The sequence below is a fragment of the Myxocyprinus asiaticus genome, chromosome 3, assembly GCF_019703515.2.
Source record: "Myxocyprinus asiaticus isolate MX2 ecotype Aquarium Trade chromosome 3, UBuf_Myxa_2, whole genome shotgun sequence".
Taxonomy (NCBI): Eukaryota; Metazoa; Chordata; class Actinopteri; order Cypriniformes; family Catostomidae; genus Myxocyprinus; species Myxocyprinus asiaticus.
The window spans coordinates 1,663,909-1,735,997 of NC_059346.1; the positions used below are offsets into that span (position 1 = coordinate 1,663,909).

General features: G+C 38.7%; 4 protein-coding genes across 5 annotated transcripts; 3 read left to right on the plus strand and 1 right to left on the minus strand.

Moving 5' to 3' along the window:
* The first annotated feature begins 9,433 nt into the window (after window positions 1-9,433).
* Window positions 9,434-41,056, plus strand: LOC127423313 (leucine zipper putative tumor suppressor 3-like). Its single transcript, XM_051667510.1, has 6 exons — window positions 9,434-9,524; window positions 17,447-18,052; window positions 18,497-19,069; window positions 24,069-24,389; window positions 31,933-32,163; window positions 34,689-41,056. Exons 2-6 carry the CDS (start codon window positions 17,531-17,533, stop codon window positions 35,379-35,381), a joined length of 2,340 nt encoding a protein of 779 aa, XP_051523470.1. The 5' UTR covers window positions 9,434-9,524; window positions 17,447-17,530; the 3' UTR covers window positions 35,382-41,056.
* A 5,720-nt stretch (window positions 41,057-46,776) lies between these two features.
* Window positions 46,777-57,340, plus strand: LOC127423307 (FAST kinase domain-containing protein 5, mitochondrial-like). Its single transcript, XM_051667498.1, has 2 exons — window positions 46,777-46,913; window positions 49,736-57,340. The coding sequence occupies exon 2, from the start codon at window positions 49,748-49,750 to the stop codon at window positions 52,181-52,183; it is 2,436 nt and encodes an 811-aa protein (XP_051523458.1). The 5' UTR covers window positions 46,777-46,913; window positions 49,736-49,747; the 3' UTR covers window positions 52,184-57,340.
* Window positions 57,341-57,448: 108 nt separating this feature from the next.
* Window positions 57,449-61,604, plus strand: LOC127423375 (endoplasmic reticulum chaperone BiP). Its single transcript, XM_051667630.1, has 9 exons — window positions 57,449-57,569; window positions 58,369-58,517; window positions 58,860-59,091; window positions 59,184-59,321; window positions 59,402-59,514; window positions 59,596-59,986; window positions 60,079-60,316; window positions 60,405-60,572; window positions 60,673-61,604. Exons 2-9 carry the CDS (start codon window positions 58,402-58,404, stop codon window positions 61,236-61,238), a joined length of 1,962 nt encoding a protein of 653 aa, XP_051523590.1. The 5' UTR covers window positions 57,449-57,569; window positions 58,369-58,401; the 3' UTR covers window positions 61,239-61,604.
* Window positions 61,605-61,857: 253 nt separating this feature from the next.
* rabepk (Rab9 effector protein with kelch motifs) lies at window positions 61,858-70,454 on the minus strand. 2 transcript variants are annotated; one of them, XM_051667889.1, is made up of 8 exons: window positions 70,368-70,454; window positions 69,966-70,022; window positions 69,726-69,880; window positions 67,919-68,074; window positions 67,644-67,817; window positions 65,533-65,682; window positions 65,303-65,452; window positions 61,858-62,802 (listed from the first exon to the last, which is right to left on the minus strand). In XM_051667889.1, the coding sequence occupies exons 2-8, from the start codon at window positions 70,016-70,018 to the stop codon at window positions 62,585-62,587; spliced, it is 1,056 nt and encodes a 351-aa protein (XP_051523849.1). In that variant the 5' UTR covers window positions 70,019-70,022; window positions 70,368-70,454; the 3' UTR covers window positions 61,858-62,584. The 2 variants fall into 2 exon arrangements, with proteins under 2 accessions (XP_051523849.1, XP_051523858.1); XM_051667898.1 differs by having other exon boundaries at window positions 70,113-70,442.
* Between the last annotated feature and the right edge of the window lie 1,635 nt (window positions 70,455-72,089).

Genomic DNA, 72,089 nt, shown 5'->3' on the forward strand with positions numbered 1-72,089 from the left:
GAAATGGTTGCACAGTCCATACAGTTCATTAGAGTTCACAGAGGTTTTATCGTCTGGACAGAGATTGAGGCACATCTGGGCATAGAACTTCTAGCTAATTCTAAAACTACATTCATCACACATAAACATTTCAAGTTATTGGAAGGCACAGCATTAACCATAACACAATCCTTTGTTGTTCTTTGGTCATAACACAAAATCAAAGTAGAACCTGACATTGGTTACTAGGAACAAAATGTTAGAGGAAAGGAGGGTTAAAGGTTAAAAGGCTTATCCTTGGAAATGATGGAGTTAACCTGTGTGATGGGCTCAGACTGGTGTGTAAAACGCGGCTGTATGAGAAGTGAGTCCAGTCTGGCCTGTAGGTGTTGAATGTACCTGTACATGGCGTGTGCAATAATTGAGATGATGATCCAACCACTAAGGAGGAGCCAGAGGGCAACCAAACTTATAGGGTGTTCTCGGTAAGATGACGATCTGCTTATGTGACTATGAAATATAGTGGTCAAGCCAGTCAGTTTGAGACTGAACTTCACTAATTCCATCCCTTCAGCCTGAAGCTGCTGTCGAAGGGTGTCATCAACGGTGAGCCCGTGACCTCTAAATGAGTCCAAGATCTCAATTTCTGCGTCATGTTTGTTGACATTGAGATGATGGAGGACAATATCGTCAGTGTGCACGCTGGCTCCTTGGGGAACCATTAAGAACACCGTTTGGTTTGGTAGCCTTGGTTTAGTGGCCTTAGTTTAGTGGCTGTATCATGGCAGTCGTATGACTTCGGTGGCTGGTGTGTTAACGAGCCAGCAACTGCCTGCTCGCTCTACCTTTGTCTCTGTTCCTTCATCTTTGATGGACATGCTATCATGACACTTGTTCATGGAATGCAGCTCTTTGGCCGCAGAGGTAGTTAGTCACCTCTCTAACAAAGGGGTTGCGTTTTGACAAACCCAATGAATGTACTTTGTCTTAGTACACGTTTAGGTTAGAGATAAGGTAGAGCGAGGGGTCCTCATCATGGTAGGCGAGTGTTGGTGGTGTTTTGAGGTGAATGTGTGCATTACCTCTCTGAAAACCAACATTAAATACAGATTTTAGTCAATATATATTCTGCCTATGACGGTAGATTGAGGATAAATCCTATTTTGAGGTTCTGAGGATTTACATTGTTTGGAATTTCAATGCCAAAACTATATGCCATGTGTATCTGTGAAGGTTGCACAACGGAGATAGTAGCAGATCTAAGGATTTGTTCGACAAGGTCTAGGGAGACCAGGTAATCTGGAATCCTTCCACCACTCAGACTGTTGACTGAGGAGCTAATTTCCCTGAGGTCCTGCATTAGATCTCTAACGATACACGCATAAGTTGTTTTCTCTGACAAAATCCCTAAAGAGTGCAAAGTGTTATCAATAAGAACGGATTGCAAATTTACAGTGACTATAGTACCCTGAAGGGTTTTACCCAGGCCCTGTAATTGTTCTTATTGGAGTCGTCGTCTCTGCTGGATTTTTGGACGATGGCGACGTGTGTATCTGAAGCTGTCGAACTGTTTTCTGGACCAAGTGGTCTCGGTATGTCAACCTGAGCCCACATGTCCACGACGGCAGTCAATGAGCGGAGCCAATCGGTTCAGTAGGTCCTGGCCAACTAACAGTGGTTCCGTATTAATGGGACATATATAAACAGGGTGTACTAGCGTAATCCCTTGAAAGGTGTCAATCCAGGCCCGTTTTGTGATAGACGACCTATCTTGCGTGTAGCTTGTGATGCTTGCGTTGTAGGTCTCTGTCTATAACGGTTTGCCAAGGGAGAGCTTTGCTCTAGCCACCTCTGCGAAGGTGTTGGAACCCATTAGACTATTTCGGAACCGGTGTTGAGTAGTCCGTGGGAGTTGAATGACCCACGTGTCAAGCGTTGCCCTTACGGTACAGATCGCCCAAGAAGGTCAGAAAAGGAGGGTGTGGCATGTTAGGAGTGACTGTTTTGGGGAGCAACTTGGACACTGTTCCCCTTTTCCTGACCTACAAAGTAAACTTTGGTGTTAACGGGAGGGGGTACATCGTCTAGTCATACTAACGGGGTTTCAGTGCTGTGTTCCTTTGAGGAGGTTGACGGACCTGGTGAACAACGGAGCACGTCAAGCTTAGTTACTAACTCAGTCAAGCGTCTCCTAATATCCTCCATTTCCTCTCTCAAATCTTGTTCTCTGAGGGGATTTGAAACCTTTCCTACCCACTCACCTTCTTGTTTGGGTTTTCGTTTGAAACACGCATTTCCTTTCGGCCAGCGAACGTTTTGTTGTTTAGGCCTGCCGTGACCCTGGGGGTGTGTCTGGTTACCACCCCCCTGGTTATGTTGCTTACCCTGCTGGCGGGATGATCGGCGCCTCTGGGGTCCTGTTCTAGCATTCACCTTAACGTGAGGCGTTTTGTTGCCTTCAAACGCTAGGTCTGCATATGAGGCTTGGATCCCCAGGGCTCTGGCGTCGCCTTCATGCCCTCGGGCAGGGCGCACGCGTGTCTCCCATGCCAGTTGCGCGTACTTTCTGATTTCCTGCATGGTGGGGTTGCCCATTCTGCAGTGCATTGTGACGTCATATCGCACGCACTCGTGGAGGTTGTGAAGGAAAAGAGACTTGAAAGCTCGTTCCTCCTCCAGACCTGGTGCATTACTTCCTTGGAAGTACGTGGTTCTCAGGCGTCTATAATACTCACGCGGAGGCTCGTGCCTCTTCTGGGTGATGGCGAAAGCAGCTATGGTAGCGGAGGCTTCGTCGATATACAGCGAATACTCCTCGCGTAGGGCTTTACACAGAGCTGAGTAGCGGTTTCGTGTACCAGTCGGTAGCGTTTCCATGAACGCATGGACACTCCTTACCGTGGTCTTCCATATGAGCTTGAGTTTTTCGCGCGAGGAAGCGTAAGGCAAATCAATCAGGCAGTGCTCAATTTCCCTAAGATAATTGTCGATGTTTGAATCTCGATTATTTGGGTCAAAACGTTCTATGTCCCCTGCGAGGGACTCGAGTTGTCGGATGCGCAAGCGTTGGTGTCGGTATGACCACGGGTCGTCCGAGTCATCCGAAACATCATAGTCACTCGGATCGCTATAGCGATGAGGACGACTTCCTCCCCTTCTTGGTGGGGAAGGAGTCCAGTCGACGTATGGGGGTGGACCCCGGGTTGCGTACAGCTCCCTGGCTAATGGGATATTTGAGCCACTTACACCACTCTGGGCTTGAAAATAATTGTCCCCCCTTCGTGGTGTGGAATCAGTCGGTTTGAAACGCAAGGTGGCGTGACTGAAAACTGACTGAGGAGGGCAACTATAAGGAGGGGCACTTGCATCCAACCAGCGGGCCGCTGGAGGATTTTGAAAGGTGTCTTGGAGGACGAAGTCAGAGACTGTACCACTAGGGGCAGCTCGGCTCCTAGCGTGTGTTCCTGGGTTTCTCAGGGGCACATTTCTACGCGTAGCGCTAAAAAGGGAGCCCTCTTCTATGTCAGATGTCGTGCGGTGCGTTTCAGCTGCACTTACCTGATCAGACTCTACTTTTAGCTGGGCAGCTTGAAGCTGCCTGCGCAGGGCTTCGTTTTCCTCCTGCATCCGGGCATTATCTTTCTGGATTCCAGATTACCTGGTCTCCCTAGACCTTGTCGAACAAATCCTTAGATCTGCTACTATCTCCGTTGTGCAACCTTCACAGATACACATGGCATATAGTTTTGGCATTGAAATTCCAAACAATGTAAATCCTCAGAACCTCAAAATAGGATTTATCCTCAATCTACCGTCATAGGCAGAATATATATTGACTAAAATCTGTATTTAATGTTGGTTTTCAGAGAGGTAATGCACACATTCACCTCAAAACACCACCAACACTCGCCTACCATGATGAGGACCCCTCGCTCTACCTTATCTCTAACCTAAACGTGTACTAAGACAAAGTACATTCATTGGGTTTGTCAAAACGCAACCCCTTTGTTAGAGAGGTGACTAACTACCTCTGCGGCCAAAGAGCTGCATTCCATGAACAAGTGTCATGATAGCATGTCCATCAAAGATGAAGGAACAGAGACAAAGGTAGAGCGAGCAGGCAGTTGCTGGCTCGTTAACACACCAGCCACCGAAGTCATACGACTGCCATGATACAGCCACTAAACTAAGGCCACTAAACCAAGGCTACCAAACCAAACGGTGTTCTTAATGGTTCCCCAAGGAGCCAGCGTGCACACTGACGATATTGTCCTCCATCATCTCAATGTCAACAAACATGACGCAGAAATTGAGATCTTGGACTCATTTAGAGGTCACGGGCTCACCGTTGATGACACCCTTCGACAGCAGCTTCAGGCTGAAGGGATGGAATTAGTGAAGTTCAGTCTCAAACTGACTGGCTTGACCACTATATTTCATAGTCACATAAGCAGATCGTCATCTTACCGAGAACACCCTATAAGTTTGGTTGCCCTCTGGCTCCTCCTTAGTGGTTGGATCATCATCTCAATTATTGCACACGCCATGTACAGGTACATTCAACACCTACAGGCCAGACTGGACTCACTTCTCATACAGCCGCGTTTTACACACCAGTCTGAGCCCATCACACAGGTTAACTCCATCATTTCCAAGGATAAGCCTTTTAACCTTTAACCCTCCTTTCCTCTAACATTTTGTTCCTAGTAACCAATGTCAGGTTCTACTTTGATTTTGTGTTATGACCAAAGAACAACAAAGGATTGTGTTATGGTTAATGCTGTGCCTTCCAATAACTTGAAATGTTTATGTGTGATGAATGTAGTTTTAGAATTAGCTAGAAGTTCTATGCCCAGATGTGCCTCAATCTCTGTCCAGACGATAAAACCTCTGTGAACTCTAATGAACTGTATGGACTGTGCAACCATTTCTCTTTCCTATCAGGAATACATGGATGGCGTAACCCACAGGTTACTGTGAACCGACAAGAACTGTTCGGCCCTTCAGTTGCTCTAAAGATGCTGGACAACAACCAACTCTTCAGAACAAAGGGGGAATGTTGGGCCTCATGTATTCAGATAGAAGACAAAGGCAGGCCTAACAGTCATAAAAAACATTCCTCAAGCCCCCTCCTTCTAAGTCATAAATCTTACTGATAAAATCGCGCCAAAATCAAACAAAGGGAGTCCTAAACAGACTACAGATCCATGAAGCCTTGCCCACTAAAGGATCGAGCACTCAACTCCTATTGGATGAGGCACACAACAGAACGTCCCTCAAACATGACATCATCCGGACTTCAAATAATTCTGAAAATGCTTCCAAAGTTGCTTCCGGCGACTTCGTTCACCGAATACGGACGTAGCTTTTTGCTGCTCTCCGGTGCAACCTCGTGGCATAAGGAAGTAATGTCCGACTTGAAACTGTAGCCATACAATCTCCATCTCGCTGGACGAGTTGAGATTACTCTGTGTTCGACCGAACACACTAACGGATCCGAAGGAGACCGCTGAGCAATTCGCATCTTCATCCGTTGGCCTACAGAAGTGAAGAGATTAAAGATTTCTTCCATCTTCAATCAAGTCGACATTTCTGAGTTCTCCGCCAGCCCGCCGACAGCGCGAGGAAACGGCCCGTCATCACCCGAGCCTCAAGGAACAAGGTCAAAGTTAAAGGACGGAGGAAAACACATTCTACCTGTGTCCTCATGCGATTCAAGTAAGAGGTTACGTCTGGGCAGAGATAGAATATTATAGTGTGTTATTCTTGTGTTTCAAGGTTTTTGCTTGTACAGTTTACGGATCGCCATGTCCGCTCATTATTAATACTCAGGGTATTAATTATCACGAATTTGTTTTGCTGTATTGTGGTCCTGTTTTGATTGGACTGTTGTGCATTTTCGCCATCGCGGGTGAGACAGCAACTGAGTTCATCCATTAAAGAGTCAAATAACAAGGGACTTTTACGAGCCTCGCTCGTAAAACCGCGTCTCTGAGTGATGAACACGGCTGCTTTATCTCCAGCTATCGCGAAATCAGCTTTCGGGCTGTCACTGAATAATCTCTCTCTCTCTCTCTCACTAACCACACTGACACACACACACCTTATGTGTTATAGGATTATTTTATTTCCATATCTAATCATATCACTGTTTAGTTTGTAGTTGTAAGTCGGAAGTTCATTGACTGCATTGTATTAATTATTAATTGATATTACTGCATAAATAAACTTCGTTTATATTACAAAGAGAAGTGTTTTGGTTTGTTTTGCATACACCTGTGTCATGCTGACGGGATGTCAGTGCTCGGATTCAAACCTTCATTCATTGTTTTTTTTCCCCGAAATTCGATATTCTTCGGATGTCGATTTTCCTAAGAAAACAATCTAATATTGAGACTGTTTTAATATTCGGTTATTAGTCCCTGATTTCAGGGTGGTGCCCCGTCAATGTTAATCCTTATTAATATTCTATAGATTTTTGATAATTGATAATTATCTTTGATTGAATTAGAATGATCAATAAGCTAGTGTTAATTTTAATGTTTCATCGATGTTAACAATTGATAAGTGTTGATTTTAAAGGATTAAAAAAAAAGCTAACATTGATTCTCATCAATGTTCTATTGATTTTAATAATTAATAATTATCTTTGATAATTATTAATTATTGCTAATAACCAAACTTGCTCCTAAACGTAGCACACTACATTTACTGGAGTCCTATATGAGGTTTTAATGAGTTAGATCCAATTAATTTAAATATTGATTAATAACTACAGAAATAATTATGAATTATTTCTGATAGTAACCCTGATCTAAACAACCAGTAAAGCCCTACATAATAATTGGTGCCCCGTGTGAGGCATCCTACGTGCCAGTTCTGTCACAGTGTGTATGCATAAGAATCCAAAGTAATAACTTGAAATCCTTACTTCAAAGTTTGGTTCTGTTTGACAATTTACTTCTCACAACTTGCCAAACATAAGCCAGTGTGGTGTGAAAGTGCTCTTAAGAGTGAATTAGGGGTTGGTAAATTTACTATAGTCTGCTTAAAACCTGCTGTTGTTGTTATTTAACTCCTAACGCTTTCATCTAAATGTTACAGAGAGGTGCCAAGTCACTTCATTGACATCCACCAAAGAGAGAACACAGTGAAATTTGCACATTACATAACAGTAGACCGTAAGCCACAGGTTGAAGCCTCTCAACTGTGCTTTCGTGTTAGCCTTATATCAACTGTAAAACAACAAGCTGTCAGAGCCACTATCACAAGAATTTTTACGGCCCCAGTAAAATGAGTCACCAATCGCCCTGCGTGACTGGAGCTGAAGCTCCACAGAGGTTAGTCGACCCAGCACTGCAAGATGTAGTTGCTGCTGTCCTCCGTCTCTCCATAGAGGAGAGAAATATAACACCGCCAAGTACCCCTCTGTCAAGCTCCTGAAGTTTGCAAATGACACTACTGTCATCTGCCTCATCCAGGATGATGATGAGTCTGCATACAGAAGGGAGGTTGAACAGCTGGCTGTATGGTGCAATCAAAACAAACTGGAGCTGAACATGCTCAAAACGGTGGAGGTGATAGTGGACTTTAGGAGGAACACCCCAACATTGACCCCACTCACCATTCTAAACAGCACTGTGGCAGCAGTGGAGTCATTCAGGTTCCTGGGCACTACCATCTCACAGGACCTGAAGTGGGAGAGCCACATTGACTCCATTGTAAGAAAGGCCCAGCAGAGGTTGTACTTCCTTCGCCAGTTGAGGAAGTTCAACCTGCTACAGGCGCTGCTGATACAGTTCTACTCAGCGGTCATTGAGTCTGTCCTCTGCACTTCAATAACTGTCTGGTTTGGTTCAGCTATGAAATCGGACATCAGAAGACTACAAAGAACAGTTCGGACTGCTGAGAGGATTATTGGTTGCCCCCTGCCCTCCCTTCAAGAACTGTACACTTCCAGAGTGAGGAAAAAGGCTGGTAAAATCACTCTGGACACCACTCACCCTGCCCATTACCTTTTTGAGCTGTTGCCCTCTGGCCGGCGCAACAGAGCACTGAGCACCAGAACTGTCAGGCACAGGAACAGTTTTTTTCCCTCAGGCTATCCATCACATGAACAGTTAAAACTGCCCCATTGAGCAATAATTATGTGCAATACACGGCTTAGTCTATTTATAATTATCCAACATACCCTACCTCTTCTGCCATACATTCCCTTGCTTCCGTATATAACAGATTTGTATTTGTACATACGTATATATATATTCTTTTGTCTTATTGTGTATTTCTATATAAACATACAGTATATTTTCTATTTGCTTTTTATTTTTATTCGATTTTTTTATTTTTATTTTTATTTTTTTATTTTTGTCTTGTTGTTGTATTGTTGTACACTGGAAGCTTCTGTCACCAAGACAAATTCCTTGTATGTGTAAGCATACTTGGCAATAAAGCTCATTCTGATTCTGAAATATATAGATTGATAGACAGACAGAAAGGTAGACAGATAGATAGACAGGTAAAAAGACAGACAGACAGGTAGATAGATAGACTGATTGATAGGTGAGTAGACAGACAGGTAGATAGATTGATAGACAGGTATGTAGACAGATAGATAGATAGATAGATAGATAGATAGATAGATAGATAGACAGACAGATGAACAGACAGATAGAGAGAGACACAGACAGATAGATAGATAGATAGATAGATAGATAGATAGATAGATAGATAGATAGACAGACAGACAGACAGATTGATTGATTGATTGACTGATTGACAGTTAGGTAGAAATATAGATATACAGATAGGCTGACAGACAGGTAGATACATTTATAGACAGGTAGTTAGACAGACTGATTGATAGGTGGGTAGACAGACAGACAGATAGTTTGATAGATAGGTATGTAGACAGATAGACAGGTAAATAACTAGATTGATAGACAGAAGATTGGTAGAAAGATAGATAGACAGGAAAATAGACAGGTAAATATATAGATTGATACACAGACAGGTAGGTAGAAAGATAGACAGACAGACAGACAGACAAACAGACAGACAAACAGACAGACAGACAGGTAGAAAGATTAGTAGACAGATAGATAGACAGGTAAAAAGACAGACGGACTGGTAGGTAGACAGATTGATTGATAGTTGGGTAGACAAACAGGTAGATAGATTGATAGTCAGGTATATAGACAGATATACTGCTAAATCTATAGTTTAATAGTCAAGTATGTAGACAGATAGACATGCAAATAGATAGACAGACAGACAGACAGATAGATAGATAGATAGATAGATAGATTGATAGATAGATTGATAGATAGATGATAGTTGGTGTCGCTCAGAGCGAAAGGGGGCGGGGCTGTGAGCGTCCAAAATGGGCGGGGCTGAGGTGTGTTTCTCTCAGCTGATGCGAGCCTCTCTCTCTCCATCACTTCATCCGAGCGCTTCACGCAGTTTCACACGTTCATTTACGCCGCAACAGCAGCGCATCATCCGGACAGACAGAGAGACGCGCCGCGTGGATCCGTCGTGAGACAGTGAGTATCTCTGTGTGTGTGTGTGTGTGTGTGTGTGTGATGGAGTCTCTTCAGCACCTGCATCAGTTCACCGCACTGCCGCCATCGAGCGCGTCCTCTCCTGTGTAATATGTGAGGATGCGGCTGTGATGGCTGTTTAAGGCGATGGCTGATGCTGTTGTCATGGAGGATGCGGATGCTGCGATGTTCGCATCATGTTGCACGAGCTCTAACACGCATTATGTAATGAAATCTAATGGCTGGTGTTATTGGTGTTGTCAGGTGAACACTCTCTCCATTGTGCTTCTGCTGCTGCTGTACTGGTGCATTTGGTGTTAAACGGAGGCATAAAGCATTTATGTGCCTGGTGTTTATAATAAACGTGCTTATTAAATGCATCCATCCTTCGATATACAGTTTTTCCCTTTACAAACTTCATTTAGTGGTTTGAAATGCTTTGTTAATACATCATGTCCACTGAACTGAGGATGCTGTTTTAGTGCATTTATTGAGCATTTGTGATTTGGATGTCATTTATAAAGCATAGTGTGGTGTTTGGGTACAGGCCCCTATCTCTATTTAACTGACATGCTTAACTTTCATTGTTTATTTCATTTACCTCTGTCTTTTTCTACTCTTATCTGTCTTTACTGTAAAATGTACTGCATTATAATGAGTCTAATATCGGTAATACACAGTGTCAGGCAGCTAGACTGCATGTTTACATGTTTATGTCTTTATTCACAGAGGTGTATTTTCATTATTTATAGAATAGCACTCCTTTATTTGTGCCATTATAGATGTTTAGTAAAGAGTGAAATGGTTATAATATGAATCTGATATTGCATTATTGATACAACATGAATGTTGCAGCCTTTTTGAAGAATGTAACATATAGGAGATCAGGGTTGCAAATGTTGATATATTCCACATCATGACAATCTTTAGTGTAAAGTATCCTGTCTTTAGTAGATAGTGTTTGTGTATGAGGATATATGAAGCATGTGAGCGATGATGTAATGCCTGTGAGTGAGTGAGTGTGTTGAAGCGGGTATTGTGGGCACGTGCCAGTGCTGTTCTGATGCAGCCCTGCTGTACAAATGATGGTACTGCACCCTCACCACTGATACACACACACACACACACACACACACACACACTCAGTGTGCTCTATAAACATGTATTCAGAAAGCTGTCAAATTACCTACATAAAAATAATATCATATAGACTAATTTTATTATTGAGTATTTTTGTATTTTGTTTTCCAGTTAAACTGGTTAAACATTCTTAAAAAAGATACATTTACTTTAGAAGCACAATGACAAGATATTTTGAATAAATAAATCTAAGATAAATCTAACAACATTTTTGGAACTTTTAAGCTTATAAAAAGAAGAAAAAAACCAATTTGGCAATGGGGGTAAGGAAAAAAAAAAAAAGAAGCTGATTCAAAGGGAAAACCAATTTTTTACCCTAATGGCAAATATTTGTTTCTTGTTTTAAGCATAAAACCCACCAAATTTTGTTCCATTTCTCTGAAAATAAGACTCAATTTATATCTTATGCCATTCTGCTTCTCGAGTAATTTGTTCTTGTTTTAAGGATGTTTAGACGTTTTATTGAAAAATAAGACAAAAATACTCAGTAAGATAAAATAAACTTTAAATTGATTATTAAAGGGACAGTTCACCCAAAAATGAAAATTCAGTCATTGTTTACTCACCCCTGTGTTGTTATAACCCTATATGGCTTTCTTTCTTTTTCTTTACACAAATGGAGACCTCGTGAAAAAGTGTTGTGCTCAGTGATGTCATACAATGGCAGTTTATGGTGACCACCTCTTCAAGCTTCAAAAGAACACAAAAGTATAATTCAGAAGTCTAATAAATTATTCATGAGATTCATGATTGTTATGAAAGCATACGATAAGATTTGATGAGAAACAAACTGAAATCTAATGTATTATTTAGTGAAAATGTTCACTGACCGTTGATCTCCTGTGTGCGTTCATGATAGGACACGAGAGCAACAGTTCACGCAGCCCCCTCGTGACATAGGGGCGTTCAAGAGGAAACTCGTTTATCTAAAAACAGTGATAGTGACAACAGAACACAACACAGCTGCACACGAAACAACAGAACTTACTAAACATGTCTGAAGAGTTTATAGTCCAAGAATTGATGCATTTCTATGCCCAGCCTTATTTTTTTGAAAGTTTTTGGACCGGCGCCAGTTCACAGTGGACGGAGTTACCCGCGTGATGCCGAAAATAAAAAACAAGTGAACGATAGAATGTACCGTCACTCAACACTGCTGATTAGGACAAAAACTCTGATTACCATAGAAAATATATCTTTTATCGCGTGTCGTTTGCCGTCAGGTTTGGACACGGTGTGACTGTGGCTGCCTGTAGCTCGTCTATGTTTCTGTTTGATTTACGAGAACTAATAAGGCTGGGCATAGAAATGCATCAATTCTTCATCTACTGAATTATACTTTTGTGTTCTTTGGGTTATAACAACATAGGGATGAGTAAACAATGACTGAATTTTCATTTGTGGGTGAACCGATCCTTTAAATCAAAGAATCTAATTTAGCTTTATGCATTTTATGCTTTCAGGACATTTAAAACATATCCAAAGTATCCCGTTGCAAAAGTTCTTCCTAAATTAGCCTTTTTATTTATTTATTTATTTTGGAGATTGTTCATGTGACATTTTTTATGGAGCTCATACCACATTCTGTTCTTAACATAGACACTCCTAAACTGATCCATATTTAAATATTATTAAAATAATAATATATTTCAGTAATATCTTATAAGGTTGTATTTTTTATCACTAGTGAACTACATTAGTTCACATAAACTAACAATGAAGAACACTTTTACAGCATTTATTAATCTTGGTTAATGTTAATTTCAACATATACATTTTTTACATGAAAAGTTGTATATGTTTACATTAGCTAATGCATTATGAGCTAACATTAACTAACAATGCACAATGGCATTTTTATAAATTAAAAAACTAAAATCAACAAATGCTGTAAAAAAAAAGAAATTAAATAAAATTAAAAAAAAGATTTTTTAATTGTAAGTTCATGATACCTAATGCATTTACTAATGTTCACATATAGGACCTTATTGTACATTGTTACCATTATTTATTTAAAATTAGAAGAACTTTGGACTTTCTGACTTAAATCTATGCATTAGAATTGACATTTGAACTCCTATGGTGACTGTTCAAAGCTGTCACACAATATGTGAGATCTAATGTACACTAATATATGTTTTAAATGCATAGATTTATGCACTTTTCTGTGTATATACCAAAGAAAAGAAAAATGACAAATGAGATCGCTTCAGATATTCCAAGATAACGAAAGTCAGAGATCTCCCAACATTTCTCATCCAATTCTTCCAAGAGCAAATGATTTATAGACAATTGATTCATTTGTGTATATTTCTATTTCCCCAAAGAAATTATAAGAGAAACATCTGAAACTTGAGATAAAACATAACTGACAACTCAGTTAAATCTCCTGAGCAATGAAAGTAAATAAATAAAACTTTATGATTCACGCCAAGGCTAAATCACACAGTTATGATGAAAGTAAAATGAGATTGACTTAAAATTCACGTGAATTCCGACCTCACACTGAAGTCAAATTGCAAAAAAACAACAACAACAAAAAAACAAAAAACAGATGTATTTCAGATGTATTTCCACATGTTAAAGTGGCCCATATTTGAACTGAAAATATCAGATTTTTGCTGTTTACACTGACATCCAAAAACAGATCTGTGTCACACATATCAGATTAGGACCTTGTTGCAGTGTGATCACAGGATAGAGAACTACAATCACAGACTGAGGAATCACATCAAATGTGCTCTGTGTTTAGATAATGATTAACTTTAAAAAGATATCATCTTAATCAGGGTGCAGTTTAGCTGAAACAGATCCATGTTAATGTTTACTCACACACACACACACACACACACTTTCGATCTGCATATATGTGCTTCACAAGACTTCAGATGGACTTCTCTTTCTTTCCTTTGTGTTGGGAATGGTTTGAGTATCAGATCGATCAGACTTTCATGAGTTCTGATGAATGTTTAACATGAGGAGGAAACAGTTCTGTCTTTATAATTCTCATGGGATGCAAGTATGTTCTTTATTCACAATGAGATATAATTATAGAATACTTTTCCTTTCAGTTTAGCTGGTTTAGCGCACTATATTTTCATTCCGCTTGGAATGATCTGCTATATTACCATGTTTTGGTCTCTTTGGTCACGTGAACTTGATCTTTTTGTTTTCCTGCTTGTCCATGAAGTCGGTTGTGTTTTTATTAAAGTAACGTTACAAACCTCATTTTTTCTATAAAAGCAAATAAGAAAATATTTTTCTGCTTAAAGGAATAGTATGGAAGCCAATTTCTGCAACACAAAATAAAAAAAAGTGCAAAGGTCAAAATTCGGAGATAAAAAGTCAATTTTGAGATACTAAATCATAAGTATGAGATAAAAAGTCAAAATATGTGATACTAAATTATAATTATGAGATAAAAAGTCAAAATATGAGATTCTACACTGCAAAAAATGATTTTCAAGACAATTATTTTTGTCTTATTTTCCTATAAAATTATCTAAACATTCTTAAATCGTGATTTGGGAAAATGGGATAAGATATTAGGTCTTGTTTTAAGATAAATCTGACAAAATGTAGTGAACTTTTGACTAAATCTGCCAATGGGGTAAGCAAAATAAACTTGTTTTCCTTTAAATTAAGTTTATTTTTCTTACCCCAACTGGCAAACAGGTTTTTCTTGTTTTAAGCATAAATCACACTAAATTTAAAGATTACTCTCAAAACAAGACTTAAAATCTTGCTTGTCAAATAAATAAATCACATTTTAAGAATGTTTAGATATCTTTACTTTAAAACAAGGCAAAGATACTTGTCTTGAAAATCATTTTTTGCAGTATAAGTCATAAATATGAGATACTAAGTCAAAATTATGAGATACTAAATCATAATTGTGAGATGTTATATTATAATTAAGAGATACTAAATTACAATTATGAGATAAAAAGTTGAAATATTAGATACTAAATCATAATTATGAGATAAAATGTCAAAATATGAGATATTAAATCATAAATATGAGATATTAAATCATAATTATGCGATAAAATGTCAAAAAATGAGATATTAAATCATAATTATGAGATAAAATGCCAAAATATAAGATACTAAATCATAATTATGAGATAAAATGTCAAAATATGAGATATTAAATCATAAATATGAGATATTAAATCATAATTATGCGATAAAATGTCAAAATATGAGATATTAAATCATAATTATGAGATAAAATGTCAAAAAATGAGATATTAAATCATAATTATGAGATATTAAATCATAATAATGAAATAAAATGTCAAAATATGAGATATTAAATCATAAATATGAGATAAAATGTCAAAATATGAGATATTAAATCATAAATATGAGATATTAAATCATAATTATTAGATAAAATGTCAAAATATGAGATATTAAATCATAAATATGAGATATTAAATCATAATTATGCGATAAAATGTCAAAAAATGAGATATTAAATCATAAATATGAGATAAAATGTCAAAATATGAGATATTAAATGATAAATATGAGATATTAAATCATAAATATGAGATATTAAATCATAATTATGAGATAAAATGTCAAAATATGAGATATTAAATCATAATTATGAGATAAAATGTCAAGAAATGAGATATTAAATCATTATTATGAGATAAAATGTCAAAATATGAGATATTAAATCATAAATATGAGATAAAATGTCACAAAATGAGATATTAAATCATTATTATGAGATAAAATGTCAAAATATGAGATATTAAATCATAAATATGAGATAAAATGTCAAAATATGAGATATTAAATCATAATAATGAAATAAAATGTCAAAATATGAGATATTAAATCATAATTATGAGATAAAATGTCAAAATATGAGATATTAAATCATAAATATGAGATATTAAATCATAATTATGCGATAAAATGTCAAAATATGAGATATTAAATCATAATTATGAGATAAAATGTCAAAAAATGAGATATTAAATCATAATTATGAGATAAAATGTCAAAAAATGAGATATTAAATCATAAATATGAGATAAAATGTCAAAATATGAGATATTAAATGATAAATATGAGATATTAAATCATAAATATGAGATATTAAATCATAATTATGAGATAAAATGTCAAAATATGAGATATTAAATCATAATTATGAGATAAAATGTCAAGAAATGAGATATTAAATCATAAATATGAGATAAAATGTCACAAAATGAGATATTAAATCATTATTATGAGATAACATGTCAAAATATGAGATATTAAATCATAAATATGAGATATTAAATCATAATTATGAGATAAAATGTCAAAATATGAGATATTAAATCATAATTATGAGATAAAATGTCAAGAAATGAGATATTAAATCATAAATATGAGATAAAATGTCACAAAATGAGATATTAAATCATTATTATGAGATAACATGTCAAAATATGAGATATTAAATCATAATTATGAGATAAAATGTCAAAATATGAGATATTAAATCATAAATATGAGATAAAATGTCAAAATATGAGATATTAAATCATAATAATGAAATAAAATGTCAAAAAATTAGATATTAAATCATAAATATGAGATAAAATGTCAAAATATGAGATATTAAATCATAAATATGAGATATTAAATCATAATTATGAGATAAAATGTCCAAATATGAGATATTAAATCATAATTATGAGATAAAATGTCACAAAATGAGATATTAAATCATTATTATGAGATAACATGTCAAAATATGAGATATTAAATCATAATTATGAGATAAAATGTCAAAATATGAGATATTAAATCATAAATATGAGATAAAATGTCAAAATATGAGATATTAAATCATAAATATGAGATATTAAATCATTATTATGAGATAACATGTCAAAATATGAGATATTAAATCATAAATATGAGATAAAATGTCAAAAAATGAGATATTAAATCATAATAATGAAATAAAATGTCAAAATATGAGATATTAAATCATAATAATGAAATAAAATGTCAAAATATGAGATAATAAATGCTAAATATGAGATAAAATGTCAAAATATGAGATATTAAATCATAAATATGAGATATTAAATCATTATTATGAGATAACATGTCAAAATATGAGATATTAAATCATAATTATGAGATAAAATGTCAAAATATGAGATATTAAATCATAAATATGAGATAAAATGTCAAAATATGAGATATTAAATCATAAATATGAGATATTAAATCATTATTATGAGATAACATGTCAAAATATGAGATATTAAATCATTATTATGAGATAAAATGTCAAAATATGAGATATTAAATCATAAATATGAGATATTAAATCATTATTATGAGATAAAATGTCAAAATATGAGATATTAAATCATAATTATGAGATAAAATGTCAAAATATGAGATATTAAATCATAAATATGAGATAAAATGTCAAAAAATGAGATATTAAATCATAATTATGAGATAAAGTTTTATCTCATAATTATTACTTTTTATCTAAATGTTGACATCAAATCACGATTTTTTTTTTATGTGGCTGAAATGTGCTTCCATTGGAAATTAGTTCACCAAAAAGTGAAAATTCTGTCATAATTCCTCATTTTGTTTCAAACCCGTATGACTTTCTGTCTTCTGTGGAACACAAGCGGAGATTAAAATGAATAATGCAAAGACATTCAGAATTTTTTTAAAGTGTCAAATTACTGTGTGTTGTCCAATGTATTTATACTAACCTCCCGTCTTCTGTCCTGTTACAGTGTGTGTGTGTGCGACCTGGCTCACTTCACGCCCCTGTGTGTTGGCGTCGCGATTGGCGCAGTGAAGCACTCACGGCTCCTGGCATGGGCAGTGTAGGGAGCGGTGCGTCAAGTCAAAGGCCCATCACCATGCGCAGCGTGGGCACTCGCACGACTCCTAACGGCCCACTGGCGGCTGCACCACCTCCTAACTCCGCCCGCCGACGATTGGATGACCGCAGCTTTAGCGCCGACCGAATCCCCGGTCCAAGCACTAAGGCAAAGGGCGTCTCCGCCGACAGCTACAATGCCGAAAGAGATTATCACGGCAACACTCGCAGTCACGGGGACTCCGAACGTACCGCGCCTCACAATGCTAATCGCCAGCAAACGGTCAATGGCGAGAGGCTGGTGTCGAACACCATGTTCACCAATGGTGGGTCACGGAGGGAAGGTCACTGGCGCGGTGAGAGTCTGGACTTGTGTGGTAACAACATCGTGCTTAACAACGACAAAAACAGCAGTCATCAAGTACCAACACAGCACAAAGAAATGAACAAAACCAAACCCGATACTCAAAACCCACCCAACATCCTGCCGGTCTCTGGAAAACTGGAGCATGCACAGGTACAGAAGGTACGGGATTTTATAGTAGAGATTTAAATTTTAGGCTGATATTTTTAACCGATATTTACACTTTTCCACTCGAATTTTGTGATTTGGCCCAAAGCAGACTTTTTACATCAGCGCGTCCTGACTTCGTTCGTGCTCAAAAGGTAAATAGTACATTTTAATGCAGACATAGCATCAAATCTTAACATTTCAGTTAATGTCACAAGTTCTGATTCAGGTAAATTGCCAGAGCTGGTTTACCTGTGTTTTTAAAAATGGGTCATGTTCACTCATGTAACTTTTTGGAAAAGACTGTATGTGTGAAAGCGACTATAGTTTACACAGTCTCCGTGTTTATATCAATGTCTCCCACTGAATGCGTTTACATGAGCTACACCCTATTGTCCACGAACGTCCCCCTAGAAGTAAAGCATAAAATATCTGTTTTTGCCTTTACAGACCAACGACTCTCTGGTGCGTCCATCAGCTTTCAAACCCGTGGTGCCCAAGAGCTTTCACTCCATGCAGAATCTGGTGTGCCCCCTTCAGACCAGCTCAGGGACAGGCGGGGGTCCGGGCAGCAGTGGCAGTCAAGGCAGCGGAGGAGAGAAGGGGATCCAGAGCGTGTCTGGGGCCCAGTGGGAGCAGGACAGTCCCAGCAGCCGAGGGACGCACACCGGCGCAAACAGGCCCGGGCAGGGCTGTCTTTCCGATTCCGGGCGGAACTCCCTCACCAGTCTGCCCACCTACACGGGGTCAAGCTACGGCCCTCCACCCGCGCTCGGCCCGCTCAGTGCCTCCACCAGCCATATCAACCGGCTGGGCACTGTCGCCCTGGAGAAACTCGAAAAACCAGGTTACCAGAACGGGCTGAGTGCGTCTGACAGCGGCCGCTCCTCCTCAGGCAAGAGTTCTTCATCGTATCAACGCCTAAGTCACCTGAGCGACGCTTCTGCACCTCTGAGACCTTCTCCGTCCTCAGATGATGTCATTCAAGACCTGGAAGACCGTCTGTGGGAGAGAGAGCAAGAGGTAAGTGGGGCGATAAAACTTTGAAACCATGTTGACATTATGTTAAACTGAGTTCAAAGTTTGGGTCAGTCTTGTACTATCTTCACACTCAGCATTTGGGAGTAAATATTTCTAGGGGAACTCTTAATTGACAACACAATTTGTAAAATACATGCTATTTTCTAAGTGTAAAAATGTACAAAATGCATCAAATAGTTCCTGATATACGTAAATGTATATGACTGAAACGGCAATCGATAATGTGGTAGCTGCATTTAGAACATGAATAAAACCATCATTCACTATTGAAACTGTACACTCCTCCTCACTGTTGAATGTTTACGTCTCCTCCCAACTCGGAAACTTGGGTATCAAAATTATCTCAGAGTTACCCTGCCATAATTACGACTTGAGGGGGCGTTTACGTACAACTTCCAAGTAGAAACTTGTATTTACTATAATTCCGATAGCACGTGAAGGCAGCATTAAATACATTGGTCAAAAAAGAAACAACTGAAGCCAATGAAGACAGGAAACAGGAACACAGGAAACAGTGAACTAAGACATGATGTGGAAAAGGAACTTAAAAATAGAAGACAAATCAAAACTTTAACAAAAACCCACACCTACGCTACAGGTGTTTTCTAGTTTTTCAGTTGTACCTAGTGTACTTCTATCAGTTGAAGTTCAACACAGTCACCGTAACTGCTTTGATTGCAAAAAATCCTCTGATAGTTCTATATTTAAAAAGAAATGAACCCTTAAACAGCTTCAGTGTTACGAAGCTCCTTAGAGGACAGGGCGGGATATTTTTCGGATATAGTTTTGCGTGCCCTCGCAATAAATTTACCATGGTTTTACTAAAATAACCATATTTTAACCTTGATATTCTTAGTAAAACCATAGTAATAATACAGAAAAAAACTATGGTAAAACAAATCATAATTTTGTGGTTATTTGGATTTTACTACAAATACCATGGTTAATCTTTAGTAAAGCCATCATACTGTATGAAAAACATTTTTTGGTTTTCACCAAAAAAAAAAAAAAAGAACAAAAAAAAAAAGTCACTTAACTTACTTTTCATAGTTTCTACAATATTATTATAGTAAAACCATGGTTTTCCTATAGTAATATTGTAACACTTTAAAATAAGGTTACATATGTTAACATTAGTTAAAAACATTAGTTAACATGAACTAACAATGAATAATACTTTTACAGCATTTATTAATCTTGGTTAATGTTAATTTAAACATCAAAATCAAAAGTTGTATGTGTTAACATAGTTTTCGTTTTCCTGTATTATCACTATGGTTTCATTACGAATATCATGGTTAAAATATGGTTACTGCAGTAAAACCATGGTAAATTTATTGCGAGAGAGCGCAAAACTTAAACTGAGGGAACGCAAAACTTATTGCGCAAAACTATTGCGAGGACACATAAAACTTATTGCGCAAAACTATTGCGAGGGCACACAAAATTATTGCGAGGGAATGCAAAACTTATTGCGCAAAACTATTGCGAGGGAACGCAAAAATTAATGCGAGGGCACGCAAAACTTATTGCGAGAGAATGCAAAACTTATTGCGCAAACTGTTGCGAGGGCACACAAAGATTATTGCGAGGGAACAAAACTTACTGCTCAAAACTATTGCGAGGGCATGTAAACCTTATTGCGCAAAACTATTGCGAGGGAATGCAAAACTTATTGTGAGGGAACACAAAACTTGCACAACACTGTTGCGAGGGCATACAAAACTTATTGCGCAAAACTATTGCAAGGGCACGCAAAACGTATTGTGCAAAACTATTGCGAAGGCATGCAAAACTTATTGTGCAAAACTATTGCGAAGGCATGCAAAACTTATTGTGCAAAACTATTACGAAGGCATGCAAAACTTGTTGCGCAAAACTATTGCAAAGGCATGCAAAACTTATTGTGCAAAACTATTGCGAAGGCACGCAAAACTTATTGCGCAAAACTATTGCGAGGGGACGCAAAAATTATTGCGAGGGCACACAAAACTTATTGCGCAAACTATTGCGAGGGAGCGCAAAACTTATTGCACAAAACTATTGCAAGGGCACGTAAAAGAATTTGTGCAAAACTATTGCGAAGGCATGCAAAACATATTGCGCAAAACTATTGCGAGGGAACCCAAAAATTAGTGCGAGGGCATGCAAAACTTATTGCGAGAGAATGCAAAACTTATTGTGCAAACTGTTGTGAGGGCATGCAAAGATTATTGCGAGGGAACAAAACTTACTGCTCAAAACTATTGCGAGGGCATGCAAAACTTATTGCGCAAAACTATTGTGAGGGAACGCAAAACTTATTGTGAGGGAACACAAAACTTGCATAAAACTGTTGCGAGGGCATGCAAAACTTATTGTGCAAAACTATTGCGAGGGCATGTAAAGCTTATTGCTAGGGAACGCAAACTATTGCGAGGGCACGCAAAACTATTGCAAGGGCATGCAAAACGTATTGCTAGGGAACGCAAACTATTGCGAGGGCATGCAAAACTATTGCAAAAAACTATTCAAGGGCATGCAAAATGTATTGCTTGGGAACGCAAACTATTACGAGGGAACGCAAAACTTATTACGCAAAACTATTGCAAGGGCATGCAAAACTTGTGCAAAACTATTGCGAAGGCACGCAAAAGTTATTGTGCAAAACTATTGCGTGGGAACGCAAAAATTATTGCGAGGGCATGCAAAACTTATTGCGAGAGAATGCAAAACTTATTGCGCAAACTGTTGCGAGGGCACGCAAAGCTTATTGCGCAAAACTATTGCGAAGGCACGCAAAACTTATTGTGAGGGAACACAAAACTTACTGCACAAAACTGTTGCGAGGACATGCAAAACTTATTGCGCAAAACTATTGCGAGGGCATGCAAAACTTATTGCGAGAGAACGCAAAACTTATTGCGCAAACTGTTGTGAGGGCACGCAAAGCTTATTGCGCAAAACTATTGCGAAGGCACGCAAAACTTATTGCACGGGAACAAAACTTATTGCACAAAACTGTTGCGAGGACATGCAAAACTTATTGCGCAAAACTATTGTGAGGGAACGCAAAACTTATTGTGAGGGAACACAAAACTTGCACAAAACTGTTGCGAGGGCATGCAAAACTTATTGCGCAAAACTATTGCGAGGGCATGCGACTTATTGCGAGAGAACGCAAAACTTATTGCGCAAACTTTTGTGAGGGCACGCAAAGCTTATTGCGCAAAACTATTGCGAAGGCACGCAAAACTTATTGCACGGGAACAAAATTTATTGCACAAAACTGTTGCGAGGACATGCAAAACTTATTGCGCAAAACTATTGTGAGGGAACACAAAACTTATTGTGAGGGAACACAAAACTTGCACAAAACTGTTGCGAGAGAATGCAAAACTTATTGCGAGGGCATGCAAAACTACTGCGAAAAACTATTGCTAGGGAACGCAAACTATTACGAGGGAACGCAAAACTATTGTGAGGGAATGCAAAACTATTGCAAGGGAACACAAAATTGATTGTGAGGGAACCCAAAACTACTGCGAGGGAACGCAAAACTATTGTGAGGTAACACAAAACTTATTGCGAGGGAACGCAAACTATTGCGAGGGAACGCAAAACTATTGCGGATAATGCAAACTATATTCCTCCCTTTCTGCCCCTATTAGTCTTCATTGGCTTTCACACTGTTATGTTGTTTTAAATCACAGTACATTTTCCTACCGCTTTTGTAAAAATCAATCAAACAAGTCAAATTTACTTAATATTTTATGTACTCAGGGTTGGGGAGTAACGAAATACATGTAACAGGATTACGTATTTAAAATACAAAATATACTGTAATTAACTGTATTCCACTACAGTTACAATTTAATTCATTGGTATTTAGAATACAGTTACATTCAAAAAGTATTTAGATTACTGAAGAGATTACTTTGCATTTTATTGTCATTTGTTTCATTTAATATTTAGTCCTTTCAGATGGAAAACATTTATACATATAAATGATGTGATCCAAAGTGCATTTGAACAGCAGTGAAACACTTTCTTATGATGTGTTACATTCATACGAGCAGACAGAGAAGTACGTTTGAAGTAAGTTTGGAGCAGAAGAAATACAAATAAACCTTGTGTAAATTATCAGCTTTACGCTAAGCTAAAATGCTATTTCTAGCCATTTCACATTCACGTTAGATCATAATTTCTTTTTTCTAGCAAGACCTTTGATATTAGGGCAAAAATCATATTCTTGATAATAATTTCTGTGTTGTTTTTCTGTAAAAATATCTAAAAATCCTTAAAACAAGATCCATTTGATTTATCTTGTTTTAGAAACAACATTGCATAAGATATTTCAGTTTTTCAGAGAATGTATTTTTAACGTGTATTTTGTCTTACTGTACTGGCAGAGTTTTTATAGTCAAAACAAGTGAAAAAATCTACCAGTGCTGAAGAAGTAATCCAAAGTATTTAGAATACATTACTGACCTTGAGTAATCTAACGGAATACGTTACAAATTACATTTTACAGCATGTAATCTGTAATCTGTAGTGGAATACATTTCAAAAGTAACCCTCCCAACCCTGTATGTAGAGATCAGAACCATTTTCACCAGGGCAGCAGTACTTTTATAATCAAGTTACTCAACAGGTGGAATCAGTAATTTTATGGCCTCTGACATCCTTACTAGTGAAAATATACTTAATATAACTAATTCCCAAAAATCATTTTAAACTACATGTTGCACTTTCCATTTTGGGCCTAATGTATTGTCATTCTAACTGCAATGTTAAAGCTAACAAAAAACTGGCATTTTAGTCTGGGAAATCTTTTTAGGGAACTGCGTTCGACTGTGCGTACATTTTCTGAAAGATTTAATACATCAATTTAATTCACATGCAGATGATACTGAAAGATGCTGTATTTGAGCATCATTTTCTACAGTCCCAGGTTTTGTAGTCAAATTTTTTTCATCCACTCGTTGCTATGCTTCGACAGGTGATCCACATGCGGCGTAACCTGGACCAGAGCGAGGCGGCCATCGCGCAGGTGTTTGAGGAAAAGCAGCACGTTTGGGAGCGTGAGATGGAGGAGTTGAGACAGAACTATGCCGGGCGTCTGCAGCAGGTGACCCGACGGGCTCAGCGCACACAGCAGGCCCTGCAGGCGCAGATCAGCCATCTGCAGCAGGACAAACGCAGACTGCAGGACGAGATGACTCTGCTGCTCGCTCAGAGAGAAGAGCTGGAGAAGAAGTGTTTGGACTACAGGAAGGAGCAGGCCGACATCCTGCCCAGACTCGAGGAGACCAAGTGGGAGGTAAGTGGGTACAAATTAGATGCCAGTGCCAGCCGATTGAACATTAAATGTGTACTGGTAGATGCACACTAATAGAGCAAGAGTGACATAAAACCTACAGGAAATGAATGAATTGTAATAGAGAGGCTTATTGACGGCAAGAAGAATGTAATTTGAAAGACTATTAAAGTCACAATTGGAGTTTTGTTACAATCATGTGTATTAGTGTCAGTGTTGGAAGTTACTCAAAAAGGTAATCCACTACAAGTTAATTACTTCGAATTACTAAATTGTAATCATATTACTTTATTGATTACTTTGTCAAAAAAGTAATCACATTGCTAATTTATTTACTTAATTGTTACTTTCTAAAACATTTTTCACAAATCTTTTTTCTTTGTTTCCTCATTAATTGTCACACACCCTCAGCTGTCACAGAACAGACATACATAGAGTTCATATTTTAAATGTAATAAATATAAATTATTATTTTTGAAATGTGTGTAACCCAAGTAATGTACTTAAAAGTAAAGACTTTCATTGAAAGTCAGTAACTGTAATCTGATTATAAGAATTAAAAATGAAATGCAATACACTACTTTTTTTTACTTTAAAAGTAATTAAATTCAGTAACTAATTACTTTGTAATCGGATACACTGATCACCATACACTGATTAGCTTTGAAGCTAGTGTGCTTGTAAATGTTGACAAAATACATTTTAGCATATATAATCATTTAAAATGTACATTTTCACAGAGTCTCTAATTGGTGGATCTTTCTCTTCAGAATTATGGGTAGTGTAGTTCTTTACCAGAAAGTCTGCTATTAAACAAGATTTTTTGTACATTTTGTAAATGAAGTTGAATTAACGTGGACTGATGGCTTCAACAGAAGCATATACCATCGATTAACAACCTCAGAGCTCACGGTAGATCTGTCTTTAAAGGTTTAAAAGTTATTGTTCATAATCAGTTCACCTATTGAGAAAATGAATGGGAGTTTTACTTCCGGTACCAGATTGTTGTGCTTTATGTGGATTTTAAAAAAGAAAGAGCTTTTCAAAATTTCCTGCCCCAACGTCCTTTAAGCTCAGGCACGTGAGAAATAATAATCATTAAAATACTAATAACTACAGTCTTGACCAACACAAAATAGGTATCATTTTGTGGTGATGGGGGCGAGGTCGAGCGCCGGTTTGTGAATGGAGAGCGTGTTCGGGAGATGAAAGCGGTAAGGATTTTCACCTGGAGGGAATTATTTCTAACAGCTGTTTCCTATTTTGCAGTGAGAGCTCGAGGGGTATAAGAGGGAGCCAGACGCCAGAGGATAGAGAGCTACACTTCAAACGCCTGAGTGTATGTGTGCTGAAAAGCCACATTGTTTATTGTAAATAAATGGCTTCATTGAGTAAAGAATACGCAGAGTCCCGCTTCCTCTTTCCGACAGATCCAGTAACTTGCTACAGTGGTGCCGAAACCCGGGACACTGGAGGAAGTATACATCGTCATGGAGACCTCGCCGCTGGCCGAAGTAATCAAAACTCTTGCTGGCATCCACCAGGCTCAACATCAGGCCCTGCAGGACTTGCAGGTGTTACGGATATTAGTACCCCAGGAGGGGTCTTCCACCTCGACCCCAGATGCGACTGCAGCCACTCTCCAAGTCTCGCTTGCCAAGATGGGACCAAAAGATGACCCTGAGGCATACATCGAGCTGTTCGAGTGAATGGCCGATGCGTGGAAGTGACCGAACACTCAGTGGGCGGTCCGCCTGCTACCGTTGCTGACTGGGGAAGCCCAACTCGTGGCTCAACAGCTCCTGGTTGACAACCTCCTGGAGTATGAGGGCCTGAAGAAAGCCATCTTGCAGCGGGTCGGCTGTAGCCTGGAGCAACATTGGCAGCGCTTCCACTCGCTGATGCTTGGTGAGCATGGCCACCCATTCGCCTTCTCCCAACAGCTCCTGAATGCCTGCTGAAGGTGGCTGCTGGACAGAAAATGCAACATCGAACCCGTAGTTGACCAGGTGGTACTGGAGCAATTCATTACCTGGTTACCGAAAGGGACGGCAGAGTGGGTCCAGTGCCACTGCCTGGCATTGTTCGAGGAGGCAGTCCAGCTGGCAGAGGACCATATGACGGTGTATCTTGTGGTCGGCGAGCCCCTGGCTTCTTCTTCTCTCTCTATCTCCCTTCTCCCCTCCTTTCCGTCCTGTTCCTACTCCCCGGAAACTGGGAGTCCCAACTCCCAAACCGGCTCCCTGGGCTTGGGGATTGGTCAGCCCACCGGTTCCTCCTGTCCCTCTCCGGTCTTTCCCCCAGGTGGATAAATTCGCTGTGTGGGTGCGGACGTAAAGCCTGGGCCGGTCTGTTGGAGCTGCGGGGAACCTGGGAATTTTCAGGACCGATGCCCAGCAATGGACGTGGGGGCGTTGGTCCAGATCCCCGATGCGCCGCAGACCACCCCTGATCGAGCTGGAGCTTACCAGATACCTGTGAGTACTAAGGGGGGTACATACCAAGCCTTGGTGGATTCGGGTTGTAACTAAACCTCCATCCACCAATGCTTGGATCAAGATGAGGCTTTCGGTACAAGCCATTGAGTGAAGGTGAAGTTTGTGCATGAGGATATTCACGATTACCCCTTAGTGTCCGTCGTTATTCAATTAAAATTGCAAAAGTATAGAATAGAGGCAGCAGTTAGTCCCCGCCTCACCCATCCACTAATTTTGGGTATGGATTGGCCAGCATTTACAACTTTATTGAGGGGAATGTGTGTGGATGGGCCCTGCAACAAATCTTGTGTGGTGTGTGATTTGCTGGCTGGGGAGGCAGTGCCAGGGCTGTCTACGTCAGCGCCACGTCTGGGAGACTCCGAGGGGAGGAGGTCTCGGCTTCCCCGCCCTTAAAGGATTCCCTGCAGGGGATTTCCCTCTGGAGCAGACGTGAGACGAGACCCTTAGGTACGCCTTTGACCATGTGAAAGTGATTGATGGCCAATGCCTCCAGCCAGACATTGCACTCTCATACCCGTATTTTTTTCGATTATGAAGGATCGGTTGTATCGAGGGATGCAGGACGCTCAGACAAAGGAGGATACAACACAATTGTTAATACCGAAGAGCCGTTGGGAAATGCTATTCCAGACAGCTCATCATAAACCGATGGCAGTTCACTTAGGGTAAGGAAAAACACTAAACTGTGTAATGGCCCATTTCTATTGGCCGGGTATTCACAGAGATGTTCGCAGGTGGTGTGCGGCATGCCATGAATGTCAACTGGTGAGTCCACTGGCCGGCCCAAGAGCGCCAATGCACCCCCTTCAATTGATCGAGGCCCCCTTGAAAGAATTTCCATGGACCTCGTTGGGCCATTACAGCGGACGGCACGTGGGCATCACTTTGTGTTAGTTCTAGTGGACAAGGCAATGCAATATCCAGAAGCAGTGCCTCTGTGCAACATCTCAGCATGTAGTGTTGTGGAGGCACTCTTCAGAATAATCTCCAGAGTGAGGATTCCAAAAGGAATCCTCACTGATCAGGGCACAAATTTATGTCACATACACTACGCAAACTGTATGAATGATTGGGGATTAAATCGATTCAGACCAGCCTTTATTACCCCCAAACAGATGGCTTGGTCAAACGATTTAATCAGACACTAAAGAATATGATTCATAAGTTTGTGCACGAAGATGCTCGAAATTGGGACAAGTGGCTCGAGCCCCTATTATTTGTGGTATGAAAGGTCCCGCAAGCCTCCTCAGGGTTCTCCTCATTTGAATTATTGTACAGGCGTCAACCGCACGGCATGGAGACTCTAGGACGGCACACGTCCTACTGGAAAATTGGGAGGAGGGACCGTCAAACAGTAAAAATGAAATTCAATATGTTCTTGACCTGAGAGCAAAACTCCACACACTGGGGCACTTAACTCAGGAGAATTTGCTGCAGGCTCAAGAGTGTCAAAGCCAGCTGTATAATAGGGGTACTAAACTATGGGAATTTACAACGGGAGATAAAGACCTTGTATTACTCCCCACATCGAGCTCTAAATTACTCAGTAATTGGCAAGGGCCCTTTGAGGTCACATGGCAAATTGGGGAAATCGATTATGAGGTTAAACAAATGGATAGAGGTGGAGCATGTCAGATTTACCACCTCAATCTCCTAAAACCATGGAGAGAGCCGGTCCCCGTGACTTTGGCGACTATGGAGGAGCTCGGACCAGAGGTGAACTTTAAAGCCACCGATCGAGTCACCCTGGTCACTTGAGGAGACCACCTCTCACCGTCACAAGTCACTGAGGTTGCCAGGTTGCAAGGAGAATTCTCCGATGTTTTCTCACCTCTTCCCTCTCAGTAGGGAAATCTCATAGAGCACCATATCGAAACAACCCCAGGGGTAGTGGTATGTAGTCATCCCTACTGGATTACCCATGCACAAAAAAGAAGTGGTTCGGGAAGAGTTAAAGACCATGCTAGATATGGGGGTAATTGAAGAATCCCACAGTGACTGGGCCAGCCGGTTGTGTTGGTTCCGAAAAGCGATGGCTCGGTCCAGTTCTGTGTGGATTATAGAAATGTCAATGCGGTGTCTAAATTTGATGCGTACCCAGTGCCTCGGATTGATGAACTGCTCAATCGGTTAGCCATGACTTGCTTTTATTTGACACTGGATTTACCAAAGGGATATTGGCAGATCCCCTTAACTCCCATGTCTCATGAAAAGACAGCATTTTCCACACTGTTCAGATTACACCAATTCGGTGCTGGCCTGTTTGAAGGCGTTCAAACAGAAAACAGCAGTTCCACTTAAATTTTTCAGAGGCTCCTGGGGCATATGGCATCCTCAGTGGTGGCCACCCCACTCAGGTTGATGCATATGAGACTGCTTCAGCACTGGCTTTAGACTCGAGTCCTGAGATGGGCATGGCGCCGCCCTTGGACTGACCTCTCGTTTCTACGGGCAGGTGTTCCCCTAGAACAAGTCTACAGGTGTGTCCTGGTCATGACAGATGCCTCCAAAATGGGCTGGGGCGCTGTTTGCAACGGGCACGCAGCCGCCGGCTTGTGGACGGGCCCGCGACTGCATTGGCACATCAACTGCCTCGAGTTGTTGGCAATTCTGCTCGCCCTGCGGAGGTTTCGGCCGTTGATCCAGGGCAAGCACGTGTTAGTTCGGACAGACAACACGGCAACGGTAGCATATGTCAACCGCCAAGGCGGTCTGCGCTCTCGTTGTATGTCACAACTCGCCCGCCATCTCCTCCTCTGGAGCCAGCAGCACTTCAAGTCGCTGTGAGCCACTCACATCCCGGGCAACCTCAACACTACAGTGGAAATGCTGTCACGGCAGGTTACCCTCAGGGGAGAGTGGAGACTTCACCCTAAGGTGGTCCAGCTGATTTGGAGTCGATTCGGGCAGGCACAGGTGGACCTGTTCGCCTCCCAAGAATCCTCCCACTGGCACACAGCTGACCTCCTGACTGCGCTCATTTCCATCAAGAGGGTAGGAGACCTGCAAGCGTTCTCTGTCAGCGAAATGTGCCTGGAGTTTGGTTCGGGCTACTCTTATGTGATCCTGAGACCCCAACCGGGCTATGTTTCCAAGGTGGTGAACCTGCGAGCGCTGCCCCAGGAGGAGGCAGACCCAGCCTTGTCATTGCTGTGTCCGGTGCATGCTTTACGCATCTATTTGGATCGCATGCAGAGCTTTAGGATCTCTGAGCAGCTCTTTGTCTGCTTTGGTACACAGCGGAAAGGAAGTGCTGTCTCCAAGCAGAGGATCACCCACTGGCTCATTGACGCCATAGCTATGGCATACCACGCCCAGGAAGTGCTGCCCCCGGTAGGGCTATGAGCCCATTCTACCAGGGGTGTAGCGGCCTCCTGGGCCCTGGCCAGGGGTGCCTCTCTAACAGACATTTGCAGAGCAGCGGGCTGGGCAACACCCAACACCTTCGCAAGGTTCTACAACCTCCGGGTGGAACCAGTTTCGTCCCAGGTAGTGGCACGCAATACAAGCGGATAAGCCCGGGATAGCTGGCCAGGTGTATCACTTGCACAAAGCACCTTTCACCTCCTCTGAGCTGAAGACGTGCACCATTAATTCCCAGTAGTGTTCACAAACTATGTTCCCTGGTTGACTTCCTCCGAGCCCTGTGGCAGTCGAGTTTTTGGAGAGACTCACTGCCGGCCCAGTACACGTGCTAACTAAGAGCCCTGTTCTGGGTAGGTGCTCCGCATGTTGCGGTTCCCTGTAACCCCGTGCGATATATATCTTCCGCTAATTCATTTCCCTGTTGGCAAACTGCATCTTCCTTGGGCAGAGCCCCTCTGCCCCAGTCTCCATGTTTATAGTAACTCCCCCCCGTTGGGTAGGATCTACCTTGAGACTACCCACATGGTAGTCAAAGACCATGTGACGTATTGTTTTCCACTTAAATATCACCCCTCTCTTTGGGCGAGGTGTGGTCTCCGCGGTGTCCTCCCCTTGGGAGGGACACCCCCCGATTAGACCTGGCGGCCCAGTCGGATAATCCCCTTTCTTTTTTAGGGAGTGGAAAAAAGAAAGGGAAAAGAGGCAACGACTGGGTTAGCCTGTCTCTATCTTTTGGGTAGTCGACTTGTCCCCAAAGGGCTGTTCGACACTCATAACTATGTTGGGGGAGGTTACGTGTCGGCCTGGTGTGCTGGCTACGAGGCACACAGTGGTCTGCCCGTCACACACCGCCAGTTCACGTAACACAGTTCAGCCAGTTGTGGCATTTCGTATAGGGACCCCTAGTGTCACTACATCGACATAACGTCGAGTGAGTGACAGATAGGGAATGTCCTGGTTACTTGCGTAACCTCCGTTCCCTGATGGAGGGAACGAGACGTTGTGTCCCTCCTGCCACAATGCTGAACTACCCGCTGAAATGGCCGGACCTTGTCTCGGCTCCTCAGCATAAAACCTGAATGAGTGGTTGCATACCAGCTCCTTTTATACCCGTATGTCCGGGGGAGTGGCATGCAAATACCACTCGCCAATTTTCATTGGCCTTTTATCAAAGACCAGAGGTGTCTTGGGCTCCCAAGAGTGACCCCTAGTGTCACTACATCGACACAATGTCTCGTTCCCTCCATCAGGGAACGGAGGTTACGCAAGTAACCAGGACGATTGCTTTGTCGTATCAACACAAAAAAAAAAAATTTCAGATTCAATTGACATGATTGGGAGCCAACTTATTTACACCCAGTGATATGTAATGTCAAATAAGAAAAAGAAGAGAAAAAGTAAAATTTTGGCTCAATGTTTTGGCAGTTTCTGAGAGTCTCAGAATTTATATAATCTATAGCATTAAACAATTTGAAAAATTTTCTTTAAAAATTATATCAAACACTTAACAATCCTTGGTTTTTCTTTTTTTGTTGAGTTATAAGCCTTTAATTTTGGGTATGCTACTGAAACAGGACATCTTTAAAAAACACCTTGAGAGCTTAAAGGGTTAAACATTTTGACTAATTACCCAAAAACCACTTATTGTATATGAGTGCACATCTTCTGTGTTCATCCTGTAGGTGTGTCAGAAGGCCGGTGAGATCTCTCTTCTGAAGCAGCAGCTGCGTGACAGTCAGGGTGAGGTGACACAGCGAGCTGGAGAGATGGTGGCACTGAGAGGCCAACTGAAAGATCTCAACGCCCAGCTGAGAGAGAGAGAAGAGGCCGAGATCAGCCTGAAAGAGTCCTTCTGCACAAAGACCCTGGAGCTTGAGCGCTGCGAGGCCGAACTACAGACCATGCTGGCAGAGGTACAGACTGGACACTTATCCCTGTGTTTGAGTGTGTTTGTGTGTCTAGACTCCCAAATGACAGGTTCACATTTTCATATAATCCATGAATGAGATAAACAACATTTTGCTAATTGTTTTATAATTATTTTGCATTCAGCTTGAATGACATCATGTTAATTGAGAGACTGCATTTAATATTTGTACTTTTAAAGATTAATTTGTCACATGACAGGACCATTTATAGTGAATTAGTGAAGGCAGAAAGGTGATTATAAATTGTGAAAAAAATTAAAGAAATGGTGAACAGTTATACACTTTCCCTTGTACATTTATAGAAATTTAAACATAAAATCTAAGTTGATAATAAAAGTCCATTACTTGTACGATATTCATTACTTACTTTGTTTAATTAAAAATTATAAATCATCAGATTGACTTAAATGGTACTTTTTAACTAAATACAACATTGTTGAGTAAAATGTAAACATTTCAATAAAATTACAACTTTTTTCAAAGTTCAGTAAATCCAGAGGAGGGAACATGCAAGTTAAGCTCTGTCAACAGCATTATATCGATTACAACAGAAAATTATTTTGATTAATCCCTCAGTTTTTAAAAAAAAAAAAAAAAAAAAAAAAAAAAAAAAGAAGCGTTCTTTGAGGACGTTTAAAAGCAGAAATGTGAAGTTCATATTTGTGTTTAAGTGCTTAAAAGGAATAGTTCACCCAAAAATTAGAAATCTGTGATCATTTACTCACCATCATGTTGGTTTAAACCTGAATGAATTTCTAGGTGTTAGGCAGAATGTTGGCATCAGTCACCATTCACTTCCTATTGATTATTTTTTCCAAACAATTAAAAGTCAATGGTGACTGAGACTTACGTTCTGCCAACATCTCCTTTTGTGTTCGACAACGTAAGACTGAGGCCATGTTCACCCAGGGGTGCAACTACCCATTTACGTGGCGGGGGTGTATGCATTATCGACTTTGTCACCCTTTTGTGTGATGCCCCAATGCATTGCATTGCATACATGCATATAGGATTTTTGTACCTCTGCATCCACATTAATACATTTTCATATGAAAACACATTTATTTCGCTATGTTTACGCCTCTCGTCTGGACAAAATGCTTAATATTAATGCATAATTTGGAAAACTAGTGTGGATGTGGCCTGATTACATGATGACAGAATTTTCCTGTTTGGGTGAACTATGCCTTTTAGTTTGACCTCCTAAGGGGACAAACAACATTTTCAGGTTATGCATCTCCTTTTACTGAGACTTTGTTGAAAAACCAAAAAGAATTGCTATGGAGTTATATTTGTGCCACAATTCTGCACAAGCAAGATGATATTTAGAGTGCACAAGATGATATTTTGCACGCGTGTGAACTCAGTTTTGTAAAAAAATGTATTTTCTTGCAAAGACAAATTTTGAGCAAACAAAAATCTATTTTGTGCTCTAATAAAGTTTATATGAATGGGATTTTACACAGAAGTTAACTACAAAAAGAATACAAAACAAATGGAAAGAATTCCTTGGCATTTTATGATCCCAGGCTACTATATTTTTTAAAAACTTACTTTGCAGTAAGTTTAGCCAGAGACTATTTAGCAGAGATGGGCCACTTCTAGTAAAATGAATGGGAGAAACTGGAATGCCCAACAATCAAGGGATGTAGAAAGGAAGTCCCGCCTTACAGAAAAAAGAGCCAGTCACCTTTTAGATACAGACATCGCCCGTCAATCAACTCAACAAAGCGCATGCGTATTAGCTATACAAGCCGGGAAAAATTCCTTTTTTAGCGTTATATGAGGTAAAGAAGCACAATTTATGATACCAGTGTTGTTAGATTTTACTGCTTATTTGAAATATGTTCTTTAATCGTAAACTTGTCCAACCGTTTATGAGATTTCTTGTTTCCCGATTCAAGTATATAGGAGCTGCACTTCATGGCTGGAAATAGCTTCCCGAGAGCATTCCAGTGATGGCCAACAGTGGACTGACTTGCTAGAAAGACTTTGGTTTAGCCTTACAGTATTCCTGGAATGTCTGTAATTCATGGGGTGAATATCTTTTAACTACAGTATATATAAAGTGTGTACTGAACTTGGAGCATTGTGCCTGTTGGCTTTTCTGCTACATATACACTGAGATGTTCATGGTTGCTGTAGCTACCTCAACTGTCCAATCGCAGAGCGCTTGTAAGCAGCTCCTAATAGCCAATCCTGACGTAGGATGCGGGACTTGTCGGAATACGGGTGGAAAAGCAAGGGAGCAGTTTAAAGTTCTGAGCGCACGCAGAGCGAGTACAAGGAGAGAAAGCAAGTGAGATCTTTGAGTGAGACATTGCTTTACAAAACTGAGTTCACACACATGCAAAATAACTTTTTGAGCGCTCAAAATATCATCTTGTGAGCGCAGAATTGTGGCACAAATATAACTCCATAAATTGCCCTATTTTGTACCGTATTTGTGGAAATTGCTGCCCATGTCTGTCTGTCTCACGTGTCTGTCTCTCTCTCTGTCTTTCCTAAAGGTCACAGTACTGAGAGACAAACTGAGCGCGTTTGAGACAGAAGTCAGCCGGCTGAAGAAAGCCCTGAGTGAGCTGAGCTGCAGCAGTGCCAGTCACGCAAGCGAGCCAAGTTTGGCTGAAATGGGGCAGCTGGTGGTGTCCCACAGCCAAGAGCGCCTCCTATCCCCTCTGAGCCCTCCGGAGACGCCCACATCTCTCCCTGCCCTCCCTCCTCTCACCCCACTGCCCGCCCTGCCTGCTCCAGACCCACAGCTAAGTGACGATTCCAAGGTCCAGTGGCAGGAGTCAGGCGACCTGCGGCGACAACTGGAGCGTCTGCAGGGCGAGCTGCGTTTGGAGCGGCAGCAGCGCAAGCGACAGGCCATCACCTTTGCGCAAGAGCGCCAAACCTGGCAGGACGAGAAGGAACGGGTGCTGAAGTACCAAGCGCAGCTGCAGCTCAGCTACGTGGAGATGTTGCAGAAGAACCAGGCGCTGGAGGACCGCGTGGACAAGCTGGGAGTCCAGGACGCCACTCCATCCCTGGTGCCCCCCGTGGCCTCACAGGATGTCCCCACACCCGTTTCTGTCTCTATATCGCTCACCTCCCCCATGTCTCCAGCAGAGGAGAACAAGATGCCAGATATGCACCAACTTGCTCCGCCGTGGCCGGTTCCGACTCGACTGGAGAGGATCGAGTCGACGGAGATCTGACTGTGGCGAATGTGAACTCGATGATGCAGTAAAACCTGTAAAGTCCTGATCACACTCGCATTCAGTACAATCCAAAAAACAAATGGTGACAGCTTCCGAGGACTGTCCAAGGATGCCATGCTTGTTTGGGGCAGGCGTTTGGGTTGAGGGCTGGTTTGTTGGTTGGTTATGCGCATGTGTGTGGCCTTATGAGCTGGTCGAGGGCTAGTTTGTTGGGTTAGGGTAGAGGAGCTGGCCCCAAGTCAGTAGCATAGAGGAAATATGTGACACTCAGGGGTTAAGGGAACAGGAATCACCAAATCAGATTATAGATGAAACTGTTTTCACAGCAAAAAAAAATTTTCTTATCAAGTATTTTTGCCTTGTTTTCCAGTAAAAATATTGAAACATTCTTAAAACAAGATAAATTTACTTGAGAACCAAAATGACACATATATTTAGATATATTTTGCAATATTTTGTCTTGGTTTCAGAGAAATCTAATGAAATTTGGTAGGGTTTATGCTTATAACAAGAAAAAAGTATTTACCAATGGGGTAAGAAAAAAATTGGGTTTAACTCGTTAAGCTCGGATTGGCCCATCTGCGAGAAATAAATAATCGTCAAAATATGAATAACTACAGTCTTGACCAACACAAAATAGATATCGTTTGAAAGCTTAGAAGATCTACTTTCCAATGCATGTAGACATTATGACCAAAACTGAACAAGTGCTTTGAAATTTGCAGAGAAATCAGAAGTGTTCCATTTTGAAAATGTATTTAAAAAATTGCACTGTACATATTACTGCAATCAGTAAAAACATCAAACTGATCAAATAGCCATGTGTCATATGTTGTTGGAAAGCTTTTAAAGAGTAGAATACAACCAGCCTATTTGTTTTACTCACAGACAAAAATATAGCGAGTAAAAGTATATGTCTTTGACAATGAAGTTGGTGTTACTTATATGCTGCGTTTTTGTTTATAACTTCACAAAAAATAAACAGAACATAAATATCACATAATATTACTTAGAGGAGGTGATTATCTTTCAAACGAGCCCACACACAAGATAATCAGATGTACAGATCATTAGATAATCCACATGAAGCACAATGTTACATATGGCCACCAGGAGATGGCGCCAAATACATGACACAGACTCAATGATGACTCAAATGACACAGAATGAAACACATTCTGTGAAATCTCATTAATAAAATCATGTCTGCATGCTATGCAAACCTTTAGTCATTGTTGTGTTTGCATGTGTAATTAGTTCTTATGTACAATTATTATGTTTTATTTGTTTGGAGATGCTTTTGGACATATAGAGCCATTTTTGGACACTATGATAAATTATTTTTGTAATGCTTTGATTGCTTTGTCGTATCAACAAAATTTTGATCAGATACAGTTTTTTGGAGCCACCTTATTTACACCCAGAGATATATGTATAATGTCAAATAAGTGATTTTTCAGTAGTTTCTTAGACTGAGAGTCTCAGATTGTATCATAATCTATATCATAATTTTTTTTTAAAGTGTTCTTTACGATGATACCAAACACTTAACTCTCCTTATTTCTTTTGTTGAGCTATAAGCCTTTATTTTGGGTATGCCACTGGCACTGAAAGAGTAAATCTATAAAAACACCTTCAGAGTTTAAAGGGTTAAAAGAAAAGCAAGTTTATTTTTCTTACCCCATTGGCAAACAGTTTTTTCTTGTTTTAAGCATAAACCACACCAAATTTTGTTCTATCTTTCTGAAAACAAGACTTAGTATGTTTATCAGATGTTTGTGACAACAATTAGAATTTGATGCTTTCCTCTTGAAGATGCAAGTGTGCTATCTGAGCTAATCTGATAAACATCTTAAAAAGAGCAGATTTACATACGTTCTAAACCATACATGTCTCAAAGACATCTACTGAACGTCTATTTGAAATTTGAGAGGAAACGTGTTATAGACATTTGGCAGATGACCAAACAATCTTAAAAAAAAAAAAACGTCTTCCAGATGAAAACGCACACATCAGACAGATATCTGGGTAATGTACGTGTGCTCTCTGGGTACTCTGTGGACAACTGCTGCCTGCACACAAACAAAACAACAGTTATGAGGTTAAAAAATGCAGGAAGTTTCTTAAATAGAAACTGTAAGTAGACAGAAACTCTCCCATGGTGCTTAGACACAACAAATTGTCACGTTTTAGAAATATTAGGACCATATCTTAGTGCCAGTCTCTAGAGAGTTTGGGTTCTGTTGATATTTGTTGGATTGAAAGGCTAGAAACATACTCTACGCACGTACAGAGATGCAAATGTTTGGCCAACTAATTGCAACCGTGCAGTCATGATGTGCAAACATTTGCAATACTCTGGCGGTAACACAAGGGGGCGATAGAGTTTCCTTCAAATGTCTGTACCATTAAATTGCATATGCTATGATTCAGGTAGCTGCTATAAACATGTAGACAGTTTAACCAACTTTAAATATCTTGCTCAGCAAGATTTTCTTCAAACAGTGCTCCACCATGACTGTGGTTGATCTAAAAGAGAAAACTCTTAACACAATGACACATGAAATCGAACTCGCGTAACTGGAAGTGTTTGCGTTCATGTACTTGCGTTGAGTATATTTCAGGCCTAAGGCCTAGTATGGTACCGAGGAGCGCTCAACCCTTCTGCTCTATTGCCCAAAGCAGAGGCGGAGGACGTATATTCATTTCAACTCAGAACGAACGTACTGTATCACCTGAATTTTGTTTTTGCCCTTTTCTATGTTTCGAGCAATGTAGAGTGCAATAAAGCGAGAGATTGAGATTTAAAAAATAAGTGAATATATTAGTGCACCTGATACTTCGGTCACAGACCATGTTGCTTTTCATAAAGGACTCGGTTGTTGTGAACAACTGCTATATATAGAATGAGGTTTGGATTATGAAGCTGCTAGACAGAGGGAGAAATAGACAGCGGCTGAGCCAAAACGAGGATGATTGTAGACGTTTGAGGAGTGTGGTTTGGATCAAGACTGAGACAGAGGCTGTGTTCTGAATAGCATACTAGCAGTGTTGGGTAAGTTACTCAAAAAAGTAATCCACTACAAATGACTAATTACATCTCTTAAAATTATAATTAGCTTACCAAATACTTCAGAGAAAAATAATTGCATTACTAATTACTTAAATTTTAGTTACAGTCTAAAACACTCAACAAATTCAATGTCTATATATAATAATGTCTCTATATAATAATACCTAAAAAAGCAAACAGACATACAGTACTAGAGGTAGACCGATATATCGGTTTTACCCAATTAATCGGTGCCGATAGTTGCCTTTTGGAACTATATATATTAATGTCAAAAAAAGCAAACAGACATACTAAAGGTTGACCGATATATCGGTTTTACCCAATTTATCGTACCGATAGTTGCTTTTTGGACTATATATAATCGTGTCTAAAAAAGCAAACAGATGTACTAGAGGTAGACCGATATATCGTTTTACCCAATTAATCGGTGCCGATAGTTGCCTTTTGGAACTATATATATTAATATCTAAAAAAGCAAACAGGCATACTAAAGGTTTACCGATATATCGGTTTTACCCAATTTATCATGTTGATAGTTGCTTTTTAGAACTATATATAATAATGTCTAAAAAATCAATCAGGCATACTAAAGGTTGACCGATATATCGGTTTTAACCAATTAATCGGTGCCGATAATTGATTTTTGGAATTATATATAATAATGTCTAAAAAATCAAACAGATATACTAGAGGTAGACCTATATATCGGTTTTACTGATTAACCATGTCAGTAGTTGCTTTTTGGAATTATCGGTTATCGGCAAAAAATGTGCCAATTGTTGCCGATAGTTTTTTTATTTAATTTTTTTATTCCTCATCTATAAACCTCATCTGTTAAAATATATTTAAACAAATCTTTTTATCTGTTGAATATACAGGCTATAAAAAGCTTCATTTGTAAAATACATATAGAGCAAGTGTCTGTAATTTCAAAGCAAGAGTCCCCGGTGTATTTTTTGCACCACCTTAGTTTTTGTTATCGGCAAAATCCACTATTGGTTGACCTGTAAGATGTACATATGGACAATGCATTGTACACAATATTAGAAATGTTACATAAATAATATCTTTCAAAATGACTACCTTAATTGAAAGTCAGCAATTGTAATCTGATAACAAGAATTTAAAATACAATGCATTACACAACTTTTTGTAATTAGACTACAGTAACTAATACTCTGTAACACTGCATACTAGTATGTATAGTGCCTACAGTATGCAAATCTTTTGTATGCATAGAATACCAGAATGATCTACTACAGCACTTACTGCTTACTGAATACTGTGCAGAATGCACTGTATACTGCATACTATTATGTCCAATTTCTAAATTTGTGCTCTGTTGTATACTGCACTTTTTGGCAAATGTAGGTCATGCAGGATATCCATGCATACAGAAAATTCACATACTTTGCACAAAGTACCTACTGCATACTTCAGAACTTCAGTACGATTAGTATGTTATTCTGAACCTAGCCAGAGATTTTGACAAATCGACTACGGGCTCTGACGAGGGACAAAAGCGGTTTGCTATTTTAGTGCTAGCATTTTTTAAAACACCTTTTGTCACAAAGTCTTTAGCTTATCCTGTAAGCTATAGAAATTTAATTTAACCAAATCTATGAATTTCTGCCCCACTGGGGTTAGCAGGTCTTTATTTAATATGCATAATACCTCGGATGATCTATTTTTTGGCTACTGTAAAGCCACAATTTTTATGATACTGTTTTTTATTTAGTCATATCACAGCACCAACAAGTCAGATTCCTTTCTTTTGGAAATGAAGATTATCTGGTCTGTCCGTGCTGAAATAAAAGCAAATCAGAGCTGAAACAAGCACAAACAATTAGTCTAATTCAGCCATACACAAGCTGCATTCAAGTTATTTATATCCCACAACCTAACGCTATAGAAACGCAATAGAAATATTGATGTGGGAGACTTCAGTGTCGAGTATGGCTCGGCTCTTCTGTGTTTTCTGAATGCTTGTGCCTCTTATTTTCTCTCATTATTAGAGTAATGCCATATTTGAGATAATCATCCCAGTTCCATGGGGCTTTATGACACTAGGTGTTATAAAAGAGACATACCGGATAAAGCTTTAGGTGGACGCCACACCTCTGCTGTCTTTGGCTACATTGCTGCTAAGTGCTTTTGTTGTGTCCTGCTGTATTCTTGTTAGAGACAGAGGCAAAGTCGACTGCATGTAAATATCACCATTCCTGATGTGTACAGAACTATTCTATCCAAATATACCGAGCTAATGCGTGTGAATACTTTTGTGAAGTAATGACACTGACATGTCAGCTTTTATTTTTCAAAGTATTAATATAGGAATATAATATACATATATGAGTCTTAAAACCTTTAATCGGCTATATTACTGTAAAGTCATACGTTCAAGAGTCCTATATGTGTTTGCCCGTTCTCTATCAGTTCTGGAAATGTATGGGTGAGCAATATGCCACCGAGGTTTTTGTAAACATTCAACTTTTTCTTTTTTCTTTTTTCATCTTTCTTTTTTTTCAGGATTTGCTTGGGAAAAGCATATCTTAGCAAATATTAATGTAAATAATAAAGATGTGTATATGAAAAATTATCTAATAGTTTCTCTTCACTGGTGCATCTGGAAAAAATATGTGTGAGTGAGTTTTTATAGTCCACATCCACACTGCAGTTTAAACACGTTCTGTTCACACAAACATTCACACTATACCGCTCAATTCACTCCAGAAAAATCTGAGTAACATCTGCGTATTGTGTATAGAAGCAAACTGAACAACTAGTTGTGAATGCAGTGATGTCACTCTCACTAAATTTGTGGTTGTCACTCCCAAAATTAGTCATACCATTCAAGAAACAGTTAGTATCCACATATTAACACCCTAGCAACCTATACCAGAACATCAGTTATCTAACAATGTCCTAGCAACCAGTTAATAACGCCTTAGCAATTAGGGATGGGATTCTTAGATTCTGCCAATTACAATTGTTAAGATAAAGTGAGTAATACTCGGCTGGTCATATGATCTCAACATGACAGCGCTCTTTAGTGTGCACCCAGCACATGCGAGTGTATATCATCTTAAAACATACCATTCTACTATTGCTATTTATTTCTGTTAAAAGTTTAGCAATTAGTAAATAAAAAATTACCAAGAGCATCTTTTAACCCTTAAATGCATGGGTGTTTCGCCAAACATTATTACATACACGGCACGTACAGTATATCTATCACAAATGGATCTACAATCTACAGATAGTGTCAAATTTTCTAAACATTTTCAAGACAATTAGAAAATAATAGAACAGAAATATTCTGATGTTTTATTTTTCATATAACAAAGAGATGATGCATTAAATCTAGAACAGGATTCATTATTTTCACACTGAAATTTCATGAGACGCAACTGACTGTCAAACACAAATTGAGCTACACATAACACATAATCTACACACACACACGCGCACACACACGCGCGCACACACACACACACACACACACACACACATATATATATATATATATATATATATATATGGGGATAAAATCTTGTACAATCAGGCCAGGAACACACTGCATAAGGAAAGAAGCTACTTTTATAAACTGAAAAACAAGTTTTCAGCTAACGACCCTGCATCAGTAAAAATAATTTACTAACTTCAAGACACCATCCCCCAACACTGCAGGGAACCAACAACTGGCTGATGACCTGAATGTGTTTTACTGTAGATTTGAAAGGCCCAATCTCACACCCCACACCCACTCTGACCTTCACTTCACACAAACATCAATACCTCCTGCAACCTCCCTCCTCCCCCCTCCTGCTACTCAACCTGCACTTAAGATCTGTGAAGAGGAGGTGTGCCGTGTCTTCCAGAAACAAAAGACAAGGAAAACATAGGGCCCAGAAGGTGCTTCACCCACTTATCTAAAATTCTGTGCTGACCAGCTGGCCCCCATCTTCACACAGATCTTCAACAGATCACTGGAGCAGTGTGAAGTTCCCTGCTGCTTCAAACGCTCCACTATTATCCCTGTCTCAAAGAAACACAAAATCACAGGACTCAATGACTACAGACCTGTCACTCTGAAGTCTGTGATTATGAAGTTATTTGAGAGACTAGTGTTAGCCCACCTCAAGGACATCACTGGACCCTTTCTAGATCCCCTTCAATTTGCTTATTGAGCAAACAGGTCTGTGGATGATGCTGTCAACATGGGATTGCATCATATCCTGCAACATCTGGACAGACCAGGGACATGTGCAAGGATCATTTTTGTGGACTTCAGTTCGGCTTTCAACACCATCATCCCAGCTATACTCCAGAATAAATTACACCATCTCTCTGTTCCCACGTCTATCTGTCAGTGGATCACCAGCTTTCTGACAAACAGGCAGCAGTTAGTGAAACTGGGGAAATTAACTTCCAGCACATGTACAATCATCACTGGTGCCCCCCAGGGATGTGTGCTCTCCCCACTACTCTTCTCCCTGTACACAGATGACTGCACCGCCAAGGACCCCTCTGTCAAGCTCCTGAAGTTTGCAGACGACACCACTGTCATCGGTCTCATCCAAGATGACGAGTCTGCATACAGAAGGGAGGTTGAACGGCTGGCTCAATAGTGCAGTCAAAACAACCTTGAGCTGAACACGCTCAAAATGGTGGAGATGATTGTGGACTTTAGGAGGAACACCCCAACACTGACCCCCCTCACCATTCTAAACAGCACTTTGGCAGAAGTGGAGTCATTCAGGTTCCTGGGCACTACCATCTCACAGGACCTGAAGTGGGAGACCCACATTGACTCCATTGTAAGAAAGGCCCAGCAGAGGTTGTACTTCCTTCACCAGTTGGGGAAGATCAACCTGCCACAGGTGCTGCTGATACAGTTCTACTCAGCAGTCGTTGAGTCTGTCCTATCTTCAATAACTGTCTGGTTTGGTTCAGCTATGAAATCAGACATCAGAAGACTACAAAGGAGAGTTTGGACTGCTGAGAGGATTATTGTTTGCCCCCTGTCCTCCCTTCAAGAACTGTACACTTCCAGAAGCAAAAATCACTCTGGACACCACTCACCCAGCCCATTACCTTTTTGAGCTGTTGCCCTCTGGCCGACGCTATAGAGCACGGAACACCAGAACCGTCAGGCACAAAAACATTTTTTTCCCTCAGGCTATCCATCTCATGAACAGTTAAAACTGCCCCATTGAGCAATGATTATGTGCAATACACAGCTTAGTCTATTTATATTATCCAACATACCATACCTCTTCTGCCATACATTCCCTTGCACTGTATATAACAGATTGTATTTGTACATATATATATACACAGGGTTGGGAGTGTTACTTTTGAAATGTATTCCACTACAGATTACAGAATACATGCTGTAAAATGTAATTTGTAATGTATTGCGTTAGATTACTCAAGGTCAGTAACGTAAGAATACTTTGGATTACTTCTTCAGCACTGGTAGATTTTTTCACTTGTTTTGACTATAAAAACTCTGTCAGTACAGTAAGACAAAATACATATGTTAAAAATACATTCTCTGAAAAACTGAAATATCTTATGCAGTGTTGTTTCTAAAACAAGATAAATCAAGTGGATCTTGTTTTAAGGATTTTTAGATATTTTTACAGGAAAACAATACAAAAATTATTATCAAGAATATGATTTTTGCCCTAATATCAAAGGTCTTGCTAGAAAAAAAGATCCAACATGAATTTTCTTGATAAAAAAATATGATCGTGCTGTAACATGTGCATGTAAAATGTCTAGAAATAGCAATTTAGCTTAGCGTAAAGCTGACAATTTACACAAGGTTTATTTCTATTTCTTCTGCTCCAAACTTACTTCAAACGTACTTCTCTGTCTGCTCGTATGAATGTAACACATCATAAGAAAGTGTTTCACCGCTGTTCAAATGCACTTTGGATCACATCATTTATATGTATAAATGTTTTCCATCTGAAAGGACTAAATATTAAATGAAACAAATGACAATAAAATGCAAAGTAATCTCTTCAGTAATCAAAATACTTTTTGAATGTAACTGTATTCTAATTACCAATGATTTAAATTGTAACTGTAGTGGAATACCGTTACTAATATTTTGTATTTTAAATACGTATTCCTGTTACATTTATTTCGTTACTCCCCAACACTGTATATACATATATATTGCCTTATTGTGTATTTCTATATATACTTATATTTTCTATTCACTTTTTATTTATTTATTTATGTATTTTTTATTATTATCTCTGTCTTGTTGCTGTATTGTTTGTGCACTGGAAGCTTCTGTCACCAAGACAAATTCCTTGTATTTGTAAGCATACTTGGCAATAAAGCTCATTCTGATATATATATATATATATATATACTATATATATATATATATATATTAGGCACTTTTTGAGTCTAAATAGGCTTACATAACTTACATAATTTCAGTACTACACCCAAATGACAATAGTCATATCATACTGTTCATGTGTTACACTTGCTATAGTTTATTCCATGTTGCTTCTTCATCAAATATCAATGTCAAATGTAAATCAAGTCAATCACCGAAACATCAACACCATTCTTTTTGAGTAAGAAATAACATGTATAATATGTACGTGTACACGCATATGAAATACTGATCATTCACAATTGTCACACAACACAATTAAGCAGTGATAAAAATATATAAATTTTTTGCAATTTTGCAATTTTTTGTTACACTATTCAGAAGAGAAAGGTTGAGGAATACTAAAGAGGTGTGGGCATAACTGCAAAAAATGGATGAAGTAAAGGTCACTAAAGACCCGAGATATGCATTAAAGGGTTAAATAATACTAATAATGGTTTTATTCATTTAATTTGTTTATTTGTAAAAAACAAAATACCAGTTATTACAGCAAAGCCTTGAGTACACATAAACCAGTACATTTCTTGGTTCTTTTGGCATTCCATTTCATTAACTTTATTTTGAAAATAATGACTACAGTATGTTTTTAATTTTCTAAAAAGATCCGGCTCATAAAGAGTCATTCGTTCAGGAATCAGACTGTCCTGGGCATGCTGTATGATTTGGATTCTCTAAAAAGAACCAGCTTTTTATAAGAATCATTAGTTCTGGAATTGGCCTACACTGGGCTCGTAGTATGTTTCTGATTCGCAAGAACTGGCTCATAAGAGTCATTCAATCGGGATTCAGATTCAGTAGCGCTCTTTAGTATTTAGGCATTCCTAAATATGGAATAATGTAAACTATGGTTAAAAATGGTTAATTTGTTTCAATAAGATCAACGATCTTAGCAGTGCTTGTAGTGAGCAGGTAATGACCACAACATTTCTTTAGATAGAATGGACCGTTTCCAAACCCGGAAATGTTAAAAGGGTCCATTGTATGGGAAGCCGAATTCACTTTTATTCATTCGCAGGATATGAATTGTTGATATCAACAATTCAATTTTCACTAGTTAGAATTCAAATTCTTTATATCAATAATTACATTTTCACTAGTAAAAATATGAATTCTTGATATAAATAATGACATCATCACTCACAGAAATCACATTCTTGATATCAAAAATGGAATTTCAATTAGTAAAAACCCTCATTTTTTATATCTATAATTGAATTTTCACTAGTGATGTTTCACACAGATATGTTATTCACTCCCATTCAATACACAATTATTGATAGCAAAAATGTGTTTCTTACTAGTTGAAAGTACAATTTCACATATCAACAGTTATTTTCTTACTAGTAAATAATATAATTTTCGATATCAAGAATGTAATTTCTACCAGTGGAAATGTCCATTTTTTATATCAATAATTTAATTCCAACTAGTAAAAATGCTCATTTTTTATATCAGATATTCAGTTTACACTAGTGACCATTTTAATTTCTGATATCTGTAATGTAATAGTTACTAGTATGAAATACTTATTAGATATTTTTAATTACACTCCAAATTATTGATATCTGAAATACATTTCCAGATATCAGATATCCCAATAATAACATGTTGAAATACATTTACAGACATCAAGAATTAGAATTTTAACTAGTGAAAATTAATTTCATGATATCAGGAAATTATATTTTTACTAGTAACAATGTAATTGTTGATATCAAAAATTATATTTTTACTAGTAAGAAGTGCATTCTTGATATCAAGAATGAGCATTTTAACTAGTGAAAATTTAATTGTTGATAACAATTCATGTCCTGCAAATGAATAAAAGCTAAAACGGCTTGCCATATCCATTATACTGATATTTCCGCTGTACTTTCTGACCATTGTGAGCCACCGTACAGACATGTGTCATTTGTCCTTTCCGCATACCCACCATGCTTTTGATATTGATTTAGAACACGAATAAATATTTTCTCAATGAGTCTTCTTGCAGTTAATACTTCTGTTGCTTGAAGAATACTTACTGAAGGTAAGTTTATCATTAACTGTGGTCTGCGCTTGATATTTACTGGTTATCGTCCGTGTTTAGATGAGAGTTCAACGCTAAAGGACGTCATGACGTCATCTGGCACACACGCGTATGCATTAGCTCAGTTTTAATTTTCTACACAAAATAACTTTATTGCCTGTTTATTGTGTGAAATGTAATTTCGTTACAACTTGATTACATTCTTTTGATTGACGAAACGCATTTGACCAACAACAATTAATTAATTACTAAATTCATTTGTTGTTTTTGACATGCAGCATCTGATACAGTTTATTTATGATACTGAAGATTAGAAGGACTGTTTTGAGTTTTGTGATGGTTCTGTGTCTATCCGTGAACAATAATGTAAGGTGAATGTGTTTAGCAGATTTAACTAAAATGCTTGCTTGATATGCTGCCAGAAAATGATAGATTTTGAATTTTTTTCTGTTTTGTTCAAATGAAAATAAAAAGTGGGTTAAGTTCCAAGAGCATTAATGCTTAAAATCTAGTATAAAGGAATAGTTCACCCAAAAATGCAAGTCATCATGCCTGCACCCTCATGTCATTCTAAACCCATGCTGTCATTTTTTTCTGAACACAAAAGAGTCTTAATGCAGCTCTTTTCCACTGAATAACAGTTAGTGACAATCTCAGTTACAGTCAATTACAGCATTGCGTTTAGGTCTACTGTTGCATCAAAACTTTATATTTACATGTTTTCTTTCAGCTGAACATTGTAACCAATCACAGACATGTCAGTTTGCTTTCTGTGTATAATTTATTCATAATTTCTAAGAATGTTACATGCATATGCCCCACACAAAATTAGAATTTTAATGTAAATTCTATGAATTGAAATAAATCACAATTTCTATATCAACTGGAGAAAGTAGTATCATCCATTATAAGCGTTGGAGGGGTCGAGGAGGCCGATAGCACCACCTTTAGTGAACCGCTGGTGCCCCCCTTTACATTGCATACCTTGCATATATGGTTTTTGCGCCTCTGAGACCAAATGACGTTCAGCACCAACAACCTCAAACCTGAGTTGACGTGCCATTTTTAAAATCTGAACGCGAAGAATGAATTTCAGAGCTTTGGCGAAAGGAAAATTTGTGAATAATGGCTCAAATTTTGGTCTGTTCCTCAAACAAAGCTAGTATGACTTGTGATGTGGTCATATGGTCTTTTATGCTGTGTTTCAATGCTGTGGAACGACATGAGGGTTAGTTAAATAATGACAGAATTTAAATTTTTGGTGAATTAATTAAGACCATTGTTTAGGTGATTGATATGACTGTGGGCGCTTATAGACTAGAGTTTACGCTGCATAAGAGAACGCTGTGAATGCATTGATTTCGATGGGGATGGTGCGTCGGAAGGACGGAGAGGGAATACGCAAGGGTTTGCAAGTGATGCTGCGTCATGCGACCAAAAGTTGAGAGCATTTAAACTTTTGCTGCAACGCACTCTGACGTAGCAGGCTTCCCGCAGGTCCTTAAAAAGTCTTAAAATGTCTTAAATTCAGTTTTCAAAATGTAAGTCCATAAAAAGTCTTAAATATCTTAAATGGTTAAACAAAAGTCTTAATTATCATTTAAAGAGGTCTTAAATTTAGGGACAGAAAAACAGGAATTACGTTTTGGCCGAATGTAATTATTAAACGGCAGAAGGCAGTGATTTAAATAAATAAATCTATAGTCTGTATGCGCTGCATGCTTCAAAGTGAAGACGCGGCACTGTTGCACATTCACCAAGCGCGCAGGGAGCTCATGATACAGTGTTTCCAGCTGTTTCAGAGCGGTTCACAAGTTAATTAGTGCTTTTTTGTTTTGTTTTATGACAATGTTTATTTTACAGCATATATATAGTAATAAGTTGTAGATTATTTTAAGAGTGCATATTTTATTTCCCTTATCTGTTTGTGTGAGCAACTGGGAGTACAGACATTTCAAAATAAGAGTCTCCGGTGTATTTTCGGCTTGTTTATAGTTATAAGCCCTGCGTTATGCACCAAATCTTAATTTTTTTTTCTGGTTATTATAGGAAATTTGGTTTCTTGTTGCCTCTGTGCCCGTTCCCATCACAGTAAGAATTTGTAACGCATTCAGTATTTCAGTTTTAAAAACAATCGGACGATTTATCAGTTATCGCCTTTCTTCCAACGCATTATTGTATCAGCAAAATCCGATATCGGTCGACCTCTAATTAGTATGTGTTGATATTATGGTACATACAATTTTTTAATATGATTTGGTATGAACATACTGTACTAATTTTATTTGTTCAAGTCTTAAAGCTTTTAAAAAGTCTTAAATTTGATTTTAAAATCTGTGCAGCATCCCTGTGTAAGCATTGAGAATTCTGGATAGGCGGGACTAGTTGTGCTGTGAAATCGAAAAAACATGCCGGACAAACTCATACATGCGGTGTATTCATTCTCTGACCTTTATTATTTTTCTCTTCCATGTTTAAAAGTAATTGTAGAGAGAGAGCCTGGAGAATTGTTTCAATATTTACTGGTACATTGTCGTAAAGCTATATATTTTAAATAGCCATCTCGATCTGTGTTCGCCACTGGATTACAGCTTGTTTTCAGACTGAAACACCTCTTTTCTCTGGTTCACGCCCTTTCAAACGGACCTTTCGCATTCCCTTGCGTCTCCGAGCTTTCTCAAGTTTGTAAGCGCCCTTAGAATGTATTTAATTGACATGTTTTTTTGTTTTTTTTCAAGTTGTACAATTGAAGACACTATTGGTCAAATTGGTAAAAACCTCTCTCATCAATTGACAAAAATCTGTTTTATGATCTGTTCCAGTATCTGGTGTTGATGTCTGCAACGGTGCTGTTTTTTCATGTGGCAAAGCGGCGTCTTTATGCCAACACGCAGCGCTTTACCATCTTTAGAGCCCAACATCTGCCATCAAAGGGAGAAAATGGAGAGCAAAAGGGAGAAGAAAAAGAAACGCAAAGCCCAGAGCATCCAACGAGCATACTGGTGTACAACCCCTCCGCTTACTACCAGACAAAAAACGTCCGTGCCTTGGGGCGTTCATATACTGAAGAACCTTCCTCTAATCTCCCCATCAACCCTGCTTTCCGACAACAGAGTAACCCGTACAGCATCAGCTCTTCACGACGGCTCTCCAGTGCTAAAAACACGCTGCTAAACCTGGCTTTTAGTAAAGCTGGATCTATCAGAGGTGCCGCACCTACCCCATACGCCACCAAAGATCCAGGTGCCAAAGGTGACCCTCGAGCTTTTCAGAGATGTCGACCTGAATACCTCAATATGACCCATGACGTCTCCCAGCGTTCATTAACTATTGACCTCAATGAGGCCTCGTTACTTCTTCATAAAGTCACCGTTCTAAAAGGCAACATGGAACCCTCAGATGTCGCTAATTTCTTGTGCAAACTTGGCCAGTTGCCCCATGAACGCACAGCAGTCATTAGAGGTGATACGCGATTCAACATGTTGCTGCGGTATAGTGTTGAAAGCCTGCAAAACTTCACGCATGCGCAGTTATTAGATGTGCTGAGGGCCTTTGTGAATTTGGGACTGCCTCATTCCCATAGCATATTGGGATTGTTTGAAACAGAGTTTTGCCGCCGAGCAAGTGAGATGGAGCTTCATCAGTTGCTACTTGCCGCTGACTTGTGGCGGTGCCTTGGTCGATTTGTTCCTCGGTATTTGGAGAAGCTTTTTGACAGCATTACCCAATACTTTAACCAGATAGGTCCACCAGAACTAGTTCAACTGGTGTATGTTGTTGGAGAAGGCAGGAGATGTCCAGATACCCTCATTCAGCCCATAGAATCATTACTCATGCGTCACTTAAACCAACTGATGGCTGAAGAATTAGGTGCCGTTTGCTTAAGCCTCTTCAAATCCCAGATTTCCCTGTCCGAGAGAGCCGTCCGCAGACTTGTGGACAGGACGCATGTGGTAGTCAAGGACATGAGTGATTTTGGAATAGTGAATGTAATGAAACTTATGCGATTTAGCTATCTGGATCATCTTCCGTGGTTGGAGGCCATGGGATTGGAGGTACCTCGACGTGCCCCACAGATGGGGGTTCAAGGCCTCATGCACGTTGTCTTGGCCTGCTCCGCTCTGCACTACCGTAATGATCGGATTCTCCTGGCCGTAGCTGAACAGCTCCCTAATGTAGTCGAGCACTGCAGAAGTAAAGATGTTGCGAAGATGCTGTGGGCTTTCGGCACGTTAGGTTTCCTTCCGAGCCAATGTCCCAACCTCTATCCCAGTCTCACTAAAATCCTATGTGAACGTGAGGCTGAATTTCAGAGATTCCCTGAACATCTCCTCACTGGCCTGCTTGGTCTTGCTTTTGTGGGTCAATTCCCACACGACTTGCTTAACCTGGCTTTAAGCACAGAGTTCGTCAACAAGGCCTGCAACTCCCTGGAGCTTGAGTTGAGAAAAGACTTGTTCACCTTAGATGGAACTGTAGGTCTAGAGTTGCCCAGGTGGACGGGCCCAAGGCTAAGTCATGCAATGAAGGAAGAGGTGACAAAGCAGTTATGGGATTTTGCCCAGGCAGATATTTGCCAGAAGCCCGAGGTGCTTGAGGCCGAATCTATGCTGCAGAAACTTCTGGGTGGAGAATGGTTTGTGCGCAAACACATGATCTTTCCACATTTGCGCTCCATTGACCTAGAGGTTCACTTGGACCATAGTGAGGAGCCTCTTCCTGTGTCCTCTGGACCTTGCCACCAGAATCTCCCTCAGAAAGGTTCTGCCTGGTCTCAAGACTGGGAACAAAGACTCTCTGGAGTAACCCTAACTGATGACCTACTAGCTCAGCTCACAAATACCCGAAAGACCCCAGTGTGCTCGCCCGACAAGCCAGTCCAAAAGCCGTCGCTTCACAGAGTTGTGCCCATTCAAGAGAGGGAAAGTATTTTCAGTGTTGGTGTTGACTTGACGGATGATCTTGTGATGGCATTGACAAAATCTGGGAAGTGCTCAACGCACCCGGATGATTCAAAACCATCTATTGTACGACTCGCTGTTCAAGTGACAAATAGGAATCAGTATTGCTACAGGAGCCAGCAGTTGCTTGGATTACATGCACTGAAAAGGAGACAACTCATGCTTGCAGGATATCGAGTTGTAGAGTTGCCCCACTGGGAATGGTTTCCCCTACTGCGACGCTCTCAGGCAGAGAAACTCGCCTACCTGCACTGCAAGATATTTAGCTGTTCTGACTCCAAAAAAACAGACTACAACTTCAATGACTGATTAGATTTTTATACATAAATAAACGTTCAAGCTAGATGCTTACAGATTGTTCCTTGATCAACCTACATCTAATGTAATTATATTGTTGAAAGGTGTATTGTAGCCTGTAAGGTGTTCTTAGAGATTTTGTGTTTCAGTGGCATATACACAGAATTAAAGGCTTATAACTAAAAAAACAAGGAGGGTCAAGTGTTTGGTATCATTGTTAAGAAAACTTTTCAATTTTTTTTAACGATATAGATTATGATACATTTTGAGACTCTCAGCCTAAAGGCGGGTGCACACTGTATGATTTTGGCCATGATTCCACCATCTGAGACACATTTCGGGAATCCTAAAGTATTTCTGTCATCGCAGGGCAAAATCGTCAATCTTACAACATTCAATGTGACGTTCACAGACGGCTGATTAATAGCCTTTGCGATAATCTTAAGCCTCCGATGAAGTTCTGGCAGTGTCAAAAATTTAGCATCGTAGCCGTATAGTGTGACTGCTATTACGACGGCCAGGTTAGATATTCCGCTCCTCTCTCGCACCCCAATTCACTTGGAAAGTAACCTGCTAGCCGTCTGCACCATAGCAACATTTGTGCCCAGTTATCACTCTACTCAAGCTCTTTCAGTATCTTTTTTGTTTTCTCCAATGTGAATGCAGAAGTTTGTTATTTTTCGGGCCACAAGTCTTTTTATTTCCACAATGAATATTTGCTAGTGGTAGCCCTTCATTACTGTAGGCTACCTCCCGCACTCACATTCATTCTCAACATCTGTAATTTTCTGTATTTTTTGTCTTATTATAGGCCTATTTGACAAAGTCCATCTTTCTTCTAAATGTAAGCATATGCTCGTGATGGAGTGGTATTGGAGCAACGGAAATGCTGATGTCCTGACTTTCAGAGAGCGAAAAAATAATACTCCTCCGTGGTGGGCAAATTTCGCTGTTTCGCTTCTATTCCGCAACACCCCCGTAACGTGAGTCACATTCACTGATTGGGACGATTGGGACCACAGTCGGCTATGATGTATACTCAGTATGACATAATGTTGCACAGTGTGCCATGGCAATATCAGTGCGTTCATATCGTACAGTCTGACAAGCAACAATCATAAAGGACTATTATAAATCGTACAGCGTGTACCCGCCTTAAGAAACTGTTGAAAAATCACAAAACAAATTGAGCCAAAAATGTACTTTGTTTTTTCCTGATTTTTCTGATTTGACATTTATGTTAACTGTAACTTTTTGTGTTGATACGACAAAGAAATGAGAAGATAGCATTACAAAAATTATTTATCCTAGTGTACAAAAATGTATCCAAATAAATAAAACAATAATAGACATTAAGAACTAATTACACATGCAAACACAACAATGACTAAAGGTTTGCATAGCATGCAGACATGATTTTAGTAATGAGATTTCACAGAATGAGTTTCATTCTGTGTCATTTGAGTCATCATTGAGTCTGTGTCATGTATTTGGTGCCATCTCCTGGTGGCCATATGTAACATTGTGCTTCATGTGTATTATCTAATGATCTATGCATCTGATTATCTTGTGTGTGGACTCGTTTGAAAGATAATCACCTCCTCTAAGTAATGGTATGGGATATTTTATGTTCCGTTTATTTTTCGTGAAGTTATAAGTGAAAGTGCAGCATATAAGTAATATAATTGTCACAGAACATTCAGTACTGTGCAAAAGTTTTAGGCACTTGTGAAAAATGTTGCATAGTGAGGATGTCTTCAAAAATAATGCCATAAATAGTTTTCATTTATCACTTAATGTCATACAAAGTCCAGTAAACATAAAAAAAATGGTATGACCACCTTTGCCTTCAAAATAGCACCAGTTCTCCTAGATACACCTGGACACAGTTTTTCTTGGTTGTTGGCAGATAGGATGTTCCAAGCTTCTTGGAGAATTAGCCACAGTTCTTCTGTCTATTTAGACTGTCTCAATTGCTTCTGTCTCTTTATGAAATCTCTCAATGTTCTGTGGGGAGCTCTGTGGGGGCCATGACATCTGTTGCAGGGCTCCCTGTTCTTCTATTCTAATCTTTTCTATTTACAAAAGTAATGTTTGGGAGTCTAACATTTATATTTCCTATCAGTCTGTGCATCTTATCATGTGGCTTGTTGAGCGCTTTACCGTGGAGACGTAGCGCGTGTGGAGGCTTCGCTATTCTCCGCAGTATCCACGCACAACTCGCCACACACCCCACCGAGAGCGAGAACCACATTATAGCGACCACGAGGAGGTTACCCCATGTGACTCTACCCTCCCTAGCAACCGGGCCAATTTGGTTGCTTAGGAGACCTGGCTGGAGTCACTCAGCATACCCTGGATTCGAACCCGCGACTCCAGGGGTGGTAGTAAGCGTCAATACTCGCTGAGCTACCCAGGCCCCCCTCATCTTGATAGTTTTGGGTTGAATGGATCACATGACAAAAAATATGACATTGTTTTTGAATATTTCTAGATTTATCCACTTTGGATAGCGTTTTCGGAATTGCTCTGTTTTCGCAGGACAAAAATGCCATCCAAGTGTGGAAGGAAGGCCAAAACGCAGCGATTTCAAACAAAAACATATTAGTGTGGACGTGGCCTTACACCCTGTCTACACCGGATGCGAGCATTGCGTTAAAAGCATTAGAACCCATTATAATATTGATGCTGTCTACACTGGAACCATCCGTTGCGGACAGTAAACGGGTGTCCCGTTGCATTTTGCGCTGCATGCGCTGGCGCTACTGCCAATAATACAAATAAACGGTTTAGAACGTTCGTGTCAACGCTTCCAGTGTAGACCACCTCAAGCCGTTGCGTCATGTCTCTTTGCATCAACAGACGTGCCTGGTTTAGACAGGGTGTAAGTGCTTTTCCATCATTGGGTGGAACGGTTCTAAACACAGTGACTAATGGTTCTAGTAGCATTTCAGCCTGAGCACTGTTTCACTACAAACCGTTCCAAACCTGGAATTCTTAGCATGATTAGTTAACGGTGCTCAGGACAGAGAACCATTCTGGTGGAACAGCTTTACCGACATGGCGACTCATGATTGGTCCGTTCTCCAGTCAGTCTATTCTAATCCTGATTTCGCAGCACCACAGTGGAAAAAGAAACCGTAGCCTCTAGCCTGTATCAGTACAAAATGGCATGGCTTTTGCAATTCCGTTCGCTGGCGCTAGTGCCGCCAAAATTACACACTTCAGCTTCAACAGAGTTAAGACCCAGGTATACTTCGTTTTGCCGAATTCCGGATCGCCTCGTTCTGAGTATACTTTTCTGACCACGAACGAATAGGAACGCGTTCGACGCATGTGCTCTACAACTGCTTTGTCACACTCTTTTAGTACAGTCGGTGGCCAGCGCATGCGCAGATGACGTGCACAGACGAGGACCGCGTTGCCGAGTCAAGAAAATCTACCATTCGGCTGTGCTGATGACGCAGTTTGCATCACACATACTGTGCACAGAGGGATCCACAACGCAGGTTACTTTGGCCTTTAATAAGAACATCCAAGTGGCTCACACCCCCCATTTGGATGATTGTTGACTCTGTTTTGGCACATTGCATCACCTTGAATTAAATTATGTACCATCTGTGTGAATGTCTAAATTGTGTTACACAACCTTGCAGGAACTGTAACAATAGAGCATTTGACTCACTGGCCTAATTTTATAACAATTCTATATTCTGTAACGATAAATTGTACAGTTCTGTTATCTGGATCTACACTAAGCAAATTCTGAGATGGATTTATATTGAAGTTGCAGGAGTGTTTTTGGGTTAAAAAGATCTAGGAACTTGTCTTGTCATTATTATGACCCTGAACAAGGCAAAAACTATCAACTAAAACAGATTAAAGGAATATAACCTTCGCTACCAGACATCAGAAGTATTATCACACACTATATTCCTGCTGGTCAATTACCTGTCATTTATTAGCATTGTGACTCAGTATTAAATCATACTGAAAAAGTGTTTCCTCTCATTGCATCGTGTATACAGATGAGTCACATTATTTTGTTTTCACATTTAAGCTAATGACTGAGCAAACCGCAACAAAATTTCCCAATTGTAAACACACCCATTTGATTTTGCCATTGACTCTAAAGTTGTTTCACTTTATTTGCACCTTATAAGTTAAAAGATTATTAAATAACTCTTTTGTACAATGAGTGCTAAACTGTATAATAGCAGTATTTTTCATCTCACATATTTTATGTCCATTATATATTTATTTGGCAAGTAGCTATGTAATAGTCAGCTGTGTTGGGTAAGTAATTAATTACTAACTACTAATTACATCTTCTATAGTGTAATTAGATTACTGTACTCTGTCTGAAAAGTAATTGCATTACTTATTACTAATTACTTTCTAAAACCCTGATCAACCTCGACCAGATGAAAAATACAAGGATAGACATGAAACTGTTATTTTAATTGTTTCAAATAAATCAAATAAATTATTAATGAACTGGTCAAAGAATTTAAAGGGGCAGCGTTAAATTAGAAAACATACTTTTTAACATTAGACGTAAAATTTCTCAATTTTAAATTCACTATTGCTTTATATAGAATTGTTCTAGGGTCTATATACAGTATTTAACACAATTACATAAGAAGTAACTGTAATGAAATTACTGAAAAATTAAGAGTAATCCCTTAATTAATTTTTTTCAATGAAAAAGTCATTTAATTACCTGGTAATGCATTACACCCAACACTGATAGTCAGAATCATGTACCATCAACTGTTTCTGTCCCCTTTTTTTCCATTGATATGCACATTTTACTTATTTCAACATAAGATATATTCAATCTGTACATTTAATTGTCAATTGAAAATTAATTGTATGTACAATCCATATTCAAACTCTAATATCATCTGCTTTTTGACAACAGCAGTTTCCCTACATCTCACAGAAAACCCGATAAAATATATGTGTAAATAGGTAAAAGCTTGTGCGTAATAAGCATGTAATACGAAATTTGGGGTAAATGCCAATCAAAATATTCCTGTTTCTGGTCTTGTTCAAGTGCGTCTTACACCAAAGACCCGCCCCCATCCGGAAACGTCACACACTGACACACACGCAATCCAATGAAATCGTTACAATTCGCCTCATCTCGTGACGTTTCCACCCTCAGTACATGTGCAAATCAGCAGCAGCCAGCGTGCAACGCTCCGCCAATGAGCGCCTTCCAACCAGCTGCTCTCTGACCAATCACGAGGCTCCACGACGGGGAAGAGTTGACGGCTTATATACAGGCGAGAGCGGCTCCATGCGTGACAGTTCACACTGAGAGTCGAGTACAGCACATTGATTGCGTACAGCCTACGCCCTTGAGACTTATACTTCATATTTCAAATATCAGGTAACAATCTTATCTTATCTAGACTATTATAGCTCCAATATTTAATTTATTTCACAAAACAAGCGTAAAATAAGACATTTAGGTTCAATAGTATTGGGAAATGGGTGCTAAAAATGTGTTGACAATAAAATGTATATTTAAATATAATTGACAAAATGTGTTTTTGTTTGCTGTTTGTAATGCTCATTCATTAGTTGGGCTATTAAGCCACTACCTGGTTAAGCAAGAGGAATAGATCCATTATATAACACTGTTTATCTTTATAAAATGGTTTAAAATAGAAATAAATGTACTTAGTACTTTCAGTCTACAAGTAGCATAACATTTATATTTGGAGTCATTTATAAAAATTAGGATTTGATGATCAGAGCACCCACGAGGTTTGAACTGGAGACCAGTCACTCTTCTTAACTAGTACAGAAAAAATGGATCAGTGGTTGATCAGGATTTCTGCAAGTCATTTCAGATTTTTAGGGGGAATTCTGTGCATGCTTTGCATTATTTATTGGCTTTAATAAACTGGTTTTAATAGTGCATTCTTGCACTTTTCATATTTGAAATTTGCAATCCAACTCTATGCATCTGTGCACTTAATGTGCATCTATCTGTCCATTTCATTTTTGGTGGAACTGCTTATATTTGAGCGAAACTTTGAGTAGTATTTAGAAAATCAAGATTACTTCCTTCATTTTTCTGCATGTTGTATAGCATGCTTTAATGCAACCCTGTAGCCAATGAGCAAAGTCCGTTATGTTTATATGCCCTGACTTGTTATTTAAATGTACTTTTCCTGTTACAGAAAACACTGGAGATTTGATAGATCCACGCCAAAATGCGATTCCTTTGCCTGTTCCTGCTGGTGGCCGGCAGCGTGTTTGCTGATGAGGATGATAAGAAGGAGAGTGTTGGGACAGTGGTCGGAATAGATCTTGGGACCACCTACTCATGGTGAGAATGGTTTTGGATAATGAATGCAAGGTTCCCAGTCAGACAACATAGAAATATCAGGAAATGTAAAGATTTTCAGGCCTGGGAAATGTTTTAAAATATAATGGAAAGTTCTTCCAGTTATGCTTGGAACTTGCACTCACTAGAACCAATTTCTACACGATAAATAATTTCAGAGCTGTCGATTGATTTTTGAAAGTCCTTATACAGTAATCGACTGGATGCATTGAAATGCATCCTTCAAAAGTGGAAGAAAATCTTGATATGGGTCATAATTAGCAATTACCTCCATGTAAACATTATTAATGTTTAACCATTTATATTTGGCTTTTGTACAATCAGTGTTGGAGTCTTCAAGAATGGCCGTGTTGAGATCATCGCCAATGACCAAGGAAACCGCATCACTCCATCATATGTGGCATTCACCACCGAGGGCGAGCGTCTCATCGGAGATGCTGCCAAGAACCAGCTGACCTCCAACCCAGAGAACACTGTCTTTGACGCCAAGAGATTGATCGGCCGTACGTGGGGCGACTCCGCTGTGCAGCAGGACATCAAGTACTTTCCCTTCACTGTACGTATCCGTCCAAACTAAACCTTATTTTAGGGGTGGCTGCCTGTGTATTGGAATGGAATTGCTAAATGCTGGTGCCATGTCTCTTCCAGGTTATTGAGAAGAAGAACAAACCTCACATCCAGTTAGATATTGGATCAGGTCAGATGAAGACCTTTGCCCCAGAGGAGATCTCAGCCATGGTTCTTACCAAGATGAAGGAAACTGCAGAAGCCTACCTTGGAAAGAAGGTAAAGTCTCCACTCCAAAACCAGCTATTGGTTCTACTGCAGCAAAACTCAACATCTAATCCATTTCCATTCTTTTAAAGGTCACACATGCTGTGGTCACTGTGCCCGCTTACTTCAATGATGCTCAGCGCCAGGCCACTAAAGATGCTGGCACTATCGCTGGTCTGAACGTCATGAGAATTATCAATGAGCCGTAAGTACCATTGCTTTTTCGACTGTTGGTTATTTTGTTAACAGTATCTTCATGTTAACAAACATCTTGTTGCTTTCACAGAACCGCTGCTGCCATTGCCTATGGTCTGGACAAAAAGGATGGCGAGAAAAACATCCTGGTGTTTGATCTTGGCGGTGGCACCTTCGACGTATCCCTACTGACCATTGACAATGGTGTGTTCGAGGTGGTGGCCACCAACGGAGACACTCATCTTGGTGGTGAAGACTTCGATCAGCGTGTCATGGAGCACTTCATCAAGTTGTACAAGAAGAAAACCGGAAAGGACGTGCGCAAGGACAACCGTGCCGTACAGAAGCTGCGTCGTGAGGTGGAGAAGGCCAAGAGAGCGCTGTCTGCCCAGCATCAGGCCCGCATCGAGATCGAATCCTTCTTTGAGGGTGAAGACTTCTCCGAAACTCTGACCCGTGCCAAGTTTGAGGAGCTCAACATGGTACGAGTGCTTCTGCATGTTGTAGCAATAGTTGATCAAATATAAATGGTGCTGTTTCACACAACTAACAAATGTCTCCTTTCTTCTTGCAGGACTTGTTCCGTTCCACCATGAAGCCCGTACAGAAGGTTCTGGAAGATGCTGACCTGAAGAAGTCTGACATTGATGAGATCGTCTTAGTTGGTGGTTCCACTCGTATCCCCAAGATCCAGCAGTTGGTGAAGGAGTTCTTCAACGGCAAAGAACCTTCCAGAGGAATCAACCCTGATGAGGCCGTGGCTTATGGAGCTGCTGTTCAGGCTGGCGTTCTCTCAGGAGAAGAGGATACTGGTGAGTTTTGGGGAAATGGTGGACAAGAACATCTGAATGTTCATCAAGTCACTTGGAAGATAGTTTCTAACTGAATTCTGTTGAACAGGTGACCTTGTGCTTCTGGATGTGTGCCCGTTGACACTGGGTATTGAGACCGTTGGCGGCGTGATGACCAAACTAATTCCAAGGAACACCGTTGTGCCTACTAAGAAGTCTCAGATCTTTTCTACTGCTTCTGACAACCAGCCAACTGTGACCATCAAAGTTTATGAAGGTAAGCGAACGGTTTCCTTAAACTTCTTTGGCGCACGCTTGCAGTTGTCAAAGCAAATCATGTTCTTGAAGTTCTCATTTTGTTTTCCTCATTCTTCTAGGTGAGCGTCCCCTTACAAAAGACAACCACCTTCTGGGTACCTTTGACCTGACCGGGATCCCCCCTGCACCTCGAGGAGTCCCTCAGATCGAGGTGACCTTTGAGATCGACGTAAACGGTATCCTCCGTGTGACCGCTGAGGACAAGGGCACAGGAAACAAGAACAAGATCACCATCACCAATGACCAGAACCGCTTGACTCCCGAAGACATCGAGCGCATGGTCAACGAGGCTGAGCGATTTGCCGACGAGGACAAGAAGCTGAAAGAGCGCATCGACGCCCGTAATGAGCTGGAGAGTTACGCCTACTCTCTGAAGAACCAGATTGGTGACAAAGAAAAGCTGGGCGGCAAATTGTCGTCTGAAGATAAGGAGGCCATCGAGAAGGCAGTTGAGGAGAAAATCGAATGGTTGGAGTCCCACCAGGATGCAGACCTCGAAGAGTTCCAGTCCAAGAAGAAAGAGCTTGAAGAGATCGTACAGCCCATCGTAAGCAAGCTCTATGGCAGCGCGGGTGGACCGCCACCAGAGGACTCCGATGACCAGAGCGAGAAGGATGAATTGTAGGTCGCTCCGATTCCACCTTGAACTCTCTTTTCAGTTGTCTTGATGCCCTCACCTCCCTAGAAGTGGCACAGGTGTACATATTTGACTTGATGGACATTTTTGTAAGCAATGTTAGATTGAGGGGGCAACTGTAAAGCCAAGAATCTCTTCTGAAAAGACATGTGGAGCATTGAGTTTTTTTGTTGTTTTTTTTTTCTCTCTTCACTCTGGTGGAGATTTAGTCAGCCTGGTTTTGAGGCTTGATGCTGCTGTTCTCAGGCAGTTCAAAATGCATTCTGTGAGGGGCAATTGGGGGGGGAGGGGGTAGTTTGGTCTGGGAGTTGCCTGGATAAATGTCATGTCACATACAAAACGTTATTTATTTAAAATCTGGCAAATGTAGAAGACATTTCTACTATTACAAAATAAACATTTGATACAAAACTGTCTCTAATTGTCTCTTAATTCAAATGTGTCATTAAACTTTAGTAAAATGGATTTTAAAATTCGTTTTTTGAAATTCTTTTAAGATAACTGGGTCAATGATTTTTGTGTTTATTCAAATACATTAAAAAGCAATTCATGCATACAGTGACTTGAATAGTTCTATGATCTTTTTATTTTCAAAATGACTTTTGTAACCAAGGAAAAAGTCAATTTAAAGACTGAATTTCCTGGGGGAGGGGACTTTTCATTTTGTTTTATATTTTCTTTGAAGGATATTCCGGGTTCAATAAAAGTTAAGCTCAACTGACAGCGTTTGTGGAATAATGTTGACTACCATAAACATTTTTTGACTTGTCCCTTCTTTTAAAAGAAGCACAAATCTGCATTGACTTCCATTGTAAGTGTCTCACTGGAACCAGATTTAAAAAAAAAGGAGAGATGAGTCTAAATACATTTTTGTGGTAATCATTGTGGTAATGCCACAAATGCTGCTGATTTGAGCTTTACTTGTATTGAACCCGGAATATTCCTTGAAGTGACACAGTTTTCTTGAAAACGATTAATGCTTGAGAAGATCAAATGGTCACTAACAAAAACATGTAAAATTATGGAAAAAAATACTTGGTAAAATATGGAATTTGTTTTACATTATATTGATAGTTAACATTAACAAATCATTTCAGAATGGTTTAAAAACCAGAATTCAAAAAACTAAATTTCTAAGAAAATATTAAAAGCTACTTTTTGTCCTGTCTGACATTCTCATGTCATTTCCCAAACACATGGTGAATATTTGTATACTTTAGTAATCTGAAAAATCAGTTGAAACTTAAAATTTTCAGGTTCAGCCATTCTTAAAAAACAAACAATAATGGTCTTTTTTGGGGGGAATAGAACTGATTTATTGAAAAATACAGACGTCATGTAAGCACTGTAACCAGGCAATCGTTGAATATCAGGCCCTGAGTGTCCATTCCTCCAAAGGCAAAGCACAAATACACCACATCTGCTTCAGAGTTTTGATTTGCATGTTCTCTGTCTGTGGTTTTCACACGCCACGGCACGACACACATGGAATGATCCAATCGGCTGGGAGGAAGATCTCCTTCAAACTTCAGCAACGTCCAGCGCTGTTTGTCTGTCACAGCAGAAGTAATAAATGCAACCAAAATCCCAATAATAACCCAAAAAACATTTATATTTGCTTTATAACATTGAACTTTTAACTATAAACGATATATCGGTCAACCTTTAATATGCCTGTTTACTTTAGACATTATATAGTTCCAAAAGGCAACTATTGGCACGATAAATTGGGTAAAACTGATATATAGGTCTACCTCTAATACATCTGTTTACTTTTATAGACATTAATATATATAGTTCCAAAAGGCAGCTATCGGCAATGATTAATTGGGTAAAACCGATATATCGGTCAAGCTTTAGTATATCTGTTTGCTTTTATAGATGTTATTATATATAGTTCCAAAGAGCAACTATCGGCACCGATTAATTGGGTAAAACCGATATATTGGTCAAGCTTTAGTATATCTGTTTGATTTTATTTAGATGTTATTATATATAGTTCCAAAAGGCAACTATCGGCAAAGATTAATTGGGTAAAACCGATATATTGGTCAAGCTTTAGTATATCTGTTTGCTTTTATAGATGTTATTATATATAGTTCCAAAGAGCAACTATCGGCACCGATTAATTGGGTAAAACCGATATATTGGTCAAGCTTTAGTATATCTGTTTGATTTTATTTAGATGTTATTATATATAGTTCCAAAAGGCAACTATCGGCAAAGATTAATTGGGTAAAACCGATATATCGGTCTACCTCTAGTACATCTGTTTGCTTTTATAGATGTTATTATATATAGTTCCAAAAAGCAACTATCGGCACCGATTAATTGGGTAAAACCGATATATCGGTCTACCTCTAGTACATCTGTTTGCTTTTATATATGTTATTATATATAGTTCCAAAAAGCAACTATCGGCACCGATTAATTGGGTAAAACCGATATATTGGTCAAGCTTTAGTATATCTGTTTGCTTTTATAGATGTTATTATATATAGTTCCAAAAAGCAACTATCGGCACCGATTAATTGGGTAAAACCAATATATCGGTCAAGCTTTAGTATATCTGTTTGCTTTTATAGATGTTATTATATATAGTTCCAAAAAGCAACTATCGGCACCGATTAATTGGGTAAAACTGATATATCGGTCAAGCTTTAGTATATCTGTTTGCTTTTATAGATGTTATTATATATAGTTCCAAAAAGCAACTATCGGCACCGATTAATTGGGTAAAACGATATATCGGTCAAGCTTTAGTATATCTGTTTAATTTTTTTTAGACATTATTATATATAGTTCCAAAAGGCAACTATCGGCAAAGATTAATTGGGTAAAACCGATATATCGGTCTACCTCTAGTATATCTGTTTGCTTTTATAGATGTTATTATATATAGTTCCAAAAAGCAACTATCGGCACCGATTAATTGGGTAAAATGATATATTGGTCAAGCTTTAGTATATCTGTTTGATTTTTTTTAGACGTTATTATATATAGTTCCAAAAGGCAACTATCGGCAAAGATTAATTGGGTAAAACCGATATATCGGTCTACCTCTAGTATATCTGTTTGCTTTTATAGATGTTATTATATATAGTTCCAAAAAGCAACTATCGGCACCGATTAATTGGGTAAAACCGATATATCAGTCTACCTCTAGTACATCTGTTTGCTTTTATAGATGTTATTATATATAGTTCCAAAAGCAACTATCGGCACTGATTAATTGGGTAAAACTGATATATCGGTCTACCTCTAGTACATCTGTTTGCTTTTATAGATGTTATTATATATAGTTCCAAAAGCAACTATCGGCACTGATTAATTGGGTAAAACCGATATATCGGTCAAGCTTTAGTATATCTGTTTGCTTTTATAGATGTTATTATATATAGTTCCAAAAAGCAACTATCGGCACCAATTAATTGGGTAAAACCGATATATCGGTCAAGCTTTAGTATATCTGTTTGCTTTTATAGATGTTATTATATATAGTTCCAAAAAGCAACTATCGGCACCAATTAATTGGGTAAAACTGATATATTGGTCAAACTTTAGTATATCTGTTTGATTTTTTTAGATGTTATTATATATAGTTCCAAAAGGCAACTATCGGCAACGATTAATTGGGTAAAACCAATATATTGGTCAACCTTTAGTATATTTGTTTGATTTTTTAGACGTTATTATATATAGTTCCAAAAGGCAACTATCGGCAATGATTAATTGGGTAAAACCGATATATCGGTCAACCTTTAGTATGCCTGATTTATTTTTTTGACATTATTATATATAGTTCCAAAAAGTAACTATCTGCACCGATTAATAGGGTAAAACCGATATATCGGTCAACCTTTAGTATGTCTGTTTGCTTTTTTATACATTAATATATATAGTTCCAAAAGGCAACAATCGGCACCGATTAATCCATTAAAATCAATACAAGACAACTGAATGTTTAAGCGGATGTTTGATGTTTTAAGACAGTTCAATGATACTTCTGCAACTGTTCTCGTAATTTACTGAAGGAACGTGTGAGCGCTTACCACACTGAAACTTGTACATGGAATTTGTTGCTCCTTCTGATGTCATTCCACCAAAGATGAAAATGTTTTTCCCAATGGTGACGGATGAATGTGCTGCAGTTCCTGGAGGAACATCTCCTTTAGCTTTCACTTTCTCCCACTTCAGTGTTTCTGAAAACAGGTGAAAGAAGAAAATCATCAAACACAAGCAAATTTGTTTTGTCATTAATGTGTCTATGAAGGAAATTCACCCGTGTTCAGTGAGAACATGTCATTGTGAAACTTCTCTCCTGCTATTCCTCCATGTATGTAGATAACCGATCCCACAGCTGCAATCACATGTCCGTGGCGCGGAGCTGGAGGCTTTCCTATGGTCTCTGGCTGCGACCAGCTCGCAGTGACTGCAACGAGAGAGGAAGATTGCAAAGATTAGCACACTAGTAACATCTTATTTTTCTATTTATTTTTTTTATCCTCTTACAAAGCTATTTTATGACTGCAGAAGACTTGGAATATAGTGCATCATTAATATGGAGTACTTTTATGGTGCTTTTATGATATGTTTTGTCTTTTTTATAGCTTCACAGACTCCGGTCACATTCTTTAAAATGTATCCTTTTGTGTTCCAAAGAAAAAACAATGTCATACCAAAAGTTGGACCAACATTAGGGTGAGTAAATAATGAACTAACACTTTAACGATGAAATTCTAGCTACATATGGGCCAATGACGTGATGCTAATTTTTTTGTCCAGATCTATTATTTTATTCAAAAATATATTAAAACTGCAATTCACATAAACCTATTACTGATGAACATGCTTTCAATTACGGAGTTCAAAATTATTTGTATATTTTTTCTATGCCTTAAACTCTGGTGCATTTTTAGGCTGCCACCCGCAGTTTTTCACATCCAAATTTAAAAGCTCACCATTCACACATACTGTGGACTAATTGCAAACAATTGGTCTCATTTTTCAGAGAACTGCCCATATAAAATAAAAATAAAAAAGACTCCAATTATTCATAAATAATATTGTATGTGTTTATAATCTTATGATAAACAGAAAAAAATTATAATAACTTTTGTGGTCCTAACTTTGTAAACATGTAATTCTGGTTCTGTTCACTCTACCACACGTTGAAAAGTCTAATTTTATTCCACTAGATGGCAGAAAGTATTAGAAAATTTTTTTTTCTCCATCACATTCCATCACAATATACAGATCTGAAATGTAGGTGGCACTCTAACGCATTTTATCCCTCACAGATGTGCTCGTCCATAGACATTCAGTCTAATTTTCAGTTCAAGCACCACCCTCATTATTTCACTGAATATCTCGGCCTCTGAGTGGACTAGAAGCTCAATACAGGTGCCATTTGAAAGATGAGATTCTCCCATTTGTGATGATATATAACTTCTTATCAATCAATAGTCGAAAACCTATTTTCTGATGATTTGTTTTGCATGCTTTACCTTCTGGATGGCATATTTTGTTCTGGTAATCTAAGATATAACATTGGATTATTCACACAGGCAAGCTCACAGACAAGTAAACAATGTCTCATTTTATAGAGAACATCCTAAGGTAAAAGCAGATATAAAGTTTTTGGCTACTTGGGGCTTATAGCAGAAGTTATCAGAGCATAAAAGAGACGTTTGTATTTGATGTCAGAAATCATATTTCACTTTGTGATTCTTTTGAAAATCTTTCGAACTGTGGTATTACTGCAACACAATAAATTATACAGCCACATTCCCGAGAATGAGAGCTTTCATTTGATATATGACTTGTCCATTTATGTGCTATGTGAAGGACTTTTATTTTTATATAAACATTTCAACCCCATTACCTCTAGGGGGCGCTAATTTGCAACGCGAATATTTTGAGGCCTTATTTTGTTATTTTAAGTAATATAAATGCATAAGTGATGGTTATCTCTGATAAAGTTCAGATTATAAGCTTTCAAATGATACCTCATATGCCTGACTTATGTATACGGAGATTTTAACATTTTAAGCGTAAAATATTTTTGCGATATAGTGCAATAGATTTTAAGGGGTGTTAAAGTAAACCATTTCATGTGGTGTAATCATCCAGAGACAGTAAACAAAATCAAAGTCTCATTAAAAGCTGAAATTCTTGAAAAAATAAATACTGGCATGAGTTGTGCTTAATGATCTTTGATTGCTTCTTAAAAAAAAAAAAAAAAGCAGTGAAACCATTTTGTTTTAAAATATGATTAATATTTAAAAAAAACATTGTCCACCAAGTCAAAGTCATGCGGTGTAACCAACATGTAGGTAGACATCTCAATCAGAAGGGTACAGTTCTCAAATAAATTCAAGTATTTTGTAAGACCTGTATCAAAAACGTGGACTTGAGGATCAGTAACTGGTGATGTCCCAGCGTCCCCTCCAGAGAAGACGAAGATCCTGTCTCCAATGCACGCTGAGTTTGTGTGGTACGTCCTGGCTGTCGGAGGCGTCCCTTTCACCTGGACTGTTTTCCACGAACCGTGTCCTTTAACATCGCCTACGAGCATAAACATAAAACATAGCATTACGGTTGAGATAGCATGTAAAGGTGCATGCATGACACATCATGTACTCTGTTTATATTTAGCAGTTAGCAACCTGATGTGTGCAAGACTTGAATGCAATTGCGGTTTCCGTTCTGTTCTGCCCCTCCAAACACCCAGAGACTTTGCGGGTCACTCTCGGGAACAAAGCTGCAGTGTTCATAACGTGCCAGCAGCCCGTCCCATTCTGGAATGTCCCATTCATGAGTGTCTGCAAAAAATGACAATGGATTACATTTAAAGGAGTATTTCTTTGACAGTATTGTACTTAAAATGGAAGTCTAGGGCGCAAGGTATTTTCTTTTCTCATTCTTGACCATATTTTTATGAAGATTATAAAAATCTAGATTTTTTTTGCATGTTTTCTGACAATGGCAGTAAATGGGAAAATCTACATTATTTAACATATTTTGCTTTAAGATGACTTTATGTGACATATGACATTAGTATCAGTTATGTTTAGTTTTTCAGCGTAGTTCATTCACCTAGAAAAGTAATCCCACCTCATCTGGATGATTTAGACACTTTACAGCTCAAATAACACATTTGTATGTATAAGAACTAATAACAAAAACACAACCTTCATATTTCTGCTTTTAAACCCTCCAGAACACTTTTGCAATAGACTTCCATTGTAGTTGCATTATTGTAAATGTGATTTATGTTTTTACAAACTGAAGGGTGAGCCGAAATTATTTTTTTGTCCAGATCTTTTGTTATTCAAAAATATATCAAAGTCAGGTGGTGTAACCGTAACCATTTATTATTATCACTTTTTTTTTTAAATCTTGAAGTGTAGCCCGGGTAGCTCAGTGGTAAAGACGCTGGCTACCACCCCTGGAGTTCGCTAGTTCGAATCTGAGTGACTCCAGCCGGGTCTCCTAAGCAACCAAATTGGCCCGGTTGCTAGGGAGGGTAGAGTCACATGGGGTAACCTCCTCATGATCACTATAAGGTGGTTTGCTCTTGGTGGGGCATGTGGTGAGTTGGGCGCGGATGCTGCAGTGGGTGGCATGAAGCCTCCACAGTGGTGTGCCCGGCAAGCCACGTGATAAGATGTGAGAGTAGATGGTCTCATATGCAGAGGCAGCTGGGATCTGTCCTCTGCCGCCCAGACTGAGGTAAATTACTACACCATCATGAGGACTTAGTGTGTACATTGGGAAGTGGACATTCCAAATTGGGAAGAAAAAAATAATCTTGAAATATTATTAATATTTGAAAAACATTTGTCCACTAAATCAAAGTCAGGTGGTATAACCGTCCAAAGGCAGTAAAAAAAAGTTGGCTAGTTTAAAATAATCTTTATTATTATTTCTTAAAATATACATTTGTCCACTAAATCAAAAGTCATGTAGGTTTTTTTGTTGTCATGTGACAAAAAACATAAAGAACCCCTTTAGACTCTCATGACTGTGTTAGACTTTTTTATTTTATTTTTTATTTTAAATATCAGACAAAAAAAAAGGCACATTTTGTTCAGGTCAAATGGAGTAGCCCTACGAAAAATTGAAAAATATGTATGAAAACTTTTGAAAAAAATTGGTGATTAAGTTATGTACACTCACATTTATGCAAGGTGCATGGAACATATGTTAAAACCTTTTACTTGATGGTTACACCACTTGACATTAAAGACATTACAATTTTTTTAATTTAATTTAATTTATTTATTTTTTGGTAGAACATGCTATAAATGTTTTTCAAACATTTCAACATTCAACAATGTGTGTTTAACTGGATCTTTAAAAGATTTGTTATTTTTATCACCATGGAAACCCTTATTTGTGGACCCTTATGGCAATGGCCACTAATAGCACGTATCTATTCTACACAAATTTAAATGCATGTGATTAAGGTACCTAGACTTATAATGTAAGAATCTGTGAAGCTTCCATTCGGATTGGCTCCTCCGATGACTAATATCCTTCCCTTGCCTCCATCACTGGAGGGCAGATATGTGCAGGTGTGACCCACAGAAACACCAGGACCACATCCTGTGGGCACAACAACATACCTGTGTATGAAACCAGAGACAGTTGTTAAAAATGCATATACTCATAAAACATAGTAAAAGCAGTAAGTAATCGATAACTTGATACCATTGTCTGTTGGAAGGTTTGTCCTCTGGGTCCAGAATGGGCAGGAGCTCCATCACCCTATTTATGATCCATCAAAATATGCAGCATGAACTTTCAAAACAACATTTAGTGCATTTCATAGTACCAGCTTGTGCAATAATACTGTACCAGATGTCTGTTGTGTACTGTAGTTGACACAGAGCGATGCAATGTAAACCAAAAACATCAAAGATGAAGACTTGAGTCTTTATTGACTGAAAACTAATGGCATGATCTAGAGTGATCGATCAGCTCGCTTGCCACCGATAACAAAAAGCGCGCTACATCTTTTACACGCTACACATGAGTATTATGACGTCATGACAGATGTTTCGCGCGTACATTCGCAGCAAATGTTTACCTTTATCAATAAGTGTAATGTACCTTTATAAATGTATTGATTGCCAAGGCACAAACACAACATTGGATGAGACGTAAAGACAGCAGTGTGAAAGTCGCTATGGTGATGACAGTCTAAACGGAAGGGATTTCATAATAAAAGTCCGAGTCTGGAAATTTAAATATGCAAATTTAGGTTGTAATTGTAAAATCTATTTAACATAAGTTACATTTTTTTTTTTTTTTTTTAAATACAAGTTTATATAAAAATAATTAAAAAAATAGATGTAGTGGAATCAACAAATCTTAGACTTTACAAAAATATATTCAAAATGATTAATTATATATATATATATATATATATATATATATATATATATATATATATATATATATATATATATATACTGTATATACAGGGTTGGGGAGTAACGGAATATATGTAACAGGAATACGTATTTAAAATACAAATATAAGTAACTGTATTCCACTACAGTTACAATTTAAATCATTTGTAATTAGAATACAGTTACATTCTAAAAGTATTTAGATTACTGAAGAGATTACTTTGCATTTTGTTGTCATTTGTTTAATTTAATATTTAGTCCTTTCAGACTGAAAACATATATACATATAAATGATGTGATCCAAAGTGCATTTGAACAGCGGTGAAACACTTTCTTATGATGTGTTACATTCATACGAGCAGACAGAGAAGTACGTTTGAAGTAAGTTTGGAGCAGAAGAAATAGAAATAAACCTTGTGTAAATTGTCAGCTTTACGCTAAGATAAAATGCTATTTCTAGACATTTTACATGCACATGTTACCAGACACGATCATATTTTTTTATCAAGAAAATTCACGTTAGATCATAATTTCTTTTTTCTAGCAAGACCTTTGATATTAGGGCAAAAATCGTATTCTTGATAATAATTTTTGTATTGTTTTCCTGTAAAAATATCTAAAAATCCTTAAAACAAGATCCATTTGATTTATCTTGTTTTAGAAACAACACTGCATGAGATATTTCGGTTTTTCAGAGAATGTATTTTTAACATATGTATTTTGTCTTACTGTACTGACAGAGTTTTTATAGTCAAAACAAGTGAAAAAATCTACCAGTGCTGAAGAAGTAATCCAAAGTATTTAAAATACGTTACTGACCTTGAGTAATCTAACGGAATACGTTACAAATGACATTTTACAGCATGTATTCTGTAATCTGTAGTGGAATACATTTCAAAAGTAACACTCCCAACCCTGTTTATATATATATATATATATATATATATATATATATATATATATATATATATATAAAACTGCTCCCAATTAGCCCTTTAAAAGGTAATCGGTAAACACAATAACCGTAATTTACAGAAGCTCTGAACCGCACGGTGAAAAAAAAAATAAGAGTGAAAAAAAAATAGTGTCTCAGTTCCTTCCTGAGCCTAAGTCTTAAATGTTTTTCTCTCTTCCTAAAAAATTTTTTTCTCTTCAAAAAAATGCACGGAGCTGTCGTGCCGGGACGAATGCTGTATCCCACGTCCGGTAGCGGGTTAGGAAGCCAGCCGTACATTTTATTGTTGGGTTATTTGTTTTACATGCATGTGGGTAACTGTCTTGCTCATGTTTAGACAGACCAGCAATATTTGGATATTTATTTGACATTCTTTATCTGGAACTCTTCACTTCTGCAGTAGACAGTGTGTTTCAAAAGCATAGACAACTTGACGCACTTTGGGGCCGATCAGGGGCAGACTGG

Excerpts from the sequence above, each read along its gene's own strand:
- LOC127423307 (XM_051667498.1), top strand. The coding sequence starts at position 49,748 with ATGTCTGCAACGGTGCTGTTTTTTCATGTGGCAAAGCGGCGTCTTTAT.
- rabepk (XM_051667889.1), bottom strand. The coding sequence starts at position 70,018 with ATGGAGCTCCTGCCCATTCTGGACCCAGAGGACAAACCTTCCAACAGA. Across the intron at positions 68,075-69,725 it reads TTCTTACATTATAAGTCTAG|ACACTCATGAATGGGACATT; the intron begins GTACCTTAATCA and ends CATTTTTTGCAG. Across the intron at positions 65,683-67,643 it reads AGTCCACGTTTTTGATACAG|TCACTGCGAGCTGGTCGCAG; the intron begins GTCTTACAAAAT and ends CTCTCGTTGCAG.
- LOC127423313 (XM_051667510.1), top strand. The coding sequence starts at position 17,531 with ATGGGCAGTGTAGGGAGCGGTGCGTCAAGTCAAAGGCCCATCACCATG. Across the intron at positions 18,053-18,496 it reads GAAAACTGGAGCATGCACAG|ACCAACGACTCTCTGGTGCG; the intron begins GTACAGAAGGTA and ends TTGCCTTTACAG. Across the intron at positions 19,070-24,068 it reads TGTGGGAGAGAGAGCAAGAG|GTGATCCACATGCGGCGTAA; the intron begins GTAAGTGGGGCG and ends ATGCTTCGACAG.
- LOC127423375 (XM_051667630.1), top strand. The coding sequence starts at position 58,402 with ATGCGATTCCTTTGCCTGTTCCTGCTGGTGGCCGGCAGCGTGTTTGCT. Across the intron at positions 59,515-59,595 it reads ATGAGAATTATCAATGAGCC|AACCGCTGCTGCCATTGCCT; the intron begins GTAAGTACCATT and ends TTGCTTTCACAG. Across the intron at positions 60,573-60,672 it reads GACCATCAAAGTTTATGAAG|GTGAGCGTCCCCTTACAAAA; the intron begins GTAAGCGAACGG and ends TCATTCTTCTAG.